Source organism: Medicago sativa, chromosome 6, assembly GCF_051527215.1.
Source record: "Medicago sativa cultivar Bolivia chromosome 6, Bolivia_mono, whole genome shotgun sequence".
NCBI classification, from domain to species: Eukaryota; Viridiplantae; Streptophyta; class Magnoliopsida; order Fabales; family Fabaceae; genus Medicago; species Medicago sativa.
Window position 1 is genome coordinate 60,986,439 of NC_140754.1, and position 72,089 is coordinate 61,058,527.

Sequence of the window (72,089 nt, forward strand, 5' to 3'; positions counted from 1 at the left end):
TTTTAAAAAAACATCAATACAATAATATTAGTTATTTTTATATAATGTTATCTTTATTTTTTCTGCATTTTGATTTCAATGCACATGTTTTTCATTTCCAGTCAACAGTAAAATTAGTTTTTGTTGATGAGAAAAGGGGGAGTATAATATTATTATAACTTTATTTAATATCTTTAAGATATCTTAATTTATATCGAAAGGCATAGTGATTTTTCAATCATATGTTGATATGCTTCTAATAACCAGTATCCTTATTGATGTTTACTATGATAATTTTCATTTCCTACCTCAAGGAGAGCTCACAAACTTTACTCTAAGTTAAAGTTCTATTATTTTTTCTCTATGAAACACAAGTGAGCAAGTTTTTTATTTTTGGAGACACTAAGTAAGGATGCCGTGTCATCATCCTCCCAGGCATTATATGCTCTTCTTCCCTTTAATTTTTTTGAAAGGGATTGGATTATCCCTTTGCTTTGACTAGCTTTGTACATTGTCCTTTTTTCACAACCATAGAAATTTGTACCTTTCTCCTCTTTTCTCGATTTCTTCACTTGGGTGAAGCCTTCATAAAGTTGATCAATTTTTTTTCACTATGTTTCAACCCATTTCGTTGAATATAGTGGTTGTATCGTCTCATTTGTAACCTTATTTCTTCTTCATTGTGTGAATCTTCATCTGATTAACTTTCCTCTAGAACCGAAGAGGTTTCCTTGTATGAAGAGGGTTTTAACGCAATGGACTTCTTTTCCATCTTCTTGACATTTTCCTCACTTTCTTTCAACCCTGTGATTTCATGCCCATGTTTCTCGAGCTTCCCAAACATGCTGTTGATGCTTAGATTGTTGAGGTTTTAGGATTCTTTAATGGCAGTCAATTTTGGTTGCCATTCCCTAGTCATGCATATTAAAACCTTATTATTGAAGGTGAGAAAAACACAAGGAAGGAGGATGAATTGTGATGACTTTTACAAAAACCCTTTCTTAAGTTTTATTAAAAATAGTTCAGTCTGAAACAGAGTATGTAGAGAAATCAAATTAAACACGAAGATTCGAGTCCTATCCTTGGCATATTAAGATTTTTTGAAAATTAAACACGAAGATAGCGAGAGACATGGAAAGAGACGACACAAGCAAATTATTTTGGTTCCCCTAACAATCTGATGTTAGTCCAATCTCCTCGCACTTCCAATAGATTTTTCACAATAATCACATAAGATTACAATTTGCTCAAACACATAATAAAAGACTTCCTATGCGTCACACAAGATGACTTCTACAATCAGAAGTTAACAAATAAATGAGATTATGTTTACACTTGAGATACAATCAGAGGTGTAAGAAAGTTAAAGTGCAAATGACATCTGAACACTTAAGAAATTGTAAGATTGAAAGTTTGTAAGAATTTTTCTAAGAGTTTGCACGCTATATAATTTGACAAAGCAAGGTCAATTGTAAAATAATAGAAGTCTTCATATTTCTTTACATGCTCTGGTCCCTATGTAGGAGAGAATGAGAGAGCCATTATTGAAGAAGTGACAACACATCAAATAAATCCTTGAGAAACTTTATCAGTTACGTTTAAACTTTTTCTGAAATGGATAATGTCGTTGAGCAGTCATTCGAAAATATTTTGCTTCTAATAGAATGATTTGTTGCATTCCCTTTGTCATTTAATTTTCTTCTTTGTTTCTCTACATGGTTACAAGATTAAGAAAAACTGTACAACTCAGAGTCTGAAAGCAACCTTCCTTCAGATGATGACAAAGGCTTAAGACTTTAGAGTCTTGATTCCATCAGAGGCTTCTTAGCAAAGTTCCTTTTTTATGATTAAAGTGTTGAATTTGTGTTCAACCTTTATTTAGATCTTGTTCCAAGTAACAATAGCTTCTCTGTTGCTTCAGATGCTTTCTTATGCGTCCAAAGTCTTGATATTTCAAAACAAAAACTTGACTTTAAGAGTCAAAATTTATTTATATGGTCCTGCACACTTGAATATACATTAGCAAATACAATTGTTCTTTAATACTTTGTTATCGTGAAAACGTCAGAGGCATTGTTTAAAACCCATTTTGGTTCAACAATCTCCCCATTTTTTGATGATGACAATCATATGTATTCTCAAGATTTTTTTTTTCCATTAATTAACATGGAAACAATAGAGAACGAGGTTTGTAATCTCCCTTTAAGTCTAAGTAGCCATACAGTGAAATTTGTAAGCTCCCCCTAAGTCTAAAAAGCCACATGGTGAGGTTTGTAAGCTCACCCTAAGTCTTGACCATGTTAATTAATTAATTCTAAATAAGAAAAATTAAATTATCTGAAGCAGTGAAATATATCTTCTGCAAAATTAAACAATTTATAGTATATTAAAATAAAATTCAAGTACTACACTTACTCCCCCATTCAAAAATATAACAAATTGTGAGAAAAATATTCATTGCAAGTTAAACTGTTGAGTAAAGTAACAAAAACTTGTGCAAAAGAAAAGGGATAAATAAAATAAAATCCTAAGGGTTCTTGTTCCCTCATAGGTTCCACATCTGAGATAACTTATCATCCATTTCATCCAGCTTAACAATCCAAGCATCGATCTTCAAATCCATTGCATCTTGGTTAGCTGTCATGGCTTTTTGCTATTCCTTTTGAGCAGCAAACTCTTATCTGATCCTTGCCTTAAAAGCCTCATACTCAAACGTAGCAACAAAAGTGCCTTCCATAGTAGCCTTGCTGGTGATGAACTTCCTAGCTGTTAGATGTAGACACTTAGGATCATCCTCTAAAGGAGGGAAGACATAGGCTTTTGGAATTATATCAACTTTGGTTGGTGGCCTGACAACTATTAACTGCCTCTGATCGTTGCTTCTTATTGTAGCTAAGTTCATATGATGAAACACCTTAGCCAATCAAATCATCAATGATTCTCAACTAACTTCAAGTGGTGCTATACCAGCCTCATTCAACTTGTGAAAAGCTTCATCAACTTCTACTTTAATAATATCAGGTTGGAACAAAATTGGATTTGTACAATGCCTATTAAGTTTTGATGATAACAAAGTATTGAAGAAGAGTTAGATATGTTAACATATGTTTAAGTGTGTAGGACCATTGATTAAAATATATCAAGGTCTAAACATATAAAGAGCATCTAAAGCACAAGAGAAGCTAACGGCCTGATAGAAGATCTGGAAAAAGTTCAATCAGAAATCAACATGTCATCAGAAGTGAAGAATCCATCCAGAAGCTATTGAAGGCCAGACTCTGAATCATTCAGCCTCTGAGTTATCCAGACTCTGAGAACTTAGAAGCCACGTCATCTTTGTGTTCTTCTGAGAAGGGTCGCTTTTAGGATCTAACCAAGTACAATTTTTCTTCTTATGAATTACGTGCTAAGTCTAAACTCTAAGAAAAAAAAAGTAATGAAATAGATAATTCTAATTGCAACAATGATTTTCAAATGTTTTTTCAAACCACATTAAGCATTTCAGACAATATTCCAACATCTTGAATTGAAAGCTTCTCAAGACTCTTAATGCGCTCACACTCTCCAACATCTTAAAATTCTTCTCTATATAAGGAGATGAAGACTTGAAGAAATTAACAAGACTCTAAAATTTATACAAATTCCCTTACTCAGTTAAACTCAAAAGCATAAAAAAGGTTAACAATTTCTTACTTATATCTTAGAAACTTTAAAGTCTTAAGAATCTGATTTGTTTTGTTATTATTTACAACTCTGATTGTATATCAAGTATAAAACCAAACAATCTTTTATTTGATTAAGTTAGATTTTAAGAAGTCTCTTTCATTTGTGATTGAGCATTAGAAGTCTCTTGCTTGTGTGCTTGAGCATGTGGAATTAAGTCTCTTGCTTATGTGTTTGGGCATTTGTAATCTTTAGTGATTATATTGAATATATGTTGGAAGTGCAACAAGACTAGACTACTACTGGTTTGTAGGAGGAACAAATATAATTCCTATGTGTCTCTCTTTCTCTTTGTGTTTAATTTAATCCGTTGCACTCAAAACCCGAGTAAGACTATGAACCCATTCATACTCTAACTAATGAAACACCTAGAAAAAGTTTGAAAAAACCAACACAATTCAACTCCCCACCTTGTGTTTTTATCACCTTCATATCCCTCTTAGCAGAGTGTTCCTCACATATGAATGTCGTTCTTCTAGCAGAGTCTGAATCTTGTTTTACAATAATGTAGAGTGATCCTCTGTTGAATGTATTTGTAGTAGAGTCTGAACCCTATCATCTTGATGATGATAAACTTCACGAATTGGCATATGATCTTTGTTGTTTGTATTTGTACCATGTTACTTAACATATTAAAGTCGTAGCAATTTCCATGAACATATCTTTGTCCCCTTGATGTGTTCTTTATTTTTCTTTTCATTGATTCTGCCTTTTCATCTTTACCAAAAAGAGGTTTCCCTTCCCTTTTTTTCCCCATGTTTCCCTTCCCTTTTTTCCCCTATAGCTTGAATCTTGTTTGTCTATCTCCCTCTCTCATTATTCTTGTTGTACCTCACAATTGGGTTGTTTTTGGCCCCCACATCTATCTCTTTACAAAATGGTTGGTTCTCTTCTTCACGACTTCAGACTTAAGTTGGTTGAAAAGCCAACTATTTTTTTTTCTCTTCATTATTGATATTGATTTTCTGTTGGTTTAAAATTAAATTGTAATGGATAAAATGGGGGAATAAAATTAAATTAGTAATCTTATTCCCCCTTTCCAAAAAATAACAAAATATGAGAAAAATATTCATCCAAGTTAAATTGTTGATTAAAGGTACACAAACTTGTGCAAAAGAAAAGGGATGATAAATAAAATAAAATCCTAAGGCTTTGTTTGGGAGTTTGGAGGGGAAGGGAGGGGAGGGCTTTGCGGGGTTGGAAATATATAGAAAAATGGACAAAAAATTCACATTTTTTGAAAGAACAGTTTTTTAGAGAATGATAAACTAATACTTATGATTAATATACTTTTAATTTTAAGAATATAATAACAACATAGATTGGATTTGAAAAATTCATATAAACCCTCCATAACCCCCCAAAACCCTCCCCCAATACAATTTTTGAGTTCTCCCAAATGAGGGGGATTTTTTATTATGAGTAAAAAATTAATCTCCAAAGCCCTCTCCTCCTAATATCTTTTATTTCTTCCACTTACTCATTCCTTTTTTCCAAAACCCTCCCCTCCTCTCCCCTCCAAACTCCCAAACAAAGCCTAAGGGTTCTTGTTCCCTCACAGGTTCCACATCTGTGATAACTTATCATCCATTTCATCCAGCTTAACAATCTGAGCATCGATCTTTGAATCCATTGCATCTTGCTTAGTTGTCATGGCTTCCTGCTTTTCTTTATGAGCAGCAAACTCAATTATGATCCCTTCCTTAAATGCAGTCAAACGTAGGAGCAAAAGTGCCTTCGATAATAGCCTTACTAGTGATGAACTACCTAGATATTAGATGTAGACACTTAGAATCATCCTCTAAAGGAGGGAAGTCACAAGCTTCTGGAATTACATCAACTACGATTGGTGTCCTGACAACTGGTAACTGCCTCTGATGGTTGTTTCTTATTGCATCTAAGTTCATATGATGCAGCACCTCAACCAATCAAATCTTCAATGCTTCTCACCTAACTTCAAGTGGTGCTCTTCCAGCCTCTTTCAACTTTTGAAAAGTTTCATCAACTTATAATTTAATAATAACCTGTTGGAACAAACTTGGATTTGTATAATGTCTCTAAAGTTTTGATGATAACAAAGTATTGAAGAACAATTAGATATGATAATTTATGTTTAGGTGTGCAGGACCATAAGTTAAAATTTATCAAGGTCTGAACATATATGAGAGCATCCAAAGCATGGGAGAAGATAACGACCTTATAGAAGATCTGGAAAAAGGTCAATTTGAAGTCAACATGTCATTATAAATGAAGAATCCACCTAGAAGCTATTGAAGGCTAAACTCTAGATCATCAAACTTTGAGTCACCCAGAATCCGAGTCATCCTGACTCTGCGTTATCCAGACTATGAGGACTTAAAAGCCACATTATCTTTGTCTTCTTCTGAGAAGGGACACTTTCAGGATCTAACCAAGTACACTTTTTCTTCTCCTGAATCACGCTCTAAGTCAAAACTCTAAGGACAAAAGGAATGAAACAAATAATTCTAATTGCAACAATGATTTTCAAATGTCTTTTCAAACAACATTAACATTTCAGGAAATATTCCAATGTCTTGATTTGAAAGCTTCTCAAGGACTCTTAATGCGCTCACAAACTCTAGCGTCTTACCAATTCTTCTCTATATAAGGAGATGAAGACTTGAAGAAATTAACAAAACTTTACAATTTATACAAATGCCCTTACTAAGTCAAATTTAAAAGCATAAAAACATTTAAGAATTTCTTCCCTAATTCATATCTTAGAAAATGTAAAGTCTTACGAATCTTATATGTTTTGTAATTATTTACAACTCTAATTTTATATCAAGTATAAAACCAAACAATCTTTTATTTGATTAACTTAGATTGTAAGAAGTCTCTTTCTGTTGTGATTGAGCATTATAAGTCTCTTGCTTTTGTTCTTGAGCATTTGTAATTTTTAGTAATTATAGTGAAAATATCTTGGAAGTGCAACAAGACTAGACTACTACTGATTTTTAGGAGGAACAAATATAATTTCTACGCGTCTCTCTTTCTCTCTGTGTTTAATTTAATCCGTTGCACTCAAAACCCGAATCAGACTCTGCACACATTCAGAATCTAACCAGTGAAACACTTACAAAAAGTTTGAAAAAACCAACACAATATGAATGTCGTTCTTCTAGCAGAGTCTGAATCATGTGTTACATTAATGCAGAGTGAACGTCTGTTGTATGTAATTGTAGCAGAGTCTGAACCCTTTGATCTTGATGATGATAAACTTCATGATTTGGCATAGGATCTTTGTTGTTTGTATTTGTACCATGTCGCTTAACATATTAAAGTCATAACAATTTCCATGAAAATATCTTTGTCGCCCTGATGTGTTCTTTATTTTTCTTTTTATTGATCCTGCCTTTTCACCTTTACCAAAGAGGTTTCCGTTCCCCTATAGCTTGAATCTTGCTTCTCTATCTCCCTCTCCCATTCTTCTTCTTGTACCTCACAATTGGGTTGTTTTTGTCCCCATATCTATAAAAGGGCAACCCGGTGCACTAAACCTCCCGCATACGTAGGGTTCGAGAAGGGGACCCACCATTTGGGGTTTGTACGCAACCTTACCCTATTGTTTTACACAAGAGGCTGTTTTTTGTCCCCACATCTATCGCTTCACAAAATGGTTGGACCTCTTCTTCACGACTTCAGGCTTCATCAGTTGGTTGAAATGCCAACCATGTTTATTTCTTTTCATTATTGATTTTGATTTTCAAGTTTTTTTTTTTTTTTTTTTTGTAGATCCTCCATTGCAATCCCATATCACTTTCGCATGTGAGGATTTTGAGTGAGGGGAATTAATTAGGGTGAGAGTTGCAAGGCTTAAATTATGATCCTCTAATAAAAATTAACGACTTAGATTTTATTTAAGTGTTAACTCCCAAGATGCTCCACCTATATGGTATACGCAGGCAAACGAGTCATCCCGGTTTCCTCGAGGGATATTGGAACTCGTAGTATCTGCGCCCTCCTGCTTCGTTTTCATGGATGGTGAATATTTTTAAAAGAAAAAGAAATGACTTATGCATGATTCCTTGGTGTTTTTAAAAGAAATTATTGTTTTCTTTTATTGCTATTGTTTTTTGTCGTGAGTTGTGTTTCAATGATATTTAAAAAGTGGGGTTTAATATTGTAGATTGAGGGGAATGGTATAGAGAAGAATAATTGTTACTCCTCTTATCTATATTGTTACATCCCTCTATTTCCCTTCTCAATTTTTCGTTTCTCTTTTCCCTTTCCTTTGATTTTCTACTCCTATTGTATTCAGACATAAGGTTAAGATACCAGGAAAATGATATTTTGTAGTGGTGGGGTTGTAGCAGAGTTGAAGAAATAAACAATGACAGTATTGAAGTAACAAATTATAATATATTCGTTGTAGAAGATAAGTAAATACAAAGTTGGATAAATTATATATTTGATCCCTTAATTACTTTAGTAGTTCCATTTTGTTCATATAACTAATACCTGTTATGATTAGATCCTTTAAATTTACTTCTATCCATCAAACTTGTCCCTCTTGTTAACAAGCATTAGCTCCTATCGGCGTCTTTTAGGATTAATGATTAATGGTTGAATTTCAGAAGCACACAAAAGTTTACAATATACTCGCAACAACATCGGATGATTTGGTTTTCTTCCTATCTTTCTTTTAAAGAAAAATAATTAAAAAAAAAAACCATCATCAAAACAAGCTAGTTCTGAAACCCAGAACCTAAAAAATTCCCATAACCTTAATACCAACTTCATCTTCTTCGCCTATTCATCTCCTAACTTTATACCAAGAATCAAAAAATTCCAGCATAAGAAAACGCAACCAAATTCACAAACTAAGATTCAAGGGTCGATAATAAATAGAACTCATAACTTTTCGTCTGCAAAATAATAAATCCCATGACTCTTTTTTTTCAAACTTCAGGAAAAATTACTCAACAAGTTTGTGCAAAAATTGTGTAAAAATCCACATCTCCATCTCGTAAATGATTACAATATTAACAAATTCATTTTTTTGGATGAGTAGGATCTGAATTTGCTATGTTAAAAGTTTACAAAATGCACACACTGCGCACCATCAATAATTAGAAGGGTGGGGTCTAGATGTAATACAAACCATCCATACTTTGTTAGATTGAAGTCATAGGAATTGAAAATGAAATCTTGATGAAATATATTGTAATGCTCACAAATTAAAAACACAATTAAAGAAAATATGTACTATTTATTTATCTCGACAAGAAATGTCAACTTGTACTTTGAAGAACACAAAAGCAATAATACTTTGAAGACTTCAAAACAATGAGTTCTTTCTTCAAAAATCTTTGATGACCAAATTTGATATGAAACTATCTATCAAAGAAACATTGAATGTCAACTTAAAAGAGAACTCTATGTCCTTGTGAGCTTAGCCCACTTGGTAAGGACAATGTATAATATATGCAAGGTTCGGAGTTCAAACCCCGGCCACCACCAAAAAAATAAAGAGAACCCTATGATTTCCATCCTAACCCGACCATTAGCTATAGGTCTAAAGCATTAGCTATAGGTCTGGTAGATATATTTTATGCCATCTAGATTCTAAAACTCATCCAACACTAAAATGTATAGACTTGTGATACCATAATCAAAAGCATTCAATAGTCTAAAATATAAATGGTACCGACCCCATTTGCAAGTGTAAGATGAATATTTGAAAGGCACAACTTCAAATTTACCTTCTGCTATGAGAATCCTTCGACATTCAATCATATGCTAATCGCTTTGTGGAAATAGAGACAATGCCAGGCTTCACCTTCTGTTCAGCATCTGCACATTTACCTTTGAAAGGCCCCATATAACAGAACCTAAAATGGCAAAGAGTTCAGAATAAACTAACCCACAAAACATAGAATCATATTTTCTTTCGTTGATATTGTTATTTCTTCCTTTCATATTAACAAATATTATATTCATAAAGAAATTATGGTTTCAATGTTACTTGAGCTACTGATGCATGCATGGATACTAACTTGCTACGACTCAAATAAAAAATGGCAATATCCAAGAATTAACAATCAGGTTTTGGGTGATTCTGACATTGGAAGGGAAATTCTGCACTCTAACTTTTGCAACTTTCATGTCAATACCAAACCTCTGGCGGTGGTTTGAAATTTTTCATTTCCTTTATGATGAAATTGACCATGTGCAACCATTAGAGTTCTAGGGTTCAATGAAATTAATAGAGTCTGAGAAAATGGCAATGTTTCGTTTGATTTTATTAAAATCAGAAAATTTATTCATATCGAAGCTAAACAGTATTTCAAGAGACAAGGAACTTGCTGAACCCAAACATCTAAAGCTAGTAGACCGCATCCTTGAGGACAACGTTGTTTGTGAGGGGTGTGTATTGTTAGATTAGTTTGAGAGTATCATGTATGAATACGTAAATACATGGAAATGTTCAGATTCAATTCAAGCCATATGAATTTAGATAAATGAGTTAGAGAAAATATTGCTAACACAGTCAATCAATAAATAACTAGTCACCATTTAATCAAACAGAAATATGAATGTGAAATATATATTAGCATACCATTGCATAGGCAATTTTCGGCTGTCAAAGGTGGGAGGTAACATTCTCCACTTTCTGCATTTGTCACATTGCACCCACTCACAATCTGGTTTGTAGACACAATTATCCTCCTTCTCCTAAGGAAGAAATAAAGTAAATTTCAACAAACTTCCCAGGTAAATAAAGAATAAGAGGCCTAAAGGAATAACAAGAATTTGACGATCTTTCATAAATGGTGTTAAAATTAAATGAAAAGTTTTACCAAACTAAGTGAATCAAAATTTTTGTCCCAATATTCATCTGTTTTTTTCCCAAGCCACTGCTCAAGACATGCATATGCCTCACAATCTTGGAACCCTTGCTTGTTGTTGTGCACCCACACACGACCATCCTGTTCATCCTATCCCAAAATGGAAGTACAGTTCTTGAGTTCAATTGTTGTGAAAATGAAAACAACAATTGATTATGGGATAAGTACTAATCAATTGATTATTCGGGAACATGTATTTCGCTGTATCTAGCATTTTCCATACATGTAAATCAATCCGAAAATAATATCGTAGTGGAGTTAATGCAAAGAGAGGGTACATACCATTAAATTGGTCACATCCATGACACCAATTACACCCCGACCCACATCTGCACTATGAATCATGCCACCAACTCTCTTGTAAGCCTATAAAGGTAAAGAAAAAATAGTACGAAAATTTAAAATTTTAAATAAGGAGGAAACTGAAAAATAATAAATACTTTAATTTACATTTTAAAACAAAAAGACAATGTCTTGAATGGATACATTTTTAGAACAAACAATAAAAAAAAGAGAGAAAATATTTGTTCTTTTGTGTTCTAAAAGTGGAACAAGATAGGGCATAGTTTGTTCTTTTTTTTTGAACAGCCAATATATATTAAAAGCCAACATAGTCATTTCAAGATGAGAAAGACTTGGGCAGAACAGATACAAACGCCAGGCCCTGTATCCTGAACAAAGCAGGGAAAGAACAATAAATCTCCCTAAAAACAGAACCATCACAGCCGCATAACAGCCGAAATACAGCAGAATTCAGCACCAAAACAGAAGTTCTACAGGGAGGAAATAAAATGGAAACCTCGGTACAGACAGCCCCGAACAGAATTAGTCAAAAAATCACCTGAAACCACCAAACGAAGTCAACCACCGAGGCAAAAGCGAGGGTTCCAACACCACTCGTAATGTCAATAATCTTTTTGTTAAAAATCCGATTATTCCGAGTTTTCCAAACGACCCAAACCACCGCTTGCCAAATCAACCACGCCCCTCGTCTAAGATTATTAGCACTCACCTCCCTAGTCCAACAAATAGCATGAATGAATAAATTTGGGGGAGATATAAAATTAAAGTTCAACCAATTCATCACCTCCCGCCAAAGTTTAGAAATCATATCACAATGAAGGAAAAGATGTAACGCCGATTCGTCTTGACTCCCGCAAAACACACACCGCTTAGACTCGTCCTCCTCCAAAAGCCTTCTTATTGCAAGATTAACCTTTGTCGGAATTCTATCAAGAAACAAAGTCCACGAAAAAGCCACAACCTTTGCCGGCGCCTTACATTTCCAAATTTCCCGGAAAACAACCTCTTCCTCAAAACTCAAACCTCCGTCCATAAGCCTCAAGTTTTGGATCAACGAGTAACACGTTTTGACAGAGAAAACTCCCTCCTTACCCAGATTCCAATACCACCTATCTTCACCCTCCGTAAGAACCACCCCATTCAAGCGACCTTTTAGTAACAAAAGTCTCTACTTCTCCCAAAATGCTAACTTAGGGATAAATAAAACCCACAAATCCAATATCTACATATTCTTAAGTATCCCAGCTACATTTGAATGGTTTTTAATCAATCACAAGATCTTGAGTTTAATGTCTTGATCAGGCTACATGACATACCAAAGTGTAACAATGGATTTCAAGCCCCTTAATATAAAAATATACACCACAGGGACTAGATATTTACCTCGATTAAGCGACCATGCCAATACAAAAATACTCCACCATTTGCTTGATCCCATTCTAATTGACTATATCCTAAAATTAATTCAACCGGTCTTCCCAAGATCTCATCAGTTATGATAACAGTACTGGTAAGGAAATTTGCCAGCGGTCGACTTTTAACCTAAAAAGATAAATCAAAAAGTTATAGAAAAATATTCACTCTGGTTCAACTGACTACTTGAAACTTTCGTAAATGGAATTACCAGTTTCCCTTGAACGTGTATCTTCATTCGTGGAACTAAGAAAATGACTTCCAAATATGCTCGTAATGAGTAATCCAAAGGAACCTGAAGCCAAAAGAAATATGAAAAAAGTGGATATAGTTTCAATCATCTCAAAAGAAAAAGAAATACCAAACCTTTTGATTAACTTGGCCTATACGAGCACGACTCCTTTTGCTGCGGATGAAAATGTCTCCTTGGTGAAAAGAACTCCCACCTTTCAACCCATCATGCCACTCTAGGCAATACTCTGAACCCCATTTATCTAAATTCCAGATATATATTTGAGTTCCCGTACGACCGCAAAACATCGCTGCCTTTTCACCAATAAGAAACTTATTAAATGGTGAGTTATCCTGAATTGCTTTCAAATTGTGTTTTGCCAAAGTCTCAGACTGAGATTTTGTATCCACCTCCATTTGTTGTCCTTGCCGGCAGTAACTAACTATGGGAATAACTATATTCTACAATAAAATATAAAACATTTAAATAAAAGATACAATAGAAATTTAAACAATAGTTCAACACAAAGTGTCATCACTTATGTCTTTTGTGTAATTAAAAGAAAATACAGGTTGTGTGACGTACACTATTTCCTTCATTCAGCGATTGTGAAAGAAAAGCTATAGATCTTGAACTAGCAGTCTGGGTTAGAACAAGAACATCTCTGCCAAGCCTCATTGCTCCTGTCTATTGTTGGGGGAACGTAATTGAACAAAAATTCAAAATTTCATAAGAAGCAAGTGTGACCAAAGATATATTATAGTTGAAGATTGCTTATATTTGAGAGAAAAAAAAAAGTGAATAATTCTGTTTATAATCGAGACTAGAGGAGAAATAAACTACATAACGAAGAGAATTTAATCAAATGCCAAACCAAATAACAGCCTCCAACTATTTGAATATGCATCAGTCCATGAAAATTATATTGACTAAACACGACATAGAAGATAAAAGCCATTTAGGCAAAAAAAAAAAAAAAAGAGCATGCGAAGAACACTACCTTGAATCCAACACCATATCTACCAATATGATCCTTGTCTTCGTAATCAGCTTGTTTATGACCAAGAGACACCATTCTCACAATTTCGTCATGGTTCATCCCTTGACCATCGTCAATTAGTGACAGCATAGGTACATCCTTCCCAGACTTTTTCATCTTTATCATTTCAACAAAAATATCCATCCTATTGCATCAACATCAAAGGAATAATAAGTATATAGTGTCCACTGTCCAATTACATCGATAAGAATGGAAACTCTAAATATGCTATTCACCATACTTACATTTCTTTTTTATCTAAAAATTTGTAATTTCAACTGCTTGCATTTCTTCTTACATTTTAATTCTTGTTTTTATCATCAAAAGAACCAAAATCTTTCAACAACGCAGTACTTAAATCACAGCCATTCACAAGTTTTATTGTAAAAACAGTCACCGACAATCACAAATAACTACTAGTGAAGAAACAAGTTAAAGGTGTGAAGATTGATAAATTTATTGATATTCCATAAAATTTTCAGCCTCAAACCAAAAGGCTTACCAAGAGAAATTCTAAATGTTAGAAAAATAAACATTATTGATGGCATTTTTCCTTACAAGGCATAAACAAGACAACAGTTGTAGAAAAATAACATAAACTTACTTTGTTGCTTTCGCATCCCTTGAATTATCCACTAGCTCGGCTATTCCACCAAAAAGCCAACTAGAGTGAGCTTGGCCAAGAGTTTTCAGGTAACTTGGGTCTATTATTATGGAATTTTTCTCAGGCAGTCTATCCTCCATCACACGTGATTGAATTCCGCCACCAGTTTCAGATGTAAAATGAAATGGACGATCTTCCCTAGGACGAAACTTAGGATGTGAGGAGCTGACATCTCCATTCGATGAACCTCTTGCAATTTTAGTAACCCGCTCACCATATTCCTCAGCTAAGTGTGAACCTGTTAATGAAGCATCTACTACAATTACTTTCATATGCTTTAATAAATATCTTCATATGCTTCTTTTTTATGCATAAAAAAAAAATCCGTATTCCAAGCCAAAGTTACAAATAAGATAATCAACTTCAAAGGCAAACGTTAAAAATACAACTTGATAATTCCATAAACCTAAAGAATATATGTGCATCATTATGTTTGTAATGTTTTCATACCATTTGCGTTGACTAGTTATAAAAGAAGAATTAAAACAGTGAACTGTAGATGGCAAACCTGATTCACAATCTTTTGTACTGTCTATTTGATATGCAACATTAGTTGTGCTTGATGAAGATGCTATCGGAGGAGGCAAAAGGTAAAACTTGTACTGCTCAAAACTTGTAATAGCAACCTGGAAAACAGTCTTATTGGTTCTAGTTCAATTACTCAAAAGAAGAAAGCGAAAACAATGTGGGAAAATATACTTGTTTTATTCTAATTGTTAATCATGGATATACCATAAATATTAGCAATGCAGACAATAACATGATTAAGAAATCTGGCACATAAATATCAGTGATCATGACAATCAAGAGACAAGGACACGATGAAGACAATAACATGATTAAGAAATCTGGCACATAAATTTTAAATTTCTACAATTTTATAGTTACAGCATATGTAAATGATAATATAGCTGGCACATCACTAAGCACCGGAAACAGATTCGCGGCAATGTCAAGTAAATTTGTAGCTGTATATCGTTCTACGAATACATATATAGTTTATTGACAAAGGGGTAATATTCTAACTTACAACAAGAATATGACTAGAACACATGGTGAGAAAGACACTAAACCATCAAATAAATAAACATTGCCACATGAACTTCCACAACATATCATATCAGTATATCATTAGCCACTATAAATGCCATAACTGGACTTCTGTCTCATTATTTGACGCATAATCGGTTTTGATATACATACGTATAATTTAGATTATTTTCTAAAGAAAATTGTTTAGGCTGGAAAAATATAATTTCATACCATATCATTTGGGTGAAGGAAATTCATAAACTTTCCCCACTCATCCTTGTCACGTGAACACTTTGGAGCTGGTGCTACCGAGAATTGGGGCAATGCAGAAATATCAGTTAGCTTTCCCTTTCTGACAAATGATTCTACGATCAATTCTCGTGGCCTGCGAAGAAAATTAGGTTAATATACTCCTTAGTAAATAGAGCACACTAAATTTTTTTAGTCTGATCACAAAATACAGGTAATAACATAACAAGTTCTTCAAAGATAATATATAGTCCATACAATTTAGTAGGAGGGTTATGACACTTTATGTCGCATATCTGTTTCCCGTCTTTTTTAAGACTAAGGGCCATGCTCATCTGCATAAATTCAGTACAATAAAAATTAGCTATACTAAAAAAATCTCAGAAAGCTAAGCTTGTAAATGCTCTTCTACCAAAAAACAAGAATAATGATGATGATGATAACGATGATGATGATAATAATAATTAAAAAAAAAAAACAGACGACATTTTTATTTTTCAACTCACAAACCATGAAGCACAGATAGAAACATTGATACCAGAATACATTGACATAATATTTATGAATTTCCGAAAAAATAACAACTCTATATCATTACTTGTTTCGTGTCTGACACAGCAGTCTTCAATGACACAAGTCATGTCGAAAACTAACACGGACACCGAGACATGTATCAATATATCTCAAAATAGGGGAAAACACACTAAAAAACTATGAACAGAACAAGAATGAATTTGTTTTCAAAGTTGAGTAGTTGATGAAGAGAATAGAACTAACATAGAGAAATTGCAATGCAGCGAACAATAATAGTAATATTTGATGAGAATTGAAAAAGAAGAGGAAAACCTAGAAATAGAGGAAAGAATGTGAAAGTGGGAAAGAAGAGAGAGAAAGTGATGCCGTTTGCGCAAAACCTTGAGAGAGTTTGTTATGTGCGTACTGTATGAGTGGCGAAACCTTTAAGATGAAAGCAATGAGAGAGTTTGTTACGTGAATGTTTGTTAAAAAAAAGGACATCCAATCTTTTACAATACAAAGAGGCTGATTGTTATAGTTTTTTTAATTTTTTTTAAAAAAATAAATGAAAAATTTAAAATAATTATTTTAAGAGTTTTGCATCTTCAAAAAATAGAGTTGTATTTGTTTTTTACATCCTTTAGCCAAAAAATAGAATCCAAAAATAACTTTTTTACAGTCTAAAAGCTACTTCAAAACAAAGCTAAAATTAAGGGCTTTAAGTTAGAAGTTAAAGTTGTTTGGTTACTTAGTAATTTTTAGTTTTACAGCTATTTTAAAGTTAAAGGTTGTTTGGAAAAATATTGTACAAAGCTTTGAATCTAATAGTTGGTTTTTGACTTAATAGGTCACTTGATCCCTTAATTAATTTTAAGTTTTCATTTTGGTTCCATAATTAATAAAAGGCTAAACTGCAATTTTCGCCCCCTAAGTTTTAAAATGTTGCGATTTTGATCCTCTATTAAAAAAAATGGCAAAACTGACCCCCCATATTTAGGGAAATATGCTCTTTTGACTCCTTATGTTTACAAAAAGTTGCGATTATGACCCCTTTTTTGGGACACATGGCGTCTTCTTAGCAATTTTGGAACGAAAGGGGCCTAAATTGCCATTTTTTTTTAAAAGGGGGCCAAAATCGCAACATTTCTAAACTTAAGGGGCGAAAAGTGCAGTTAAGCCTTAATAAAACTCATGTTTTGGTCCCTTAATTTTCCCTCCGTTTGCCAAAAAAATCTTTGACTATTATGTTTAACGCCAAAGCCCCGTTTGGATAAACAACTTATACAGATGCTTATAACATTAGAGCTTATAACATGAGAGCTTATATCATAAGTGCTTGTACTCAATAAGCTTTTTTCGTTTGGATGTTTACACTAATAAGTACTTACATAAATTGAAGTGTTTGGATAATATTATATAAGCAATTATAAAATGTTATTCTCTTTTTATTTTTTAAAAAATAATAATAAAGAATCAAAACTATTATTAAAGAGTCTAATGGTGAGGGTTGACGATCTAAAACAACTTTGCATACACAACCAATCAAAACATTTAAAATTGTCACATCAATAAATATTTCAATTCTTGTGGCAACTCTAAATGTTTTTATTGATTGAGTGTGCTAAGTAGTTTTAAATTGTCAACCTATCACTATTAAATTCTTATTAAAAGGCTGTCAAAAAATATATAACTTGGCATAAATGATAAAGATGGTTAACATAACTTAGCAAAACAATCAAGAATTACATAACATAGAAAAGATTCTCTAAAAAAACTTAGCAGAAAATATAAGATAAGTGTATAAAGCTAAAAGATAGGAACAAATTTGTTATAAAAAAAAAAAAAAAAGAAGTTCTTCTCGAAGTTAAATAAAAAAGAAGAATAAGAAGATAAGTTTGTTGGAACAAAATGTGTTTAACAATGAACCTTAAAGAGTTTTGATGATAACAAGGTATTAAAAATTGTAAATTGGACTAGCTAATATTTGTTCAAGTGTACATGACCATAATTAAAAAGTTACATCATTGGTTGGTTCTGAATGAGCAAATAAAGAGCAAAAGAAAATGAAGCTTAGATGATTCTGAAGGCAAAGCGCTCCTGAAGTCAAGCTGCTCCTGAAGAAATACCGCTCCTGAAGTAAGCTGCTCCTGAAGAATAGTGCTTCTGAAGACAAGAGGTCCAGAAGCCACATCATCAGAAGCTGCGTCATCAGAAGCTGCAGAAGTCATATCATCAGAAGCTGCATCATCAGAAGCTGCCTCATCAGAAGCTATTTCACCAGAAGCTGAATCTCAACTGGATTTGCAAAAGATTCAAGAATTGAAGAATTATCAATGCAAAAGCTGTCCATTGGATTCGAAAACACAAACAAAGGATTAGTGGAATTTTGCAACGGTCATTTCAAAGGTGTTTGAAGGCTTGTGCTTGCATTTTGGACGAAAGCGTTGACATTGTACTTTGTACGAATTGTACAACCACGTTCTCCACTACTCTGTTTTGTGTCCACGCTTCAAGACAAGAAAACAGCTCCAGAATACGGTCTCGCCTGCATATATGTTCCTTTGGATAAGGAATGGATTTCAAATTGGTTCTTTATAGGACAACAACCAAATCAGGCAAAAGATCATTGGTGAAAGATCAAGCTTCAACTAACGACTCTTTGGTGTGCTGGCAATTTCACAACGTCTCTTTCACACCTCTATATAAAGGAGTGAAGACCTAGAGTTTTGGTAATGCAAGAACGCTGAACGAAAGACTCACAAGATTTTCACAAGTACCAAACCTCTGCTGAAATTGTTCTGCATTCACTTAGAATTTCTGTGTCTCAAAGTCATATCTTAGAAATTCTTAAGTCCATTGAGTCTGTATCTGATTTGTATTGTGAGCACCTCTGATTGTATATCAAGTGTTCAACCTTAAACAATTTTCTGTGTAATTTTGTTTAGTTAGGAAGTCTCTTGCAGTTGTGCTTGAGCAGGAAGTCTCTTGATTGTGTTCTTGAGCAAAGGAAGTCTCTTGCTTGTGTGCTTGAGCATTGGAAGTCTCTTGCTTGTGTGCTTGAGCATTTGTAATCAGATATTACTCATAGTGAAATCTCCTTGGAAGTGCAAGGGGGACTGGACTACTTCCGGATTGTGGAAGGAACCAGTATAATTGCTTTGTGTCGATCTTCTTCTCTCTCTCTGTTTTATTCCGCTGCATTTAGATTCTGATTATCACTTCAGAAGCTGTCTCACCTAGCTTCTGATCTGTGTGTTCAGTTTTTAGGAGAAACGAAGAATTTTTCAAAACACAATTCAACCCCCCTTCTTGTGTTTTTCTCACCTTCAATTGGTATCTAGAGCCTTGGTCTGTTGTGTATCACTTAACCGTGCAACAGTCAAAGATCTGAGAAAAACATGTCTACTCCTCCTCCTACTGGTCCTAGTGATACTAGCTATAAACATGTCTCACATGATTATAGTGATAGTAAGAAAACCAGTGTTGGAAAAGTTCCAAAGTTCAATGGAGATGCTGAAGAGTTCTCTTGGTGGAAGACCAACTTTTACAGTTACATCATGAGCCTGGATGAAGAATTATGGGATATTCTGGAAGATGGTGTTGGTGATTTAGTCCTTGATGAAGAAGGAGCTGCTGTGGATAGAAAGAAACATACTCCAGAACTGAGGAAACTTTACAAGAAGCATCATATTATCAGAGGAGCCCTTGTCACTGCCATACCCAAAGCAGAGTATATGAAGATGAGTGACAAATCCACTGCTAAAGCTATGTTTGCTTCTCTCTGTTCAAATTATGAAGGGAGCAAGAAGGTCAAAGAAGCAAAGGCTCTCCTGCTTGTACATCAGTATGAGTTATTCAAGATGAAGGATGATGAAACTATTGAGGAGATGTACTCAAGGTTTCAATCCTTAGTTTCTGGGCTACAGATTCTAAAGAAGAGCTATGTTGCTTCTGATCATGTAAGCAAGATACTCAGAAGCTTACCTGCCAGATGGAGACCAAAAGTGACTGCCATTGAGGAAGCTAAAGATTTAAACACTTTAAGTGTCGAAGATCTTGTTAGTTCTCTCAAAGTTCATGAGTTAAGTCTTAATGAACATGAGTCTACTAAGAAGAGTAAATCAATAGCTCTTCCATCCAAAGGCAAGTCATCAAAAGCTCTCAAAGTGGTTGAATCTGAAGAGGAAGAACAGTCAAGTTCAGATTCTGAACCAGATGCTGCTGAAATGGCCATGCTCTCAAACAGACTTCAATATCTGGCCAAGAAGAACAGAAAGTTTCTCTCCAGAAGGGGTAACTCCAGAAGCTCAAAGAAAGAAGATCAGAAGGGATGCTTCAACTGTAAGAAGCCTGGACACTTCATTGCTGAATGCCCTGATCTTCAAAGAGAAAAGTCAAAGGACAAGTCAAAGAGGTCTACATTCAAACCAAGCAAACTCAAGAAGCAGATTAAGCAGAGTTTAATGGCAACCTGGGATGATTTGGGTAGTGAATCTGGATCTGATAAAGAGGAAGCTGATGAAGATGCAAAGGTAGCTGTTGGGTTGGTAGCAACAGCAACTTCAGAAGCTGGATCAGATTCAGACTCAGAAGATGAAAACGAGGTATATTCCAAAATTCCCAGAGATGAACTTGTTGAGTCACTTAAAGAACTTCTTACACATTTTGAAGTAAGAACCAATGAGTTGAAGGATTTAAAAGAAAAATATGCTGATTTGGTACAACAGCAAAAATCAACTCTATTGGATCTGAAAGCTTCTGAACAAGGACTTAGGGGCTTTGACTTCATGTGTAAAACATATGAAGATCAGCTCAGGTTCTTATGTCAGAAGCTACAAGAAAAGTGTAATGAAAAACCTTTAAGTAACCATGAAATTGCTCTTGAGGATTTTATTATATCTGGCATTGACAGAAGCAGAGTGGCTTCTATGATTTATAGCATTTACAAGAACAACGGCAGAGGAATTGGTTTTCCAGAAGTGAAACTTGAGAGAACCAATCTAAAATCTTGTTGTGAATGCATCAAGGAAGGTCTGAAAACATTCTTTGTACCAGAAGGGGCTGAGTTGGAAACTGTTGTTCAATCAGAACCTGAAGCTTCTAGTTCTAAGGCTAAAATTACTTCAAAGCCAAAGAACTCTAAGTCAAAGGCTATGATCAAATCTGATTCCAAGACTTCAAAGGTCAGGATCCTGAAAAGATCAGAACCTATTCCTCAGAGTCTGGTGAAACCAAAATCTGGGGTTCTGAAGTCTAAGTTTCAGAAGAAGATAGTTACTGCTTCTGAAGTACCAAAACCTAAGGTGATGGTTAATCAGAAGCAACCCAACTCACAGCACAAGGTACAAGAAGTGAAGAGTAAAGCCTTAAGTACCAACCTTCCAGGACCCATAGAACAATGGGTACCTAAATCTAAAAATGTCAATGATGCAGGTATGTCTAAGAGCAGTACCAAAGCAAAGATCATGGTACCTAGACAGCGGTTGCTCAAGACACATGACAGGAGACAAGTCCATGTTCCTCAGCCTAACAATGAAAGAGGGAGGAAATGTGAAATTTGGAGGCAACCAGTCAGGCAAGATCATAGGTACAGGAACTATTGGTAATTCCTCTACCTCAATTAATAATGTATGGTTGGTAGATGGTCTTGAACATAACCTTTTAAGCATTAGTCAATTTTGTGATAATGGTTATGATGTGCTTTTTGAAAAACCCAACTGTACAGTAATCAACAAGAAAGACAAATCCATTGTGTTCAAGGGAAAGAGAGTTGACAATGTCTATAAAATCAATTTTTCTGAACTGGCTGATCAGAAGGTGGTTTGCCTACTATCAGTGAATGATAAGAAATGGATGTGGCACAGAAGGTTGGGACATGCTAACTGGAGGTTAATCTCTAAGCTTAGTAAGTTACAACTTGTGAAAGGGCTACCAGACATTGACTATCATTCAGATGCACTCTGTGGTGCATGTCAGAGAGGGAAAATTGTGAAATCATCTTTTAAAACCAAAGACATTGTTTCAACCTCAAGACCTTTAGAATTACTCCATATTGATTTATTTGGACCAGTGAGTACTGCATCCCTATATGGAAGTAGATATGGATTAGTCATTGTTGATGATTACAGCAGATGGACTTGGGTGAAATTCATAAAGAGTAAAGATGTTGCGTGTGATGTATTCAGTAGCTTCTGCACTCAAATTCAATCTGAAAAAGAATCAAAAATTTTGAAAGTCAGAAGTGATCATGGTGGAGAATTTGAAAATGAGCCATTTGAAGCTTTTTGTGAAAAACATGGAATTTTCCATGAGTTCTCTTCTCCTAGAACACCACAACAAAATGGGGTTGTAGAGAGAAAGAATAGAACTTTACAAGAAATGGCCAGAACCATGATTCATGAAAACAATTTACCAAAACATTTTTGGGCAGAAGCAGTGAATACAACATGCTATGTTCAAAACAGGATCTATATTAGACCTATTTTGGAGAAAACAGCATATGAACTCTTTAAAGGAAGAAAACCCAATATCTCTTACTTTCATCAATTTGGATGTACATGTTACATTCTGAACAACAAGCTCTACCTAAAGAAATTTGATGCCAAGGCCCAAAGAGGAATCTTTTTAGGTTACTCTGAAAGGTCAAAGGCATACAGAGTGTATAATTCAGAAACACTTTGTGTTGAAGAATCTATGCACGTTAAATTTGATGACAAGGAGCTTGAAGATAAAACTTCAAAGCAAGGTGAAAGTTCTGCAGAGATACAGGTTCCTGAAGCTACTCCAGAACCTGATCAGATAGCTGAATCTGAAGATAGTCCAGAAGCTGAACCCACATCAGAAGCACAAGATGAAGCTGCTTCTGATGAAGCACAAGATGGCTCACATCAAGTAGATCCTCCCAGAAACACATTCAAACACAAGTCTTCACATCCTGAGGAGCTAATCATTGGAAACAAAGATAGTCCAAGAAGAACAAGATCACATTTCAGACAAGAAGAGTCAATGATTGGACTAATCTCAATGATTGAACCTACAACAGTTGATGAAGCACTTTCAGATGATGGATGGATCCTAGCTATGCAAGAAGAGTTGAATCAATTTCAAAGAAATGATGTGTGGGATCTGGTACCCAAACCTCAGCACAAGAACATTATTGGAACAAAATGGGTATTCAGAAACAAGCTGAATGAGCAAGGTGAAGTAACAAGAAACAAAGCCAGGCTTGTTGCACAAGGGTATAGTCAACAAGAAGGCATTGATTACACTGAAACGTTTGCTCCAGTTGCAAGATTGGAAGCAATCAGGTTACTTCTTTCCTATGCAGTTAATCATGGCATAATATTATATCAAATGGATGTCAAGAGTGCATTTCTAAATGGTGTCATAGAAGAAGAAGTGTATGTCAAGCAGCCTCCTGGATTTGAGGATATTAAATATCCTGACCGTGTTTTTAAACTGAAGAAATCACTATATGGCTTGAAACAAGCTCCCAGAGCTTGGTATGATAGACTAAGTAATTTCTTAATCAAAAATGATTTTAAAAGAGGACAGGTTGATACTACACTCTTCAGAAGGACCCTTGAGAAAGATATTCTTGTTGTGCAAATATATGTTGATGATATAATATTTGGTTCTACTAATGCATCTCTTTGCAAGGAATTTTCTGAGTTAATGCAGGATGAATTTGAAATGAGCATGATGGGAGAGCTGAAGTTCTTCCTGGGCATTCAAATCAATCAATGCAAAGATGGAGTCTATGTTCATCAATCAAAGTACACAAAGGAGCTTCTGAAGAAGTTCAAACTTGAAGATTGTAAAGTGATGAACTCTCCAATGCACCCTACGTGCACCTTAAGCAAAGAAGATGAAGGAGCTAAAGTAGATCAGAAGCTGTATAGAGGTATGATTGGTTCTTTGTTATACCTCACTGCATCTAGGCCTGATATTTTATTCAGTGTATGCTTGTGTGCAAGATTCCAATCAGATCCTAGAGAATCTCATATGACTGCTGTCAAGAGAATCTTCAGGTATTTGAAAGGAACAACTAATCTTGGACTCCTTTATAGGAAATCCTTAGATTATAAGCTAATTGGATTCTGTGATGCTGATTATGCTGGTGATAGGATTGAAAGAAAGTCAACCAGTGGCAATTGTCAATTTCTGGGTGATAATCTTATATCCTGGGCTAGCAAAAGACAAACAACTATTGCTATGTCTACAGCAGAAGCAGAATACATTTCAGCTGCAAGTTGTTGTACACAACTACTTTGGATGAAACATCAGTTGGAAGATTATCAGATAACTGCTAACAGTATTCCCATTTATTGTGATAATACTGCTGCTATTTGTTTGTCTAAAAATCCAATTTTGCATTCAAGAGCTAAGCACATTGAAATCAAACACCATTTTATCAGAGATTATGTTCAAAAAGGAATTTTAGATATACAATTCATTGATACTGAAAATCAATGGGCTGATATATTTACTAAGCCTTTAACTGTTGAAAGATTTGATTTCATAAAGAAAAATTTGAACATGCATTACGTGTCTGATTAGATGTTTGCTTGCTCCTGAATAGGATTTTAGGTTCTGAAGTTAGTTCAGAAGCAGTAGTCCATCAGAAGCTCTTTATTGAGGTTCTGAGGAAAACTCGCTTCTGATGACGTCAGCATCTGAAGTCCAGAAGCTGGATTTATTGCTTCTGAATAGTTGAATTAGTGGAAACGTTGGGAGTTACTTTTTAAAGTAACTTCTGGCCCACTAATTTGGTAGTTACTCTGTGAACTTCTTACGTGACCTGTATGTGTTGGTGTATAACTAAAAGGGCAATGATGATTTAATAGCTTTGAAAGTACTTTTCACGCGCCCCCAATTTTGTCATTAATGTTATGTTTGTTTGTCTCTTTTGAATTGCAATCGTTTTACTTTTAACACTTTGACAATTCACACACTACTCACTCACAACAAACACATTTGCTCTCAAACCTCTTGCGAAGTAAGCGCATTCTCTCAAACCTTAGAACCCTAAAATCTTCATCTTCTTCAAATCTTCGTCAATCATCAAATGGCATCATCAAGCTCAAAAGTTTCAGAATCTACTTCACGGATGGTCCCTGAATTTGACTACAAAGGAAGAAGCATGAAATTGGAAGAATGGGAACTACAGGTTCAAATAGAAAATCCAGTGGATTTTGAATCACTCGCCTTCCATGAGTGCTGGATCAGAAGCTACTATGAAGAGCAGGAACTTATGCATTACTTCAAGATGTTGAATGGACCAACATACGAAGCATTGGTAAGACACTTCTGGGTAAGGGCTAAGGTTTATGACAAAGCTGCGTCTATAACTGAAGAAAGTCAAATGGTGTTGATTTATCCCGAACTGGAAGGGAAGACCAGAGAAGTAATGGGACTTGAGCCATTTACAGGTATTGAAATCAGGTCAAGTATTTGTGGTATTCCAGTGAGAATTGCGGAATGGCAGATAGAAGCTGTACTCTGTAGAGAAGCCTCTGGAAAATACTCTGGAATTGATCTCTCAAATACAGCTGAAGAACGCCTCTGGAAGGAAAAAGTAAACTTGGCCCTGTACAACTCAACGCAAGTAGGAAAGTATGCTGATCTAAGCATGGATAAGAAGCTGCTTCTGAAGATTCAGAATGAGGACTTACTTCCATGTGGTGGTAGTGAGAAACCCAATTTGGCACAAAAAGTCTTTCTTCAACACTTCATTAAGAAGGAGAAAGTGAACGTGCCAAAATATATGTTCAAATACTTGATAGAGTGTCTGAAACAGAGTCAGCTGCAGAATAGAACCTGGGTACCTTATGGAAGACTCCTGTCAGAAATATTCTATCAAGGAGGAGTCTTGGACAAGCTAAGCAGTGCTGAAGCCTTCACAGATGAGTTGCTTGATACTAAAACTGGAAAGTTCATTAATGCACAAACCCTCAAGAATATGAAGTTGATCCCTGCTGTCACCAAGCTTCATACAGATTTGAGTGAATCACTTGTTAAGTCTGATCTTATGAAGGACTTTCCACCCATCTGCAAGAAGGATCCCATTGAAGTGCAGATGTACTATATAAAGGAACATTTTGAGGCAACCAATGAGAGAATCAGATTGGAAGATATTCCAGAGGAAATGTATGGTGGTGCTCTGCCACGAGCCAGAGGCAGAAAGTCAAAAAGGAAGATGACTGCAGAGCAATATCTAGAGGTTGAACAATCTGCTAAAAAGGCAAAAGTTGCTACTGACAAGCTCAAAATTGGTAGTTCATCAGAACCTTCTATTGAAGAAGCCATTGAAGACATGGATTCCAGGATGATCATGGATGTTGGCATTACTCTTGATCAACCTGCAATACCAAAGAAGAAAAGGAAGCAAGCAGTAAGGAGGACCAAGAACTTCCCTCATGTTTCTAAGAAGACTGAAGCTGCTACTATTGTGTCAGAAGCTATTGGAAAAGCTATGGAGATTGCTGCTGAGCTACAAGAGTCTGTAGTTTCATAAGCCAAGCAACTGTTGCTGATGACCAGTGAGTCTGTTAAAGAGGATTCTGTTCCTGAACCAGAGAAGGTAATTAATATATCATCAGATTCCGCATCCACACCATTATCAGATTCTGATGATTCTGATGATGATATACCCTTAGCCCAACTCTTTCAAAAACCAGTAAAAAGCAAGTCAACATCAACCAAAACCAACGAAAAGCCCTCTCAGTCAACTACTTATGAGCCAGTTGGTCACATAATTAATGAGAAGTTGGCTGAAATGGCTGTGCAGAGAGAAAAAGTCATTGAGACTATCTTTCGCCTTAACCCTCAACCCCTTAACATTCAACCTCTCAACATGATTCCTCCAGAAAATGTTGAATCTACTTCAGAAAAGGCCTCTGAAGCAACTCCAGAAGCAGCTGCTTCTGAAAATGTTGTTTCAGAAAACCCCCATCAACAAACACCCGAACCACATAAACCCACAACACCCCCACAATTACCAACAGCTACCATTGACCCCCAACTCAACACTCAAACATCAACATCACCACAACAACCATCAACAGAAACTGACTTTCAACCTTTACCTGAACACTCCCCAGAACCAACTCCCATGGATGTTGACAACTCTCTAGTCAATGTTCAAGCCTCAACGTCTACCACACACATTGCCTCTGACCAGCCTTCATCTTCAAACACACAAACACACTTTACCATCCCAGTTCCTAACCCTGTTCAAGATTTGGAAATCAGTGATTCTGATCTTGAAATCCTTGAACAACCACCCTCAAACATCCTGGAATCTGGATATATTAATTCTGAGCTTCTCACAATCCTGAGTCAGTTGCATAATCTTGTGGATCAACGAAGGACAATTGATCTCACAAGTACATATGAAGACTCCTGGGCATCTCTTCAGAACCGGGCAACTGAGCTAATTGAAAGCATAAGGGCTAAGTGCATCAGAAGCAAGGAAGCTTCTGTCAGGAAATTAATGGAGCATCTGAATCAGAGTCTCAGAGTAAGAAGTTCTACACTGCTCCTGGCAAACCAGCCTTTCTTCTCAGAAACGGACTACTTGACCAGAGAAGCCAGGTTGTGTAAGCTTCTGAAGAAACAGACGGCACAGCAGCAGCAAGAAGCTAAGGAAAGGGAACAGGCTCTTCTCCAGAGGCAACAACAGCTTGAAGAACTGTTGCAGAAGAAGATTGAAGAAATGGAGGAGATGAAGAAACAACATCAAACCAACACTTAGTTGCACACCCTTGTGTTTTTCTTTTTGTTTGTTGTTTGTTTTAAATTCCTAGTCCTTGCTTCTGAAACCATTCTGTTTTAATTCTCTTTGCTTCTGAATACTTACTGATTCTGACTGTTTAGCTGCTTCTGATATTTTAGATATTCATGTTCATATATTTTTGATCTGATTAATTTCTTGTATACTCTCTTTTGTTTGAGTTTTTCTCATATCTTTTTGTCTTTTATGCTTATTTTTTTATCTTTTTTGATAATGACAAAAGGGGGAGTATATGTGACAAGTATTTAAAGGCTCTGAGCCCCATTAATGGCATTTGAAATTTTTTGAAAAACTTCTATCATTTTTTTTTACCTTATTGGTATAAGCTGTGAACGAACGAAGGAGTATCAAAATTCAAGTAAAATTAATTGAACCATTCTTCTTATCTATAAGTTAATTCTTTCAATGATTCAATTTTGTTTTTAAGCTCTGATATTTTTTATTGTGCGAAAAATGAATTTAATTAACCTGGATAGAACTTAGGGGGAGCTTACAAACCTCACCTTAAAGACTATCAGACTCAGGGGGAGTTTGAGCTTACAAACCTCAGATTCTGAGCTTACAAACCTCAGAACCCCAAAGTCAACTTGTTAATTAGATTAACAACAATTGATCAATTTTAAACACTTTTGTTTGTCATCATCAAAAAGGGGGAGATTGTTGGAACAAAATGTGTTTAACAATGAACCTTAAAGAGTTTTGATGATAACAAGGTATTAAAAATTGTAAATTGGACTAGCTAATATTTGTTCAAGTGTACAGGACCATAATTAAAAAGTTACATCATTGGTTGGTTCTGAATGAGCAAATAAAGAGCAAAAGAAAATGAAGCTTAGATGATTCTGAAGGCAAAGCGCTCCTGAAGTCAAGCTGCTCTTGAAGAAATACCGCTCCTGAAGTAAGCTGCTCCTGAAGAATAGTGCTTCTGAAGACAAGAGGTCCAGAAGCCACATCATCAGAAGCTGCGTCATCAGAAGCTGCAGAAGTCATATCATCAGAAGCTGCATCATCAGAAGCTGCCTCATCAGAAGCTATTTCACCAGAAGCTGAATCTCAACTGGATTTGCAAAAGATTCAAGAATTGAAGAATTATCAATGCAAAAGCTGTCCATTGGATTCGAAAACACAAACAAAGGATTAGTGGAATTTTGCAACGGTCATTTCAAAGGTGTTTGAAGGCTTGTGCTTGCATTTTGGACGAAAGCGTTGACATTGTACTTTGTACGAATTGTACAACCACGTTCTCCACTACTCTGTTTTGTGTCCACGCTTCAAGACAAGAAAACAGCTCCAGAATACGGTCTCGCCTGCATATATGTTCCTTTGGATAAGGAATGGATTTCAAATTGGTTCTTTATAGGACAACAACCAAATCAGGCAAAAGATCATTGGTGAAAGATCAAGCTTCAACTAACGACTCTTTGGTGTGCTGGCAATTTCACAACGTCTCTTTCACACCTCTATATAAAGGAGTGAAGACCTAGAGTTTTGGTAATGCAAGAACGCTGAACGAAAGACTCACAAGATTTTCACAAGTACCAAACCTCTGCTGAAATTGTTCTGCATTCACTTAGAATTTCTGTGTCTCAAAGTCATATCTTAGAAATTCTTTAGTCCATTGAGTCTGTATCTGATTTGTATTGTGAGCACCTCTGATTGTATATCAAGTGTTCAACCTTAAACAATTTTCTGTGTAATTTTGTTTAGTTAGGAAGTCTCTTGCAGTTGTGCTTGAGCAGGAAGTCTCTTGATTGTGTTCTTGAGCAAAGGAAGTCTCTTGCTTGTGTGCTTGAGCATTGGAAGTCTCTTGCTTGTGTGCTTGAGCATTTGTAATCAGATATTACTCATAGTGAAATCTCCTTGGAAGTGCAAGGGGGACTGGACTACTTCCGGATTGTGGAAGGAACCAGTATAATTGCTTTGTGTCGTTCTTCTTCTCTCTCTCTGTTTTATTCCGCTGCATTTAGATTCTGATTATCACTTCAGAAGCTGTCTCACCTAGCTTCTGATCTGTGTGTTCAGTTTTTAGGAGAAACGAAGAATTTTTCAAAACACAATTCAACCCCCCTTCTTGTGTTTTTCTCACCTTCAAAGTTTGTTAAAAACTCTTTTTTGAACAAAGTGTGTTAAAACTTACAACGGAGTATAATTCTTTCCCAAAAGTATATATAATTCTTTCTAAAAAAAAAAGGAGTATAATTGTGTCAAATTGAAAAATAACACCCAGCGGGAATCGAATAGATTACTTTTGCTTAAGCTCCTTGTTTGGCCAATTGATTGCAATTAGAGCTTGTTAAAATATTGCTTAAACAACTTATGAAATTAGGATAAGCTCTTTTAATTAATGTATCCCAACACTTTTATGAAAGCTTATGTTAATAGATAAGCTCACATAAATTTAAGTAAGTCAATCCAAACAGGCTCCAAATGTCTATGGGGGACCAACATTGTAGGTGATCTACCATAGACCTTATTAATTTGTTTAGTTTAGACCGTTTGATTTATTTTTTTTGTAAATATAACCATTAGATCATGCCTGTCTACTAGCTATATCTAATTGTACACCACCACCACCAAATTTTTTTCCAACTTTCTTCACCTTCTTCCCTCATTCTCTTCAATCCTCGAAAACCACACCCACTTCCATTGTTTGCATCCAACAACAACAATAATGGGGTAAAAGAAGAGCTCAAAAAAAAAATTACTCTTATTTTTTTTGGGTTTGTGTTGATGAAGGTATGAAGATGATGAAGAGAATGATGGATGAAAATGAATAAAGTTGAAATAAAATTTGGTGGTGGTGGTGTACAATTAGATATAATAGACATGCATGATTTTTTGGTTATATTTTCAGAAGAAAAAAAAAAGATCAAACGGTTTAAACTAAACAAATTAATGAGGTCTATGGTGGACCACCTACAATGTTGGTCCACCATAGGCATCTGGGGTTACACTTAACAGCCAAGGATTTTTTTGGCAAACGGAGGGAAGATTAAGGGACCAAACACGAGTTTTATTAATTATGGGACTAAAACGAAAACATAAAATTAATTAAGGGGCCAAGCGATCTATTAAGCCTTGGTTTTTTTCATTTTCATTTATACCTACAAGTGTCACTTCAAGTAAGGCCATGATGAAAATAACAATTAATATATAAATTAAAACAACATCAGAAATACAAGTATCACCAACATTAACTTCACTAAAGAGAAAAACTATTAAAAATAAAACAAAATAATAAATAACTAAATCAATAATAAATAAATTTTGAGATTGAGAGAGAGGTTACCGTGATTCTGAGATTCACTGAAGATTTGAGCAAGGATTTTGGGAGTAGGAAGAAGATTCGATTTTGGGAGTGAGATTCAATGAAGATCTATGTTGTGAGAGCATGAGCACCTTGAGGAGAAATTCAGAAGAATCTACAAATTGAACACATAAATTAATAAAGATGAGAATGGGAAGAAATTTCAAATTGAAACCCTAACGAAGAATAAATTTGAAACTGACATGAAGATGGGATTCCGTGAAGATGAGAATGGGATTTTTGGACTGAGAGAGCTTACGATTCCTTGAAGATGAGTGCGATTACGTGAAGATGAGAGAGTTTGCTTGAAGGTGAGAGCTTAACCCATGAAGATGAGAGCGATTCCATGGATTTGAGAGGTGAGCTTGCGATTCATTTTTAGGAAAGAGCTCTGGGTTCAGTTTTGAGAGTGATTGAGGGTTTAGTTTTGCAATTGAGGGTTCAGTATTGAGAATGGAATTGGGAAAATTCTACCTGGAGAGTTTGTAGAATAAATTTTGCAACTGGAAATCATTTTGCATAATACAAATTCTCTTTAGAATACTCTAGAGGAAAATATTGTAGAAACATAAAATACTGTAACGGCTTTAGAAAATGAACTTTGTACTTGATATGAAATTTATAACAAATATTTTTGAAAAGTTAAAGATGCAACATGAAAATCCTAACCCTATATCAGGCATCTGATTAAGATTTGTTTGATGCATTGAAAGGCTGGTAAGTGCTTATATCCACGAGTTCTTCAATTTGTATTGTTACCTTAAAATAAAAAGTTTAATATCCAGCTTAATTCCTAACGGACTCTAGTATCATTAAAGCGTTATGGAATAATCATTTTAGAGAAAGGGAATTAAAGTAATTGTTACATGTGTATTTAAAGGAGCCGAAGCGTCATTTCATCTCATTTTTCTCCCTTTCCATTTTCACTTTGTAGAAGCAAACCCCTCACTCTCTCTCACTTTCCTCTTTCTCCCTTCTCCCTCAACCTTCATCAAACTACCATTTACCCTTAAGCAAAACCACATGCAATAGGAATTTCTGAACCCTAAAGATATAGAATGGCTTGGTATAAGCTTTGATGTTCCTCCCTCCTCTCCCTCCCTTTGTACCTAACCTCTTTCCTTTCCCTCTAACTTGGAGTTTCCACAATTCTGAGAGATAAGCGATTCATGCAAGGTATTTTAAATTAAAATTATATGGGTTTGAGAAACAAAGGCACAAGTAAGATGAGAGCTAAGGTGTTGGTGTACAATTAAAGTTTGGATACTTGTTTTGGAGCTCAATTTAGTTGGTTTAAAACCTTGGATGTTTGAGCACATTAGCGTGGTTTCTATTACGTAAAGGGCATGAATTTAGACCTATGGGGTTTGAAATCTAGCGGTTATGGAATTGGACAGATTTAGAATGGCATCAAGTCAACAAGATTACGAGTTTATCTTCATCAAGAGGTTAAAGTTGAAACGTGTTATTGATGTTATCCGTTGAGAATAAAGATAGAAGCAGAGCTTGGTATTTGGATTATGAGTTGACAAAGAATATTTAAATGAGAGGCAGAAGCTTCAAGCAGAGTCATATGCTATTTTGGAAAGCTTCCATAAGCACTTACATTGATCTTCATTTAGATAGAACCTTTCCGTTGGGTAATCATGTTTTATGTGTGAGAAAACAATGATTTGTAGACTAACATAATCAATTCTAGGTTCCCCATATGTTATTGCACGCAATAGGACTTGTTTGGTACTGAAAATTTGATTTTTGAGATCTGGTAATCAATTACCATACTCTGGTAATTGATTACTTCATGTTTTCTAGCCCAAAACATGAAATTTTGTAAGAGTATTCGATTAGCCTAATCTGCTAATCGATTACCTATGTTAAAAAGTCCTGAAAATGTGTTTTAAAGCTTGGGAATAGGTAGGATGGTCTGGTAATCGGTTACCATACTCTATTAATCGACTACCTATAGCCAGGAACTTAAAAATTGGCTTTTAAATGATGGTAAACGATTACAAACTTATAGTAATTGATTACCATGAAATATTTCATACTCAAGCAAACCTAATAAGCATTGCATTGATAAGATAGAATAGATCAATAACTAGATAAGATAATTAGGTTGGATTAGTATTTTGTTGTAAACCTGAATGAATATGTCACTATACTCATGAAGTTTGACTCTTCCAGACTATATATTCAGATATGTTGTGTCCTTCGAGGCTCTAGATTATGCTGGATAGGATTCTTGCTAGTTGGAAATCTACACACATGTAATTATGAGTATAAATTAGTAAGTCATGTCTTCTGTTGTACACGTCAGTGGCACACAGATGATTCACTCTAGTGAGATGGGATACTTTCCGTGAAGATGCTAGTGATTATGTGAATGTGTTGCAGTTGCTAGTGTATATGGAAATTTATTTTTTCCAGTATGTGTGAATGTTTAATGGAACGTTAGAACATTCTATGTAGTTTCTGCATGTTTTATGGGAATTTATTTTTCCCTTGTGTGACCGCTGCTGCAAGGCTCTGATTTTCTAGTATGATACTTCTTTCTCTTATCTACTATTTCATATGATGATTATGTGTAAAAATTGTGAAAGTAGATTCTGAGATCTGTGATATACTTCTTCTAAGTCTTGAAGATTATGTGTGATGACTGAAGAACTATATTTGTGGTATCTATTGGTAATATGAGTTTGTGCACCTTTCTTAATAGTTTATTGTTTGTGATGATTGAAGAAAAGGTTGCGTGTGTTCTCTCTTAGGTTTGTTTGGATTGGCCTCAATTTGTTTTAGCCAAAAATTTGCCAAACGGGGAGGTTGTTGGATATTTGTATGTTGGCTTCACTTTTGCCTAAAACAAATATTCATGTGAGATGTTGAACACGATGTGCCAACATTCTGGCATGGTTCAGTTGACCTGCACTTTGCCTTGTTTTACGCACGCACTATTTTATTTAAGGAATCCACGCCTTTATTCTTGTTGGTCAAGCTGCATGTTTTTAGCACAGGATCAGATCGTTTGTGATTTCATAAGATATCTACTTAGGAAAGTTTTGAAGGTGATCAGGATGTTCTAGTAATGTGCCTACATATTAGGAGTTTTCCTTTTCTAGTTTTGTTGTTCGTGATATGGATCACTGGATTGTTCTGAAGCCCAACAAGATTACCGACCCATATTGCTTCAATATTTAAACAAGACTGGAAGACCTAGAGAAGGATTCAAGCTATCATTTTGAAGAATAAATCATCTAGGGTTTTGAGTCTGTGTATGTAAGCCTTTCGTGTATCACCTTGATGCATGTTTATGATTGTGTTTGAGTTGTAAATTGTGCACTATTCTGAAGCTTTTAAGCAAAGAGTTAGGTAGTTTTGTGAACTGCACCAAAGTTGTGAAGCACGGTTGCAAGTTGTTTTGTCTGAAGGTAACTTCATTTTGATTGTATTTGTTATTTGAGTATCACATGGGCTGTGATCATTTGTAAGGGAGTGAGATGGGATCTCAGATCTATGAGTTCCTAGGTTGAAGTCAGTACGGGTAGGTCCTAGGTCATATAGTGCAAACGAGGAGTTTGCTGAGAGCTATTGAATATGGACTACACTAGTGGTTTTCCTTCCTGGCTTGGTAGCCCCTAGATGTAGGTGACGTTGCACCAAACTGAGTTAACAATCTCTTTGTGCCTCTTTTACTTTTCTGCTTATTGCTTTACTTGTCTTTTGTCATCTTAAAGTTCCAAACATATTGTTCAAGATCTATTTCTGTGTAATTGAGGTTGGAACATCACATAGAACATAACAAGTCTAACGTGCCAGAATCTCAACTTTGTACTTGAAATGAAATTTATATCAAATATTTATAAAAAGTAAAATATGCAACATGAAAATCGTAACCCTATATTGGGTATGTGATCAAGCTTCATTTGATGCATTCAAAGGCTGGTAAATGCTTATATCAACGAGTTCTTTAATTGTTATTGTTACCTTAAAATAAGAATTGTAATATCCAGCTTAATTCCTAAAGGGCTCTAGTATCAGTAAAGCATTATGGAATGATCATTTTAGAGAAAGGGAATTAAAGTAATTGTTACATGTGTATTTAAAGGAGTCGAATCGTCATTTCATCTCATTTTTCTCCCTTTCCATTCTCACTTTGTAGAAGCAAATCGCTCGCTCTCTTCACTTTCTCTCACTTCCCCTTTTCTCCCTTCTCCCTCAACCTTCATCAAACTACCATTTACGCTAAAGCAAAACCACATGCAATTGGATTTTCTGAACCCTAAAGCTATAGAATGGCTTTGGATAAGCATTGATGTTCCTCCCTCCTTTCCCTCCCTTTGTACCGAACCTCTTTCTTTTCCTTCTAACCTTGGAGTTTCAACAATTATGAGAGTTAAGCGATGCATGCAAGGTATTTTGAATTAAAATCATTTGGGTATGAGAAACAAAGGCACGAGTAAGATTAAGGCTATGGGTTTGGTGTACAATTGAAGTTTGGATACTTGTTTTGGAGCTCAATTTAGTAGGTTTAACACGTTGGATGTTTGAGCACATTAGTGCGGTTCCTTTTACATAAAGGGCATGAATTTAGACCTATGGGGTTTGAAATCTAGTGGTTATGGAATTGGAAATATTTAGAATGGCATCAAGTCAACAAGTTTACGAGTTTATCTTCATCAATAGGTTACAGTTGAAATGTAGTATTGATGTTATCCATTGTGAACAAGGATAGAAGCAGAGCTTGGTATTTGGATTATGAGTAGACTGAGAATATTTAAAGCAAGGTAGAAGCTTCAAGAAGAGACATAAGTTGTTTTGGAAAGCTTCCATAAGCACTTACAGTGAGTTCCTTTTAGATAGAACCTTTATGTTGGGTACTCACGTTTTATGTGTGAGAAAATAATGATTTGTACAATAACATAATCAATTATAGGTTCCCCATATGTTAATGCACGCATTAGCAATTGTTTGGTACTGAAAATTTGATTTTTGACTTATGGTAATCAATTATCATACTCTGGTAATTGAATACCTTACGCTGTCTGGCCCAAAGCGTGGAATTTTGTAAGGAAAATCGATTACCCTAATGTGGTAATATATTACCTATGTTCAAGAATCACGAAAATGTGTTTTTAAAGGTTGTGAATAGGTAGGACGGTCTGGTAATCAATTACCGTACTCTGTTAATCGACAACCTATAGTTAGGAACTTAAAAATTGTCTTTTAAATGATGGTAAACGTCTACAGACTTATAGTAGTTGATTACCATGAAATATTTCATACTCAAACAAACCTAATAAGCATTGCATTGATACAAGAGAATAGATCAAGAATTGGATAACATAATTAGGTTGGATTAGTATTTTGTTCTAAACCTGGATGAATATGTCACTATTCTCATGAACTTAGACTCTTTCAGATTATATATTAAGATATGTTGTGTCCTTCGAGGCTATAGATTATGCTGGATGGGATTCTCCATAGTTGGAAATCCACACACATGTAACGGTTAACTTGAGAGATCAACCAGTAAATCTCGGGGCACATTGTGTTTATGTTTGACAGAAACCGCGAACGTTCTTAATGTGAACCAAAAAGTGTAAGAATTGGGACCGAACACGTGTCAGATCCTTGAAGGGGATTGCTAAGAAAAAAGGATAAATTGCAAGGAATTTAAGGGACAAAGGTAAAATTGCATAAATGAATTAAAGGTGGTACACATATTCATACATTGGCAACTTGTATACTCGTTTCTCCTATAGTGCGGATAGTTTGAGTGTGTAAGTCTTGTGTGTATGCGAATTGTGACCCGTTTTGCTTAGGGAAAACTCTTATTTATACTAAGTAACTGCCTATACAAAAACCGTCGGATGTAACCACTAGAAACTACCTAGGTATCATTTAAATTCAAATAATATCTCTTCGACAGTAACTGCTTCTGGCTCAGCGAATCTAGTACCAACTTCTTTTCGATGTTCTGCTTGTCAAAGCCTCTCCATCGAACGATAAAATATCTTTAAGTTCACAAATCTAGTTCAGCTTCTAATTCGAACTCGATCAGACTTCTCCAAAACTTGAGTCAAACTTGATTGACCGTATTTATTGTAGCCTTTCGAAAATACAGGCTAACATAATTATAATTTAGTAAACCGTGTCTTCTCTTGTATACATCAGTGGGACACGAACGATTCACTCTAGTGAGACAGGATACTTTCCGTAAAGATGGCCTGATGACAAGCGGAGTCTGGTGTTAACCTAATACGTTTGGAATTTTCACCAGTTATGTTATGGCGATGTATCCGGGGTTACTCCACTCGGATCCATTGCGTAAAATGAGCTCAGATTAATTTTTTGCCGCATGCTATCCTTTAAGCATAAATATGAAAGCATTATATAAACATGATAGTATGATAAAAATTATTATAGTATACAGTTAGCGATCCTAGACTTCCCCGAATCGCTACAATATGCAGAACATAACAGTAAACCATAAATTAGGTTCATGTACAGATAGATGGAGATCATAGGTTCCCTCGATTTTGGATAGAGCCTGGGGTAGGTGGAACTCACTGAGACATCCTGTCTCTCCCCAATTTCTTTATTTTATTTCAAATGCACATGTTGCTTGCAAAAAGGATTGTTCGTGTTGGGGAATAGCAGGAGAAGCTAGACATTTGATGTTTACTTGTCTTGTACTAGTATGAGTTTTGTCAACTGTTTTGTATAATGCACATGACAGTTGTACATTTACACTTAATGTGACTTTTGTATGTACACGCCAGTGGTACTTTATTAGATGTATAAGACGAGTAATTTTATATTTAGTTCAGAGAAAGTTTTCTAATTTTAATACCGCGTAAATATTATATAAAATTTCGAATTGGTGTTACACTCGGTATCAGAGCAGGTCAATTCAAATCGTGCATTGGGTCATTAGAATTCAATAAACATAGTTGGACCATTTGAGTTCTGAATATTTATTCTAAATGTCACATCTAGTTGAGCATGGTCCACTTGATTTAGTATATGATTGTTAGAACAATGTTCGAGAACTAAATAGGACCTAGGAGGAATGTATAGTATACAAAGAAGAAGAATCAGGGTGTCGGAACTTAAGACAGAAATTGGTGATGAAGTACTCAGTGCCAAATGGTGGCCAATATCGGGGAGTAATGAACAAAATCAATTGTGAATTTTCTTTAATAAGATACTTGGAATACTTAAGATGGAGTACCATAACACACCGGGCGTGTAGTGGAACGACACTTCTTCTACGGAAGTAAGAATTTGTGAAGCGATTAAAGGAATCGTGAGGGACCTTAATGGGAGTTGTAGTTAAGGAAAGGAAATAAAATCCAGAGTAAAGTAATAGTTTTGCGTGCGAATTTAAGATTGCAGAACTAGAAAAACAAACTTGAACGCTCGAAACGGGAATGTTTTTGATGTCTGAGTTGTTGAGTGAATTAACTGAGGACTAAGTAAATCATTTAGGATCAGACGAAGTTAACCTCTCAATGTGGTCAATGAGCAGGCAATGCAAGCTAGTTAAACTCTGTCGGATTAGTCGCACCTCCCGAATCTTAAGTGCCAAATTTATGAATTGGAAGTGAAGATGTTATGCAACCTAGGAACCAGGAAGGATGAGTAAACAGTAGCGCTAAGATTTGTTATGTATTGAAGTGAGATTCTGATGTATCTTTATTGGAAAGAAGTTAAAGGGAAGTTAAGCGTAATAGGAGTTATACACGGCAAAGAGTGAATTACCAGTAAGTGAGGAGTTATAGAGGCTAGATTTAACTTTTTGACCAAGTCGGGACATAAAGATTGGATAATAAGTTGCTAGATTTTAGCAGACTGATGGATTAACAAAGTCGAACTCCTTTGATAGATTGTAGAAAGAAAGATTAAGTTAACGTAGAAGTATAGTAAATTGTAAATATAATTGCCACTACAGACAAGAATGGAATAGATGGGAGTAAGCCCTAAACTGCCAAGTATGTTTTAGTATAAGGATGACGTGAATGTGGGAAGCATTCAAGGGACACCTAGCGAGAACAAGTATGTAGTATATGTCTAAGGGAAAACGCAGTTTCTGGAAATGACTCGTCAATGATATAAGTTAGTGTTCGAAACAACATATAGTATGAAATTAGCCTCTCCGCTCCTAACATGTAAGCTCTAAAGGATGACTTGGAAATATTGAATAAACATGTCGTAATGAGATTGTGAAATTTTACAGTATTGTTGAATTAGTATGCCTAGCTGAAGAAAGTTGATAAATTTGAGTGGAGCAGTGGATAATTAATCTCGAATGGAGTAATGGAATATGCAGATGTCTAAGACTTCGGAATAAAGAAATTGGAATGATACCTTAAAAAAAGAAATAACATGGAATGATATAGAAATTGGCCGATGACTATAAAATTTCAACCTTCCATGTCCAATGATTGAATGTTCACGTTCATACATTTTTTTCATCAAATAGACATAATTGACTTCATCAAAAACTGGAGTTCTATTGTGCATTGAATTTGGATCCGTACTCGTCATACTAACTCTTTCCATGGTTAATCCGTGATCTAAGAGACTGAGTTCATGATAACACTTGGTGGTTTGTATGACAGTATAACTTTGAATCTTGGGAGGTAGGGGATAGATCCTTGCACCAAGTTGTGAATCAATTCAAAATTGACTAGAGACTCTCCGACTTTAGTAAATAAATTTAGAAAGTCAGTTATAACTTTTGAATTAATTCAAATTGATTAAAAATGACGAAACTCTCTGACTTGCATGCCTTGATTTTGAGAGTCAGTCACAACTTTTAATATATTTAAGTTTCAGAAAATTGTTTTTAAGGATTTCAAAATACACACAAGACTTTAGAATATGTCAAAAGAGTTTTGAGATTTGAAAAGGATTTTAACAAATAGTTTAATCTCTATATGAGGACTTTGGAATCATCAGTAAAAAATGGCTTCTGAATATATCACTCCCTCTGTTGTGTCCCATTTCATTTGAATACATCTCTCCCTCTTTTCTAAAAAGGGCTCCTATAATGATATCCTATTTTTCCTTGCTATATTTCTGTTTATCCTTCCCACCTCTTAGCACTACGGGACTGTTACAAAAAGAAAGGAGAACGGGATACAATTGTTTTTTTAAACACTGCTAAAAAACCAATTAGATTAAAATGACCCTGAATAATATAAATTCTCTTTAGACAATAAATAACTGAAGGTGAATGGATCAAATCCTTACTTGGTTCAAATGGTCACAAACGGAAGAAGCGTTCTTGTCTGAACATTTTATTATAATAAATATATTAAAAATTTAAATTACATACATTGTATGTTTATTTACCGAATGTAAATATTACTGAATGTAAATACCGAATGTAAATATTACTGCATCTTTTTTAAAAGTACATAACAATTTATTTGATATAAGGAAAGATAAATATTTTTTGATTCAGTCCTTCCTTGTTAAAAGCCGACACATACCGCCATAACACTTCAAATATTCAGGAGGCTCCCTCGCTGGACAATCAGCGTCAGTACGACAACGAAACTCAGCTACATCATCAAACAAAGAAAATGTCAGCAAAAGTTAATAAAAAATTGTTTAAATGATAAATTTTATAGATGATGTGAAAAATAGCCTACTAAATATTTTTATGCTTTCAACTAGAAACAAAGAAAGAGAGATGATCAAAAGATAGACAAACATGAGAATCTGAGCCATATTTTTCTGCTTTTGCATGTAATGTAACATTTTTCTTATTGCTTTATAAGTAAAAGTTGATGATTTCTCAACATTAATTAAATAGCTTGTAGCACTTAGGAGTTGTAAAAAGACAACTATAAAATTGTAATTATTGTTAAATTTTTATAATCAACATGTCACATGTATCCCTTAGCTCACTCTATTGTTCAAATTTCATTACTTATTTCATTAAAATTAATTAAATATACATTATATATATAATAGCCTTTCGTTGTATTTAGAATATAACTTTTATTTATATTTTATCTTGTCGTAGTAGATAGAGTATAACATCTCAAAAATCTACTTAGAGAATTCGTAGAATAACTTTTGCAACTGGAAATCATCATGCATAATACAAATTCTCTTTAAAATACTTTAGAGGAAAATCTTCTAAAAACATAAAACACATTAATGACTGTAGGGAATCAACAAATAGTTGGATATTTATGAAAGTATAACAAATATTTATAAAAACATGAAACTTATAACAACATGAAACTTATAATAAAAAAAATGAAACTTATAACAAATATTTATGAAAAGTGAAAGATGCAACATGAAAATCCTAACCCTATATTGAGCTTGTGATCAAGCTTCGTTTGATGCATTGAAAGGCTGGCAAGTGCTTATATCCACGACGAAATTCTAGCACACTAGTTTTAAGATGTTCTATGCGATGCTCCAACGTCGGTGCACAGAAAGCAGATGTTCCGTTTAATGTTTCAACATCATGCAAATAAACAAATAAAACGCAAGACAATAAATGACAAGAAAGTAAATGGCACATGAGAGTTGTTAACCCAGTTCGGTGACAAACACACATACTCTAGGGGCTACCAAGCCAGGAATGAAATCCACTAGTGTAGTCCTTATTCTAAAGTTCTCAGCAAACTCCTCGTTTACAACGTAAGACCTAGGACCTACCCATCTAGACTTCAACCTAGGAACTCCTAGATCTGAGATTCTATCTCACTATCCTACAACCAATCACAGCCCCTGTGGTTATCAGATTCAAACACAAATGGTGAAGTTACTTTCAAACACAATCTACAACCTTGCTTCAAAGCATTGTTATAGGACACGAGTTTACAACTCAATAAACAATCCTTAACATGTATCAAGGAGATACAAGAAAGGTTCACAATTAACAAACGGTGCTAGACTTGCATCAACATAATACAAGTGAAGAACACACACGACTCAAAACCCTAAAACTAGTCTTTTAGAAATGACGGGTTGAATACCTAATTAGGTCTTGAAGTCTTCCTTATATACTGAAGCAATATGGGCTAATTAACCTTGTTGGGCTTCAGAACAAAGTAGATCGTCCAGCTGATCTACAAAACATGAATCAGTAACAAATAAGGAAAGTCCTAAGAGATGCATGAAGCATGTTGGAACATAGTATCCAACATCACAAACACAGATATTTGTTTTAGCAATAATGCAGCCAATACAAATACCCAACACATGTGTTCTTCAATTTGGAATGATACCTTAAAATAGAAATAGCATCGAATGATATAGAAATTAGACATTGACTATAAAATTTCAAACTTCCATGTCCACTGCGTGAATGTGCACGTTCATGTAGCTGTATTATGCATTCCATTTAGATCCTTACTCGTCATACTAACTCTTTCCATGGTTAATCTATGATCTAAGAGACTGAGTTCATGAAATAACTTGTTGGTTTGTATGACAGTATAACTATGAAACTTGAGAGGGGGGGGGGGATAGATCATTGTATCATGTTTTGAATCGATTCAAAACTGGATACAAGTCCTCTAGGGTTACGATGATAACGAATTATTGATGAACAATTGGAATACTAACATATGTTCAAGTGTGCAGAATTTACCCATCATGAAGAAAAGACATATGAAGAGCATCAGAAAAGGATTGGGAAGCTAAGAAGACTATGGTGGAAGATCCAAAAGAAGGTCAACCAGAAGTCAACAACCTTAGAAAAATGATGCCTTACAGAAGCCGGAGAGTGAACTTAACAGATTCGGTGAAGGACATCAGACATAGAATCTGACTGGCATACTTGGATCTAAGGGACCCAGAATCCACATAAGCTTTTGTCTTGTGTTGTGAGCTATCTCTATCATCGTATCTGATAGAGCAATTCTTTTGTCTTGTTCTGTCTATGTGTGCAACCAGACAAAGCAAATAAAGAACAAAGGGAATACAACATATAATACTTGTTTCCGCAAAGGAAATTCAAAGGACTTTACAACGAAATTATCCATATCAGGAAAAGGGCCAACGTTCTTGTTCAAAGCTTCTTAATGATCCTATTTGTGATGAAACTCTTCTACAACGTCTCTCAAATCACTCCCTATAATTCTCTTGTGATGATTCTATTTGTGATGACACCCAAAGAAGAAACAATAAGACTTTCCTATTTTTATTGTGCCATTGCTATGTCAAATATAATAGCGCAAAACACTTAGGATATATTTTCAAGTTTATATCTTAAAACTCCTAAGGAATGAGTCTGTTCATTTGTTCAATTTACACAATCATTGTTAAATATAGTGTAAGAACAATTTAACTTGTTTGCAGTTGGGGCAAACATTTTTGAAAGTCTCTTGCCTACTTGCTTGAGCATATAATTCTCTTGGTTAAAACTAGAGCCTCTATCAATCTGAATCAGTTGTGATTGAGCAAGGGGAAGCCTTAAGCAGTTGTCCTTATGCAAAGGGAAGTCTCTTGGATGTCCTTGAGAAGAAGTCTTTAGGTAAAGTCCTAGAGCATATAAGTCTCTTGCAGTTGTGCTTGAGCATATAGAAGTCTATTGGAAGTGTCCTTAATCAATTTGTAATCCTGTGTGATTAAAGTGAAATCCCTAGGAAGTGCAAGGGGACTTGACTACTCCTGGATTGTAGGATGAACCAGTATAAAATTGTTGTGTGTTTGCTTTCTCTTTCTTTGTATCTTTATCTTTGAGTTGTGATATGTCCGGTAAGAATGGTTGAGTGGCAACAACGGCAGAGAATGCTCCGTTGTGACGGTAACAACTTCCAGCACGACGACGTTGAGTCTTCTTGGTGGAAGGAAAGTTCATGCAGGCACATTAGCACTCTGACACTCAAGTCAGTACTGAAACTGAGAGATAGTGTGTAAGAAGTGTCGTGTAAAGTGATGTGTACCTTGAGGGTGAAGCAAGTTCACCCTTATGTAGGCGCGCATTAGCTATAACCGTCTCCAGCTTATACAACATGTGATTTGGAGCGAAGCAGTACACATGTAAGGTGATACTTACGTGAAGGCACGCTCTTGTACGATATGGTGCACGTGAGCTGGAATGATCCCTTAAGTGCGAAGTCTTGAGGCGGTGCAAGTCCGGCCACGTGTCATCATGCGGTTGGTATTCTGACCGATCCAAAACAGTTGCCCCCAAGGCATTGATGCCTTTATGGAACAATGGCTTTAGCAGTAGGAGGAGGCGTTTGACAAGGTCGCCCATTGATGACTACAGTCGGGCGGCCTACGATGCGTTTTGTCAGGAAATTTGATTTCGTCCGTAAGGGGGCCGTGCCCGATCATGAGTTAGTGGGAGCAGTTGACATTTAATGCTTTAGTGAAAACGTTTGCTACCGATGGGTTATCCATTTTGATGTTCTTTCCACGCGTCTTGTTCGTGAATCTTACGCGCTCCTAGGGAAATGGTACATGCACTTGTAGCTTTTATTGTGTTCTATTTCTTCTGCGCTATTGACAATCGTTCAGAACATGGATCTTTGTTTTTGTCTGATATGGTCCGTCAATGTGGATGGTTTCGAGGCTATTTAAAGAGGAGTTTACCATTGTTTTATCTTGGTTTTCGGGTGTCAAACATTGATTACGTTTGGACCTTTTTAACCGATGATATCTTATTTTTTCTTGGGAAGGGAAAAAGTAAGCAAAACCCTTGAGAATCGAGGTCCGTGAGTTGTTTTCGCTACGGGAAGGTGTTAGGCACCCATAACGACTATAGTATCCTATAGGATCCGTCTTTACTTTCTACGCGCGCGCTTTATTTTTAAATGCTATTTGAAAAGATGATATTAAGCCTAAAAGTATTCTAAGTGAAGAATTGGAGGGAGAAGAATGTGTTTGAATTTTTATTTTATTTGAATTGAAGGAATTTTGATTCCTTGCCTACGTACCCGTTTAAGGGATCAAATCCACCGTAGTCGGAGTTTCAATCTGCTCTGATCTAAAAGCCATACACATATTCTTAAAGCTCTCTTTCTTCTCTTTATGACTTCGAAACTCTTTTCTTGAAAAGAGGCTTAGATCAGAGCAGATCTGCACTTGAACTACTCGGTTTTAGGGTTTCGAATTTTTTTCCTAATCTTCTTGAAACTAAACCCTAATCTACTCAATCTTCTTCACTGATGACGAATTTAAGCTTTGATTCGAAAAATAAACGGTGAATCTTCATGAATTACATTTTTAGGGTTCGGTTTTGGAATTTTTCGAATGTTTTCGAAGCTTTCACTTTGATTCACCGTTTATTTCTCACTACGAACCTTCGATGATGATCATACGTGAAAACGAGGGGGTTCTTATGTGTTTACCTGAACTTGATTGGAGATTCGAACTGGATTCTTCGGAAAACTTGGATCCTGGATGTGTTCTTGATGCTTCTGGTAAGATTTTGCACAGAAACTGAAAATAAATCAGTTCTTCATCCTCGTCCTCTTCACTGGTTCAAATTCTCTTTGATCTTTCTTCTTCTCTTCCCAAAAATCCTTCGTGATCGCACTTGTGATGGAATTGCGAAGGTACGAGTTCAATGATGAAGATTCTTGATGAATCTCTGAGAATTCGTGTCAATTCGAATTGATTTCGCACAATCTGTTGGATTTTTTTGCTTCGTGTGTTGAATTTGATATTGATTTTGTGCTGAATTGATATGAAATGGTGCTGAATTGAGAGCTTGTTATGGTGGTTTATGATTCTGTTGTGGTGTTTTTTTTTAATTCTGTTACGGTGGTGGTATTCTGTTACGGTGGTGGTATTCTGTTACGGTGGCTAGGGTTTTGGGGATGAATGAGAACGTGTTTATTGAGTTGGCAGTCTCTGAATGGTGATCCCTCTGCATTGAATGATGTGGCCTCTATTTATAGGCCAAGTGTGATACTCTGGACCAATAATCTTGTGACACCTGTGTTGAACTTGTGTGAATTCGGCCTTGCTGGAAATTGATGAAAGGGTCTTTCTGCAAAATTAAAAAATACAAGGACCTATCTGCAAGAATGATGAAAAGGACTGAAAAATAAACTTGGACAAAAATAGGATTATTTTGCAATTTTACAAAAAAAAAAGGACTGAAATGCAATTGACCAAAAAGAAACTAGAAAGTAAAAGTTTGACTTGAAGGACAAAAATGCAAATAAAAAAAGAAAAAAGGACTAAGGTGCAAAAAATTAATAAAATTTGAATTTAAAAAAGTAATTTGGAATAGACGTAAAGTGAAACCAATAAAAAACACAAAATGGACTAAAACGAACCAACTACTTAAATGAGGTACTTTAAAGTAACCTCTCTCTGCCGAAATTTCGTGTGAAAAGACCAAAATGCCCCTAGGGACTAAAACGACTAAAAACGACTCAGATTCAATTTTAAAATGGATTTTTAACAGGGAATTGAAGCAAGAGCTTATACAGGCAAAATTAAAAGACTCAGAGACAATTTTTAGGATTTAAACAGGGTTTTAACACACGAAAAGACTAAAATGCCCCTAGGGGCTAAACTGACTCAAAATGACTTCAAATGCAATTTTTGAAATGGATTTTGACATAGAATTGAAATGAGGACTTATTCAAACTATTTGAAAGGACTCAAACAATTTTAAAAGACTGAAAGAAATTTTAACATAGGAAATGACTGAAATGCCCTTTTATGTGAATTTTGCAAATAACAATGAAATAAAACACAGAGAGAGATGTAATTGATCAGAGACAAATCAAATGTCTTGAAATGTAAGAAAAGAAGGAAGTTAGTATTTTTAGGTCCAAAATTAGGGTATAACAGCTGCCCCTATTTAAGTTTCTTTGTCCGGAGAGTCAGGAGACGAAGTCTTTGAGTTGACAGGACGAAGATACTTAAATATTAACATTTGCACTGTTTTTGGACATAAAAATACACTTTCAGATTTTCAAAGATATGAATGCCATGCAATATTTTGATTATGAATGCAAGACAAACAACTGGAGTCTATGGAGCATGTCATGTCACTGGGGATCCAGGTGGACATTGACAGGGTAGACAAACCAGGGGATAGAAAATAGGGTACAAGCTGTTCTTTGGATCGAACTAGCCACTTGACCAAGGAATACAAAACAAGAGATAGGTGCAAGTTGTTCTTGGGATCGAACTTGGCACTTGACCGGAAACATAGACATATAGGCAGACACAAGCTGTTCTTTGGATCGAACTTGACACTTGATTGAAGATACAAACAGATAGACAAGTACAAACTGTTCTTTGAATCGAACTGGCCGTTTGGCTGGAGATATAGACAAAAGGGTAGATACAAACTGTTCTTTGGATCGAACTTGCCGTTGGATCATCACCACATCATGTAGGTAGGTGCAAACTGTTCTTTGGATCGAACTTGTCGTTTGACTGATAACAAAGCATAAGCTGGGTACAAACTGTTCTTTGGATCGAACTTGTTGTTTGTCCGGAAGTATAGGTATATAAGTAGGTACAAGTTTTTCTTTGGATCGAACTAGCCACTTGACCAATAACGAGATACGAATTGGAAATTTGATTTGGAAAGATGCAAATTGAGAGTAAGTTGATATTGATTTGATTTGGAGACTGACATGACCATTTTGTTGGCCCAGAAGCAAACTGAGAGTGGATTAACATTGACATAGACATTGAATTGAAAGTTTGAGATTGGAAGAGAGATTGAAAGTTGAGATTGATCAGAGACACAGACATAGACATTGAATTGAGAGTTTGAAATTGAATTGAATTGGAAATTGAAATTGAGTTGAATTGGAAGTTGGAATTGAATTGAGTTAGAGATTGAAGTTGAATTGGAAATTGTAATTGAGTTAAATTGACATTGAGATTGAATTTAAAGTTGAGATCGGATTGAATTTGACAGTTGAAATTGAAATTGTGATTGGATTGAAATTGGAGATTGAAATTGAGATTCGCAGTTGAAATTTGGATTGAATTGAAATTGAGATTGAAGATTGAAATTGGAAGTGAGTTGAATTTTGAAAGTGAAGATTGAGTTGGTTTGGAAATTGAATGTTGAATTAAATTGAAAGTGGATTGAACTGAATTGAAAGTGGAAGCTGAGTTGGATTGAAAGTTGAAATTTGAAATGCAACATGTATGTATAGTATAACAAGATTATTGAATGTATGAGCACATAAAATGCATGATTATGCATGTATGAATGCTTGAAATGCATGATTGGTTTGTAATTTGACAAGAAAGCTTCACAGAGATAGAGGAAACATTGGAAGATCATACACTTGGAGAGATCGTCGTTGAGAGACGTATCAAACCATGGCTGAGGGCAATATGAACTTGTAGAGGGGGGAACCTTGGAAGATTCTTTGATACAAGTCGCTGTTGTTAGGCGTGTCAGTGCTGAGTAAACATTGGATGTTCGCATCTGTGGTCAATGCTTTTATTTCATTTTCATTCTTTCATTTTTCAATCCCATTTTTGCCTGAACCGCCCTTTCGGGTTTTCGATTCTCCGGGGAGTAAGATTCTTTTGATTGCCCCATTTTTGCCTGAATTGCCTTCATAGGTTGTCAATCAGCGGGGTGCTCATTTTTGCTTAAGCCGCCCTTTCGGGTTTTCAACTTAGCGAGCTTTTTATTTGCATTTTTTTCAATTTTTCATTTTCATTCTGTTTTTTCATTCTTTCCATTGACCACAGATCATCCTGAGGAGTAACCTGCTTGTAACACGTATTAAAATAGACATTGACATTCATTTATTCATGCATGTTTCGTTGAAATGTTCCCTATTGCTCAGGTTTGCTTTCAAAATAGACAGGAAAAGATGTTTCAATTTTCAAAAATGTTTGTTTCAGACATTGACATTATCAAATAGAAAGAAAATGTTTTGTATATAGCATTGAAAGTAGAAATAAGAATAGAGTTTCAAACAATAGCACAGGCTCAAATTGATGTAGAAGAGTGAAAATTAGCCAAAGACATAATTCCACGGATTTACAAAGCTTGGAAAATGGTAATTTTATTGGTTGGTGATACATTGAACACGATGACCGCTACATTTCATAGAAATTTTGAATTCACAAGTACAGAAGCTTCTGATGAAGATGATCATTGACAGTTGCAGGAGCCCCAAGGAGTGATGGTGGTTTGCCAGATATAGTTACTTGTCTTTTATCAACCTCATTTTTGCATGAACCGCCCTTTCGGGTTTTCGGCTCATCGAGGCGCTCATTCTTGCCTGAGTTGCGTACAATCTCAGCGAGCTTTTCATATCATTTTTTTTGTCCCTAACTTTTGCCTGGATTGCCCTTTCAGGTTTTCGATCCACCGGGAAGCGCATTTTTGCCTAGGCCGCCCTTTCGGGTTTTCGACCTACCACGCTGTTCTTTTCTTTTTAGACAAAGTATTTCTTGACTATATCGGCATTAACAGGATTTGGGAGTTCAACACCATCCATGTGTGTGAGAATCAAAGCACCGCCAGAGAAAGCCTTCTTGACGACATAAGGACCTTCATAGTTAGGTGTCCACTTGCCCCTTGGGTCGGGTTGTTGACTTATCCTTCTTTTCAATACAAGTTCGCCTTCCTTGAATTCTCGAGGTCGGACTTTCTTGTCAAAAGCATTCTTCATTCGTACTTGATACAACTGTCCATGAGCCATAACATCCATACGTTTCTCTTCAATCAGATTCAATTGATCATACCGACTTTGGCACCATTCAGCCTCAGTTAATTTTGCTTCCATGATCACTCGAAGGGATGGAATCTCCACTTCCAGAGGGAGAACAACTTCCATACCATATACCAAAGAGAAAGGGGTTGCCCCGGTTGAACTGCGCACCGTAGTACGGTAACCATGCAAGGCAAACGGTAGCATCTCATGCTAGTCTTTGTAAGTAGTGACCATCTTCTGAACAATCTTCTTGATGTTCTTGTTAGCGGCCTCAACTGCACCGTTCATCTGAGGTCTATAAGGGGAAGAGTTGTGATGCTCAATTTTGAATTCTTCACATAAAGCTTGCATCATGTTATTGTTCAGATTGGAACCATTGTTAGTGATGATCTTGTTGGGAACACCATATCGACAGATGATGTTATTCTTGATAAACTTCACTACCACTTGCTTGGTCACATTTGCATAGGAAGCGGCTTCAACCCACTTGGTGAAATAATCAATTTCCACTAGAATGAAACGATGTCCATTGGAAGCCTTTGGTTTAATTCTTCCGATCATGTCAATGCCCCACATAGAGAAAGGCCATGGGGAAGATATAACATTGAGAGCGTGTGGAGGCACATGGATTTTGTCAGCATAAATTTGACATTTGTGACATCTCTTAGCATGTTTGTGGCAATCACGCTCCATAGTTATCCAATAATAGCCGGCTCTTAGCAGTTTCCTTGACATAGTGTGGCCCGAAGCATGGGTCCCAAAAGTACCATCATGTACATCATGCATCAATTTCTCAGCTTCTTGTTTATCAACACACCTCAATAGGACCATGTCATAGTTCCTCTTGTATAGGATTTCTCCGTCCAGAAGGAATCTGCTAGCCCATCTTCTCAAGGTCTTTTTATCCCTGTTGGAAGCACCAGGTGGATATTCATGATTCTGCAAGAATTGTTTGATGTTGTAATACCAAGGTTTTCCATTATTCACATCTTTATCAGCTTGACCTGGCATATTTTCAATAGTAAACACATGAGCGGGTCTATCAAGACGCTGCACTTTGATTACGGGCACATCATTCCAGCGGTTCACACGAAACATAAAAGACAAAGTAGCAAGAGCGTCAGCCATCTGGTTTTCATCCCGAGGGATGTGGTGTAGTTCAACCTTTGTAAAGTATGTCAATAGTCGTCTTGCATAGTCACGGTAAGGGATCAGCTTCTCATGATGAGTCTCCCATTCACCCTTTATTTGATTAATAACAAGTGCAGAATCTCCATAGATGTCAAGGTGCTTGATTCTCAGGTCAATGGCTTCTTCAATGCCCAAGATGCATGCTTCAAATTCAGCTATGTTGTTCGTGCATTCAAAAGTTATTCGAGTGGTGAAAGGAATGTGGTGCCCCTGTGGAGTTACAATGATGGCCCCAATTCCTTTACCATAAGCATTAACAGCACCATCAAACACCAATCCCCACTTGCTGTTGGGATCCGGCCCTTCATTGATCAGTGGCTCTTCACAGTCTTTTGCTTTCAGATACATAATCTCTTCATCAGGGAAATCAAACTTAATCGGCTGGTAATCATCAAGAGGTTGACAAGCAAGATGCTCAGCAAGGATACTTCCTTTGATTGCTTTCTGAGCTTTGTACACAATATCATATTCAGACAACAACATTTGCCAACGTGCGATCTTTCCAGTAACAGCAGGCTTCTCAAAGATGTACTTGATTGGATCCATTCGGGATATCAACCAAGTTGTATGATTCACCATATAATGACGCAGGTGTTTGGCAGCCCAAGCTAAAGCACAACAAGTCTTTTCAGGCATTGTATACCGAGTCTCACAATCAGTGAATTTCTTGCTCAGATAGTAGATAGCATGCTCTTTCTTTCCGGTCTCGTCTTGTTGGCCGAGAACACAACCCACGGAATCATCTAACACTGACAGATACATAATCAAAGGCCTTCCTTCCACTTGCGGGACAAGGATAGGTGGTTCCAACAGGTATTCTTTAATGCTATCAAAAGCTTCCTGACATTCATCATTCCATACAACAGGCTGATTCTTTCTGAGCAACTTGAAAATTGGTCCGCAGGTAGTAGTCATGTGAGATATGAATCTTGAAATATAGTTCAGACGTCCGAGGAAACCTCTGACTTGCTTCTCAGTTTGAGGGGCCGGCATCTCTCTGATGGCCCGGACTTTGTCAGGATCAACTTCAATGCCTCTTTGGCTGACAATGAAGCCTAGCAACTTTCCAGATCTTACACCGAATGTACACTTGTTAGGATTCAAACGCAGCTTGTACTTTCTCAGTCTTTCAAACATCTTTTTCAAATACACAACATGCTGCTCTTCATCACTTGTCTTCACAATCATATCATCAACATATACTTCAATCTCTTTGTGAATCATATCATGAAACAAAGTTGTCATACCCCTTTGATAGGTAGCACCAGCGTTTATCAAGCCAAACGACATCATTTTATAACAGAACGTTCCCCACGGAGTGATGAAGGACGTCTTTTCTCTATCTTCAGGTGACATCCGTATCTGGTTATAGCCAGAGAAACCATCCATGAAGGAGAACACTTTGGATTGAGCAGTACTGTCAACAAGCACATCAATATGAGGCAATGGGAAGTTATCTTTTGGACTGGCTTTATTCAAATCTCTGTAATCAACACACATTCGAACTTTCCCATCTTTCTTTGGTACTGGTACGATATTGGCAATCCACTCAGGGTATTCAGCTGTCATGAGGAAGCCCGCATCAATTTGCTTTTGCACCTCAGCCTTGATCTTAAGAGCCATGTCTGGACGAGACCTTCTCAATTTCTGTTTGACAGGAGGACATTCAGGTCTTGTCGGTATCCGATGTTCCACAATCCAGGGATCTAGACCCGGCATATCTTCATAGGACCATGCAAAGACATCTGGATAATCATGGAGAAGCTGAGTAATCTTCTTTTTCAATTCTGGCTCAAGTGCAGCACCAATTTTGATCTCTCGCTTGTTCTCTTCAGTACCCAGGTTGATTGGTGAGGCTGAATGGCTCTTCTTTCTTGTTCGAGCAATCAAGTGATCTCATACGGTATCTCTTCATCATCCTCCTCATCTTCAGCTTCATATACAGGGAATTCAAAATTTGGAGGAACCATAGGGTCACTGTGTTCAACGGGTTTATTATGGTTCAATCTGCATAATATGATTGGGATGATTTTAGAAAAACGTCTTTCATGCAGATTTTTGAAATTAATAAGAAAAAATATAGATGTTTTGGTTTTTTCTGGCATTACCATTATTTCCAAGAAAAAAAGGCACTAAAGAAGTAAAAAACAAAGAGTCGTGAGAAAAACGACAATTTTTTTATTGATAACGGCAATGCCGAAACAAACATGCCCTTACAATGATATCACTTTCGCCTTGGGTAGAGCGAAAGGATTGTTATTTTGAAAACAAAGAAAAAACATGAGCAACAAGACACATTACATGGGAGCATGCATGACTAAAGGAACATCAATGGCCTCCCAATTTCTCACAGTGCCTCCTGGTACAACAAATGTAGGCACGTAACTACTTTCAGCAGCATCTTCAGCAATAGCATTGATAAACCCGGCACTGTAGAAAGCTCCTGTTGAAATGCCAGAGGTCGGGGAGAATCCAAGGCCCTCTTTGCGCTTGTTTTCCAGAATCTGAATCACTTTGCCCCAGCCAGCAGCTTGCCCTTCTTGAACAGCCTTCTGGGCGTCTTTCAATGAAGCCATAGCAGTACTAGCTCTTCGGGGTTCTGCACCTTCAACAGTCAAGCCTTGAAATGACGTCCCTTCGGCGGACCCTGCTTCAACACAAGAGAAAGATGATACTTGGCTAACTAGATATGCTTCTTCACCATGCACAGTGACAATCTTACCGTTCTTCACAAACTTGAGCTTTTGATGTAAAGTAGAAGTTACTGCCCCAGCGTCGTGAATCCACGGTCTTCCGAGGAGACAACTGTAAGAAGCATTGATGTCCATAACCTGGAAAGTGATCTGAAATGTCTCGGGACCAATGGTAATTGGCAAGTCTACTTCCCCAAGAACATCTTTGCGAGATCCGTCGAAAGCCTTAACCAAATAGCTGCTTCCCCTCAGAGAAATTCCATGATGACTCAACTGCCTTAGTGTGGATTCCGGCATTACATTTAAGGATGATCCCGTGTCCACCAACACATTGGATATCATGTCAGACTTGCAGTGCACGGAGATGTGCAGGGCCAAGTTGTGGTGTTTTCCTGCTTCGGGGAGGTCATCATCACCAAATCCCAAGTTGTTGCAAGCAGTAATGTTACCCACTATTCCATCAAACTGATCCACAAAGACTTCATGATCAACATAGGCCTGTTCCAGTACCTTCATCAACACTTTCCTGTGAGCTTCTGAGCTCAAGAGCAGGGACAAAATGGATATCTTTGATGGAGTTTGCAGCAGCTGGTCAACAATCTTATAGTCACTCTTTTTAACAAGCCTCAGAATTTCATCTAGATTAGACTCCTCAATAGATTGGCCTGTTGGGCCGGGGTTCTTGTCAACAGGAGGAGCAACTGGTGGAGTCACTGTGGCAATGGGTGTAACCACCTTCTTTTGGAACAAGGGTGGACAGACTTTTCCGCTTCTCAGAGCTGTAATTTCTCCCGCAACATTATCAACCGTAGCTGGGGATACCCGAGGCACCTCCGCTCCGTTCTCAATCATGTTGCATTGTATTTGTAAGGAATTGCTTTGGTAGAGGCATAAGATACAGGACCAGGTAACCTGATCACCAAAGGTTCAACATTTCTTGTCTGAGATACCGTTTCAACAGGAGAATCATGAAACACTGGCACAATCACACATACATCACTGACAATCAAGTGTTTGTCATCCATCAGACTCTGTATATCATCTTGCACCACACAACAACCCATGGGATTTTGCAGACATTCTGAACAAGAAACATGATTGTGATTGAACAAGGAAGCCTGGCAGAGTTTGACATGTAGTGGCACCAAAGGGGTAACAACATTGCGGACATCCAATATGGGATCCTCTTGAGGAACGGGGACTCTTTCGAAAGCTTCAATCACGTTAACAGCAGCATGGTTTGGAAGTGGGTTGTCAAGAACATGAGGAACACTATTTTCAAAAGTCAACCGTCCTTTTTCTATTAGATCTTTCACAATATACTTTAGAGCATAGCAACCTTCAACATTGTGGCCTTGAGCACCCTGATGGAATTCACATGTAAGATCCTGTCGGAACCTGGGACGCAAATGATTAGGCGGAGGCTTGCCTGGTCTAGTGACACAGTGGCCCTTAGCAAGTAGAGTTGGGAGCAGCTCGGCATACCGCATTGGTATTGGTGGAAAATAAGTCTTGGGCCGAGGACCCTGTTGTTGCTGCTGCTGTTGTTGTTGAGTAGGAGGTTGGTGTTGTACTTGTTGAGCAATGGCATTAACGGGCGCTGGCGGTTGACCCGGTGGCAGAGGATATTGCTGATAGAACGGCGGGAAGAAGGGATGTTTTGAGTACTGCATGTATTGATAGGGCAAAGGCAATTGAGTAGCATTAACAGGTGTAGACTGATTACCAGATACCATCCCTACTTCGGATTCTTTCCTCTTATGGTGGCCATTACCATACTTCTTTGGTGCACTGGCTGAAGATTCACCCTTCTCAAGAACAATGATACCTTCTCTGACGGCTTCTTCTAGACGAGTTCCCATGGTAACCATGTCGGAGAAGTTGTTTGGAGCAGAGACTATCATTCTTTCCTTATATTCCTTCTTCAGAGTCTTCAGGAATGTCTGTGTTAATTCTTCCTCATCGAGTCGAGGAGAAACACGGGCAGCTGCCCCTCTCCACCTCTGAGCATATTCACGGAAAGTTTCATCTGACTTCTGAGATAAGGACTTAAGAGAGTCCCTATTTGGCTTCAAGAGGGTATTGAACTCGTAATGACTTTCAAAAGCAGCAGCAAGATCCTCGAAAGTATGGATATTATCTTTGCTCAAACCAGTGTACCAATCTGCCGCATCCTCTGCTAGGCTGTCTTGGAAGCAGTGTATCATCAGTGCATCATTATCTGCATAATTGGCCATCTTTCGGACGTACCGAATGACATGACTATGTGGACAGGAAGATCCATTGTATTTGTCAAAATCTGGCAACTTAAACTTCTTAGGAATCTCAAATCAGGATACCAAGCATAGATCACGAGCCTTAGCAGAGACATTGTTTCCTCGGCTAGCTTTGACCTCACGGAGTTCTCCAGCCAACTCTCTTAACTGTCGTTTCATAGCTTCCATTACGGGGTCTTGTCCACGCGGAGTATCGACATCAATCACCTGTTGCATAGTGTGGACAATAGGATCGGTAACAACGGTGGTCACTGGAGGCATAGCAGTGGATATGGGAATCTTTCCTTGACCAGCAAAACCAGAGATACCAGCAGCAGTATTAGGAGAATAGTAAGCCGAGAGTCCATAAGGACGCCCATTGGGCATAACAAAACGAGCATCGGTAGCCACAGTAGACAGTGGGATAGATGGAATTGCTTCAATAGAAGCTGGAACAGATGTGGCTGGTTGTTCTTGTGCAGCCATCAGAGCAGACATAGTGTCATGAGCCTTAGCCAAGTCTTCTTTCATAGCAGCCAATTCGGCACAGAGCTGAGCATTTTCTTCTTCAAAGTTAGCCATGATTCTTCTCTTGTGAAATCTTGTTTGATGAACTCTATCTGGTTGGTAAACCTTGCGAACACGAGCCACTTTTCAGACTGCGGCGGACAAAACCAGGAGGCAATGAGCACGAGAGAAGCTTTTTGTGACCAATGAATGCATATGATGCATGAAATGTGTAAATGCATATGCAAAAAGATTCTTTTTGTGTTATCGAAGGGTTTTAGACAAATTAGAAGTTTGTAAGCATTACTAAACAACCATTAACGGGAAACAAACAACCAACATATAGTTTTACAAGACGATTCCCTTTGAAATGCTAAGCCAAGGGATAGACTTTGAAATGTAAAACAACATAAACAAATGGAAATAACAACAGGAAAAAGGAAATCCTCAAGCATAGGAAGTGGAAGCATCATCCTCAGACTCAGACTCATAGCTGCAGTATCGTGCATAGAAGTCACGGGCCCCCCTAGCCCTCTTAGAGTCTCTCATAAGCAACCTATCTTTCTCTTCAATCTCTCTCCTAGCCTTAGCTAACTCTTTCTTCAGTGTCAAGACCTCATGCGTCTTCTGCTCATCCTTTCCATCCAAAGTCATAATCAAGTTCTCAGCCTCATAGTATCTAGCCCTCCATTGATGCTTCTCCCGACTTTCCATAGCTAGATGCTCCTGATACATCTCCTGGGTAGGTGGGAGTAGAGGCAAAGGCATGGTAGGAATAGATACAGACACATATCTCATAGAGGGGTAAGGCATACCAATCTCCTCAGCTTGGTTTATCACCCACTGTGTATAGGCCTCATGAGCAACACTGGACCTTATACCCATATGCTTCACCTCTTTCTTTCGGAGTTTAGACCAAGCTTCCATGAAATCCTCTCTTATTCCTGTGGGTGCATTGGAGTAGTGAAAGAAGTAAGGAGCTGTAGCAAGATTGATGGGCTTTTCTTTCATCGGGAAACCAAATTGTCGCAAGGCGAGCTTCGGGTTATAGTTGATTCCACCCCGGGTACCAAGAAGAGGTACATTAAGAAACTTTCCACCACCAAAGATAGTTTCCTTAACTCTAGAAGCTGGAGTGAGCCAAACCACTTCATTAGGAGTGAGAGCCATAATCCTCTGTGAAATAGACCAATTCTCCGGATTGTCGTGGAAAGACTTCGGAAGGTGCGAAATAAACCACCTATAGAGGAGAGGCACACAACAAAGAATGTATCCACGACCCTTGCCGGAACGATCGTGAATAGCATGGTATGTGTCAGCTAGCAAGGTAGGAACCAGATTCTTGGAATGGAAGATCATAATAGCATTCATGTCCATGAAGTCATCAAGATTTGGAAAGAGAATAAGCCCATAGATGAGAAGTGCAAGAATAGCCTCGAGAGTTTCCTGACAAGTGGTATTAAGGTTGGCTTTCTCAAGTAGATACTTTGAAGTGAACCCTCGGATGCGAGCCTTAGTGACAAGATTCTTGGAGACATCGGTGGTCTTGAGATAGAGATCTTTAGCAATAACCAATGGAGTAGGAGGATTTTCAGGTCCTGAGAAAGGTACCCCCTTAGCAATAGATAGACCCATCAAGGAGGAATAAGCCTCTAGAGTAGGCACCAACTGAAAGTCCGGAAAAGTAAAGCACCGATAGTCTCGATCATAGAATCGCACTAGAGTGTGCACAAGTTTCTCATCCACATTAGTCTGGAGAATAGTAAGTAAAGTCCCGTAACGATGTCGGAAACCAGTCGGATCCTCAATCTTGAGTGTCAAATCTCTCAAACTAGCCAAATCCACTTCCTTGAACTTGTAGGACTTAGTCTTCCCCATTCCTACAATGTTTACAAATTCAACTTGTCTAAGCCCTTTGATAACAATGCATGGAAAAAGTTTATGCATGTATGCATGAATGCATGATTATGTTCAAGTTCGGAGAAAACATGGTGGGTTGAAGTTCAAAGTCGAGGAGTCATGGGTGGACACGGTGTCCGGTGAATCTAAGGCTTTAGGATAATAGTAACCGGGTTCTAAAAAGGTTCCCAAGTTGCAACCTCTCCGACGTATATCACGGTGTCACGAGACAACACTCGCTCCATGATTATCCGTAGGAAGGTCTAACTTGAGTGTAGTATAGCGTGACGACTAAAACTCGAGATAACACTCGGTTTAGCCTCCGCACTACGTCCTAGAAAATGGCCATGGATGGGTTTGGTTATCTACGGTTCATAGCGTCATAGAACAATTAGAAGTAAAGTGCCTAAACGCGACAACACGCGCCGACAACATCACCCCCAAAATGCCTTAGCTATGTGGGATTGATCGCATAATCCAAAACACGAGGCAACCCCCGGAATGAATTGTCGATTATATCCCTCCTAAATCCTAAGTTCACTCAACCCGGGTGCAGGACTTTTGATATTCTCACCCCACACGTTTGCAAGAATTTAAACATTTATTCACATAGGAAAACAAGTAAAAGAAACAAGTAAAAACAAAGCGCAAGCGTGGAAATAAAGACTAGGCGTAACTCTCAAATCTCCCCAGTGAAGTCGCCAGCTGTTTTATCTTGGTTTTCGGGTGTCAAACATTGATTACGTTTGGACCTTTTTAACCGATGATATCTTATTTTTTCTTGGGAAGGGAAAAAGTAAGCAAAACCCTTGAGAATCGAGGTCCGGGAGTTGTTTTCGCTACGGGAAGGTGTTAGGCACCCATAACGACTATAGTATCCTATAGGAACCGTCTTTACTTTCTACGCGCGCGCTTTATTTTTAAATGCTATTTGAAAAGATGATATTAAGCCTAAAAGTATTCTAAGTGAAGAATTGGAGGGAGAAGAATGTGTTTGAATTTTTATTTTATTTGAATTGAAGGAATTTTGATTCCTTGCCTACGTACCCGTTTAAGGGATCAAATCCACCGTAGTTCTCTTCCAAAAATGTTTTTGTTTTTGTTGGTCGATTTTAAGTTTGAAAATTGGAATTTCTAAGAATGGAGATTGAGAGGCCTTAAAGGCATGAGATTGTAAAAAAAGGTGAGGTGGAATTAATTATTTTGCAAAAAGGTCTAAGTATGATTAAAATTCATTAAAATTTTGATTAAGAAAATGAAAGGAAAATCAATGGGATTTTGATCCCAAGGTTTATTATGAAAAAAAAGATTTGAGTGATGTTTTTCACATTTTTTGGAAAATGTTTTTTCTAAGTGTAAAGCCTATGCATTCATCTAAACATACAATCCTAAACATACATCTAAACATGCATATCCTAGCCATATACCTAAAGTGATGTGTGTGCATGTGTCGGTGCTTGTGTCGGTGTACATCATTAGAGTCCATTGTCCTTATTACATCATGCCCTAGATACATGCTATGGTCTTGCAAGAATTTAGACATAAAGGAAATTGCAAAATTTCTAAGTCTTAGCATAGGAATTAAAGTGCAAGAGATGGAGTTAAGGTTGAATGATGGCATGTGCTTATGGAATGTATGAGACATGAAACACAAGAAGATGGTTAGTAGCACATGATAATATAAAGGGAAATAAGGCAAGGAATACTATAGCAAAAGTATGGAAAATAAAGTCAAAACAAATGCAAGATATGACTAAAATTCACCCACACAATGTAAGAATCCTATTGCCTAAAACCCTCACATTCTCATACATTTTTCAAAGGCTTAGGATCAAGTCCTAAAGTGAGGATTAGGGCAATATGATGTACTTGACATTTTTAAGGTGAATTTAGACATATATGCATTATTTATGCCCAAATGTAACTTGTAAAACAAGCAACTAACCAAGATTCACACACAAGCCCCACAATTATGTACAAACAGTAGCTAGACATTCATAGAATCATATAACATGCACACCAAATAGTCATCAAGAGCATAGAATGGAATTTGAGCAATTTTTGAGGGTTTTTCATATAAAATCAAGAAATAATGCAAGAAAATGTATTAATGTTTTTTGACATGATTTTTAGTGAACAAAATGCATAGAAATATCACAAAAATAACAAGAAACATGCATGAATTTCTCTAGAATTTTAAAAAGGTTTTTTATAGCTCAAGAACATGTAAAACTTCACAAATTCCCACTAAAATAGTAACAATTAATAAGAAAACCCCACACATATTTTTTATCAAGATTTAACACATTACAACATCACAAAAGTATCAAGAAAAAGATCAAAAACACATAGGAATTTTTTAGGAATTTTTATGAAGAGTTTTGGATAGGTAAGGGTGCAAATAGCAAAAAACAGCATACAAAATAGCAACAAATCAAAGAAAACGAGAACAAAGACCCAGGCCCAAGGAGAAAACGGATCCTGGACTATCCAAACGTATCAGGGACGTTGGATTGATCCAGGATCCTAAACCCTAGATCAAACGGTGGCTAGCTAGCGGTCCAGGAGTGAACCAGACTGGTTCAGTTGAACCGGTCTGATTCACGTCCTTTTAAAAGCACCAGGACCGGTCCAGACCTCATTCTCCTCACTCATTTCTCTCTCTAGGTTAAACCTTAGAGAGAGAAGCTCTCATCTCTCACTTGATGATCTTCATCTTCTTCCTTTCCCCGACGTGGTGGCCAGTGGTGGCGCCGCCGCGTCGGAGTTTCAATCTGCTCCGATCTAAAAGCCATACACATATTCTTAAAGCTCTCTTTCTTCTCTTTATGACTTCGAAACTCTTTTCTTGAAAAGAGGCTTAGATCAGAGCAGATCTGCACTTGAACTACTCGGTTTTAGGGTTTCGAAATTTTTTCCTAATCTTCTTGAAACTAAACCCTAATCTACTCAATCTTCTTCACTGATGACGAATTTAAGCTTTGATTCGAAAAATAAACGGTGAATTTTCATGAATTACATTTTTAGGGTTCGGATTTGGAATTTTTCGAATGTTTTCGAAGCTTTCACTTTGATTCACCGTTTATTTCTCACTACGAACCTTCGATGATGATCATACGTGAAAACGAGGGGGTTCTTATGTGTTTACCTGAACTTGATTGGAGATTCGAACTGGATTCTTCGGAAAACTTGGATCCTGGATGTGTTCTTGATGCTTCTGGTAAGATTTTGCACAGAAACTGAAAATAAATCAGTTCTTCATCCTCGTCCTCTTCACTGGTTCAAATTCTCTTTGATCTTTCTTCTTCTCTTCCCAAAAATCCTTCGTGATCGCACTTGTGCTAGAATTGCGAAGGTACGAGTTCAATGATGAAGATTCTTGATGAATCTCTGAGAATTCGTGTCAATTCGAATTGATTTCGCACAATCTGTTGGATTTTTTTGCTTCGTGTGATGAATTTGATATTGATTTTGTGCTGAATTGATATGAAATGGTGCTGATTTGAGAGCTTGTTATGGTGGTTTATGATTCTGTTGTGGTGTTTTTTTTTAATTCTGTTACGGTGGTGGTATTCTGTTACGGTGGTGGTATTCTGTTATGGTGGCTAGGGTTTTGGGGATGAATGAGAACGTGTTTATTGAGTTGGCAGTCTCTGAATGGTGATCCCTCTGCATTGAATGATGTGGCCTCTATTTATAGGCCAAGTGTGATACTCTGGACCAATAATCTTGTGACACCTGTGTTGGACTTGTGTGAATTCGGCCTTGCTGGAAATTGATGAAAGGGTCTTTCTGCAAAATTAAAAAATACAAGGACCTATCTGCAAGAGTGATGAAAAGGACTGAAAAATAAACTTGGACAAAAATAGGATTATTTTGCAATTTTACAAAAAAAAAAGGACTGAAATGCAATTGACCAAAAAGAAACTAGAAAGTAAAAGTTTGACTTGAAGGACCAAAATGCAAATAAAAAAAGAAAAAAGGACTAAGGTGCAAAAAATTAATAAAATTTGAATTAAAAAAAGTAATTTGGAATAAACGTAAAGTGAAACCAATAAAAAACACAAAATGGACTAAAACGAACCAACTACTTAAATGAGGTACTTTAAAGTAACCTCTCTCTGCCGAAATTTCGTGTGAAAAGACCAAAATGCCCCTAGGGACTAAAACGACTAAAAACGACTCAGATGCAATTTTAAAATGGATTTTTAACAGGGAATTGAAGCAAGAGCTTATACAGGCAAAATTAAAAGACTCAGAGACAATTTTTAGGATTTAAACAGGGTTTTAACACACGAAAAGACTAAAATGCCCCTAGGGGCTAAACTGACTCAAAATGACTTCAAATGCAATTTTTGAAATGGATTTTGACATAGAATTGAAATGAGGACTTATTCAAACTATTTGAAAGGACTCAAACAATTTTAAAAGACTGAAAGAAATTTTAACATAGGAAATGACTGAAATGCCCTTTTATGTGAATTTTGCAAATAACAATGAAATAAAACACAGAGAGAGATGTAATTGATCAGAGACAAATCAAATGTCTTGAAATGTAAGAAAAGAATGAAGTTAGTATTTTTAGGTCCAAAATTAGGGTATAACAACCATGTCTTTCCATGTAGTTCTTTGTTTCCTCTAGCATGGTTGCAAGAAAAAGTTCCTTGTTCTCTCTCCATAGTACTTTTTGTTCCTCCGTTTTATGTTTTGATTTTGAGTAGGGAATAATATTTTTCTTTTTGGGTCATGGAGGTAGGTTTTATGTGTTTGTCATGGTTGTTTGTGGTGGAGTGAGGGTTTGCTGGAGTTAGGTCAGGATGGGTATTTTCTGCTAAGGCTGCTGGTTCGGTGCAACGTGTAACACCCTAAACCCTTAAGGCGATAATCACGCGGAATAATAATAATAACATCTCTTCATCAAATAAAAGTAATCACCACAATAGTCAGCCATAATATAGTAAGTCACCAAGTAGCCATGTCATCATACAACTCATATCACTACATAGTCTCAAAAATCTCCAATAGACATATAATAAATAAACATCTAAGACCAACCCTTAATTAGAGCCCTAGGAACTACGACATCAAAGCGGTAAATGAGGTAGCTCCGCCAAAGCTATCCTCCAAGCATACTCACCAAGAGAAAGCGACTAATCACGCACACTGTCTACCCATCTTGTAGAAGTTATGAAATAGTCAACCGGCATTTTCAACCCGCATATTTACATACTTCGAATCGACACTTATGACAATGAATGTATGGACTTCGAGTAAGGACTCAACAATGCACTATTCAACTTCACATACTTTAACATAATAATCAACCCTTATTTATGTTCTTCACCAAAAATTGCACTATCAAATACTTACATCCATACAATCAACAAGTCATCATCAAGTCATGATCACCGAAAGAATCAACATCATAATCACCAACAACATTCAACACCTCAAAGAAACAATAAGGCTCTAAATTCACATTTCGCATAAAGACGGACATTTAGCCGCATCTTGACATTCATCAATCTAAACACCCAATCCTCAACAATTCATTCACATTAAATCATACTAACATGAATTCAAAGTTTCCTACTATCCGACCATAAAATAGTAGTTTGAAGTTCGTCTAAGTTTATGAAAATTAGCATTTTCCGATGAATTCCCCAAAACCAAAGTAAACAAATTCAAATGCCTCAACCGAGCATACACGCAAATCACATATGACTGAAGTAGCATATGTACGTTTCATAAGCTAATTCCGACAAATTCCAAATTTTACCTAAGTTTGTATCGTTTTATCATTTTCCAAGTTATTCAACAAAATAAGTCAAACAAGTTTGAATGCCTCAACCAATTATCCACACAAGTCACATATGAGTGTAGTAGAGTATATTTATACGTTTCATAAGCCAATTCACCTCAATTCCAAATTCTCACAAAGTTCGTATCGTTTTGCCGTTTATCAAAGAATCTAAGTTTTCCAAGCAAAACCAAGTTAAAGTTCATGATTCCCAACCTAATTTTTTTTTATAAATCATAACAATGGTAGACAACCCTAGTCCTACCCTTTTCCCTTGAGAAAACGAGTTTTGGGAAATTTCATGTTCTTGAACCATTTTCAAAAATTTATGACACGATTTACAAAACCATGTTCAATCTAACTCAATTGATGTTTCCAAAGGTTTAGAAAGTTCAAATCCATTTAATTACATCAAAAGAATTAGTCTGGAACCGCCCGGATCGACCCCAGATGCCTGGAATGAACCAAAAACGTGGATGCTGGACTGGGAAACTCGCCCTGGGCTCGCCAGGCGAGCTGCACCAGAACAGGCAGCCCTGTTCTTGGGTTTCCTCTCGGGAACCTGTAATTCTAGCGCACTTGTTTTAAAAGTTCTGTCAGATGTTTAAACGTTCGCGATGTTCAGATTAATGTTTCAACATCATGCGATAAACAGAAAATAAAACAAGAAAATAAAGTGCAGAAAAATAAAGAACATAGGAAGTTTGTTGACCCAGTTCAGCACAACACGCTTACATCTGGGGGCTACCAAGCCAGGAAGGAAATCCACTAGTGTAGTGCTTATTCAATAGCTCTCAGCAAACTCCTCGTTTACACTATATGACCTAGGACCTACCCGTCTAGACTTCAACCTAGGAACTCCTAGATCTGAGATCCCATCTCACTATCCTAATGGTCAGTCACTGCCCCAGTGACCTATCAGACCTCAAACACAAAAAGATAGAAGTTACCTTCCAACACAAACAACCAAACCTTGTTTCACAACTTCGGTTTGATGCACAAGAGTATCAATACTCACAAAACTAGTCCTAAACAAGTATCTAAACACGACACTAGCAAGAACACAGTAAAGATCCTAAACCTGCATCACAATCGATACAAGAGTAGAATACATGAAGACTCAAACCCTAAAAATCTAAACTTTTTAGCGTGACAGCTTGAATGACTAATTAGGTGTTCAAGTCTTCCTTTTATACTTAAGCAGCTTGGGCTAAATAATCATTGGGCTTTAGTAAACTTGCAGATCGGTTCAGCAAACCTGCAAAACAGAATCAGATACAAATCTGGAAAGTCCTAATATGTCGGAACCTATATTAAAACATTCCAAATCGTAACAAATATTTCCTAAAATAAAATGTCTATTTTAGTAAAATTCCACAGCTGATTCTAATAAGATATGTGCGTTACTTGGTCAGTAAGTAAAGGAAATATGGTTTCCTTAATGGATAAACTACGCGCGTACAGATAAGGCAGAACCCAGGCACACTGAACCATGCCAGGATGTTGGAACATTGTATCCAACATCTCACAGAGCTGCCTAACCACATGCTGGAACATTGGTTCCAACTTACAGAACAAGGATATTTTTTTTAGCAATAATGCAGCTAATACAAATACCCAACAATCTCCCCCTTTGGCAAATTTTTGGCTAAAACAAATTAAGCCCAATTCTTATGAAACTGAGGGATACATAAAAATATCATTCCTCCAAAAGCATGAGCACACACCTATGAAGAAACAGCTAGCACACAGAATCCAAAGAGACACCATAGATACACTTCCTCAAGTCATCACAAACACATATTCAAAAAGTAGAAGTAGCAGATAGTATCACTCTAGAGAAAGCAAAAGTGTGCATACATAGAATACCTCACAGATCTTCAATCACAGCTTAAGCTGGCAGAGGTATTACACTGGATCAGAGACATGCAGCAGCGGATCAGATCAGTAGCACAGTCTTAAGAGCTAAGGAAAAACAAATTCCTGAGCTACATCTAGGGAACCTAAGTTCTTGTACAGATGATGAAAAGAGAACCAATTTCTCTCAAGAGCAGAGGAAAAATAAATTCCAAAGCTACAGTCAAGGAAGATAACTTCCAACACAGAATTGGAGAGAAGCACTTTCTCTCAAGAGCAGAGGAAACATAAGTTCCAATGCTACAGACATAGGATGTTCCAACATCCTTCAGCACATCAGACAGGAGAACCTGCCTCACATAGAGGCAAGGGAAAAAATAAATTTCCCAGACCTACAGAGTACTGTCACCCACCAACCATAGAAGCACAGAAACCTAGATTCCTATACTTATATGTGACAGACTTGGATGCCTTCAGAGAACTATCACCAATAGCATAAAGAAGTCAGGAAACACAAGTTCCCAAACTTACAAGTGATAGATGCAGATGCTTAAACCTTTGACTCAACATCCTTCAACCAGCTTGGGCTTGGCACAAGCACACATAGAAGTAGCACTCCCCCTGAATATAAGATCTCATGAGTGACTACTTACAGGAATATTCCAATACTCCCCCTGAATACATGCATATAGAAAATATGGACGTATAAAAGCTCCTAATGCATAGACAAATAAAGTTCAGGATCTGGGCATAGACATTCTAGGAATATTCACAAGCTAGCAAGCTTATCAGCAGATACATGCTAGCAGACCTATCAAAGGTCACACACATCAACTTTGACTTTAAGAAGTCATTCAGACAGATTCCATAATATAAGACAGTAGTAGCGAACCTGTACACTAAGAATCCTAAGAAAAATAAACTCTCAGGATTACACCAAGATGTTGCAGCTTGAGTGCCAACATCTCCACAGAGTCTCAAAGACATGTTCCAACCTAGGATAGATCATTTGCAGGGAACATGTACTGCATCTGAGAAAGCCAGAGTTCGCAGAAGCATAGAGATGTTTTAGCACAAGTGCTAACATCTACATCAGTCTTCATAGACATGTTCCAACATATCAGAGAATTCCAGCAAGGAACATGTACAAACAAAAATGACTGAGAACAGATTCTCAGAATAACATGAAGACCTATCAAACCATCAAGATGTTGCAACATGAAAGCCAACATCTACACACAAGCCTGAAATAGTTGCAACAAAAATGCAACAACATATAATATGAATAATAAGCAATCAGGCATACAAAAATAGGCATATTATAAATACATGCAGAGCACATATACAGAAGGGGAGTATAAGCAGAGAAACATCAATTTTTCTCCCCCTTTTTAGCCACAAAATATGCCAAACAAAACATGATAAAGCCGGAGACCAGAAGAAGATTAGGATATTACACATCAAAATAGGCACACATACAGGTGCACAAAATTTCAGGGCATAGCCGACAAAATAAAAACATCATTCAGCAGTTCCAGAACTGCTATCAGAACCCCCTTGATGTCCTCATTATCATTTTCTGCTTTATATACTCCTTCTCCTTCCAAGGAGTGAATCATCAGTTCAAACTGAGCTTTTCTTTTATCCATCACGACACAAGTGTCTTTAAGTGCCGCTATAATCTCTTGCTTTGTCATAGTAGGTGTACTTCCAGATGTTCCAACAAGGTCTGAAACATGATCAGTACCGACACATTCGAGGTGCAAGGTAAGAGGTTGTTCCCTCTTTTCTGGAACATCAGCTGCAGTTATAAGTCCTGGATGTTGTTTTAACATAACGCCACCCGGCAAAGTAGGAAAAGAAATGGGACACCTTACAGCATCAGTTTTAGCATGCTTGACAGTTTGTTCAAAGATGTACTGTCCAAAGTTCATTTTAGTCTTAGTGCCTACATAGAAGATAAATTTTCCCAAACTTATAGCAATATCAGAGGTATGCTTTGTTGGAACCCAGTTGGATGCAGCTATTTGATTGAGAATAGCATATTTAACTGACAGCTTTCCAGAGGAAATTTCTCCCTTTTTAGGCCAAATTCTTATACGATCAGCAGTGATTTCTCTACACATTTGATTATTAGTTACTTTCAGCTCAGCATCATTAACCTTTTCTATCCCCAGAAATCTATTGATGATATCAGGAGAGAAGTTGACACATTCACCCCTAACATACACCTTCTGATACTCCTAACTCAGAAAATTATCACAGTCTCTAGGCATATTTACCAAGAATTCTCTTACTAGTTTTTCATAGCAATTACCAATATTGCAAACAGTTTTCAGGAGCCCTGCTTCTTTGATCATGCTAATTACTTGTTCCAATTCCATAGCTTCCTTGCCTAGTTCTTTCTCCACAGCCAACCTTCTGTGAAGTATGTACTTCCATATTAGTGCATTTTCAGGAAAGTGAAATGATACCTTATCAATAGGTACATTTGAAACAGTCTTCACAACTTTCCTCTCAGCAACCATATTTGAAGTAGATACGTTAATGTTTGACACATCTTCTTCAACATAGTAGTCAAACTCATCTGAAGAACCCACCTTCTTCCTCCTTGTTCTTCTGTTAATAGATTTTACTTTTACCTTCCTTTTGTTACTCCTAAGTCTTTTGCCTATACATTCAACTTCTCTCTCTGGAGTTGAAATGTCACCAGATACTTTGTCATGAATGCTCACCAGGTCCCTTTTGACCTTATTTGCACATATATCTTTCTCTGGACCAACTTCAATCCTGATATGTTCCTTTTTCTCAGGAGAAGTTTTGTTAGCAGGAAGTTCAGAAGGAATTCTCTTGTCTGAGTTAGTCTCCTGATTTGACTCATTATTATCAAGGCCTCCATTTGTCTTACACCCAGATTCCACATTTCCTTTGGAGTGGACAATAACAATCACCCTATCATAATTCTCTTTCTCTGCTGAAGTGGTCTCAGAACCAGAATTCTTATTTTCAACAGTGATAGCAATAGACTCATGGTTATCAAATTTACTCAAGGATGTTTCATCATTGCCCTCCACATTCATGTCTCCATGTTCTTCATCATTCTCAGAAGAGGAAGTAGTTTTGAGGAATCCTTTAGCATCAATACTGTTAGCATCCTTCACACAAGTCTCAATATTAGGTTTGACTGCAGTAGTAACACATGGAGTTGCTTGGTCAACCATACATAAGGTTGTCACATGTGTTCCCACATCAGATTTATCACGTTTCTTCTTCTTTGGACTGGAGTTAGTGGGTGATTTCCTTTTAACCTTTCTGGGCAGAACAGTAGTGATTGGTTCGACCATCAAGGGAACTGAAGTGTTGGTTTCTTGGTGTTCAGTGGCCATGGCTTGTTTGAGAACAGGGTCTGAGTTTTTGCTGGTTTGAACCTGTTGGTTCTGATTGGTGAGAATGTAAGGATGAGCTGTTAGAAAAGGGTAAGGTACAAAAGGTTGTATGTATTTGAACTTGGGAGGATTGAGAGAAAGGGTAGAAATAGGGAAGGAGTTTCTGTGTGTTGTTGGCATGTTTATGTGGGTTTGAGGCTGAAGAACCGGATTAGTGTGTCTTAATGAATGTGGAACCATGTGCACAAAGTTGTTCAACTCCTTAAGTGGACAGATTTCAGGTTTATCATTCAAATCAACAGGTAGCCTGTCTTTCAGGTTTTTAGTTACAATACTACTTGATTGTTCCTTATGAATGCAGAAGAACTGATTAACATTCTTATCATACATTTCATCAGGATGTGACCTATTTTATTTATTGAAGGTGATTAGATGTTCCAACATCATGTTTGACATACCAGTTAGGTTACCTGTCAGACCAATTTCTTGTGGTGCCCTGAAACAGTTATTTCCCTCAGAGTTTACACCCCTTGGTGCTACACCTTTTCCAATATGAGGCAACACACATTCACCAACAGTTGGAGCTGTTTTACCAGTTTCCCTTTTTACCTGATTCATAGCTTGACTGAGATGTGAGTTCAACAGAGTTACCTTGTGATTTAATTATGAGATTTTGGCTTGATGACTGATCCTATCATTCTCCAATTTACTGGTGATATTTTTCTGCTCTTCAAGTTGTCTGCATGCGTTGTAGTTTCTTTCAGCAAGACATTTGTAAGATGCAATGAGTTCAGCAACACCCAAGTCTTCTACACATGAGTCAACATCAGGAACAATCTTGCTAGTCAAGGCTGCTATGTGCTTAGCAGATTCTTTTTCTCCATCTTCTTCAAATTCATCATCATCAGACCAGGAGGCAGTCAAGCTCTTCTTCTGCTTCTTTAGAAATGTGGCACATTCTGTCTTGATATGTCCATACCCTCCACATTCATAACATTGAACTCCTTTGTAGTGAGAGTCTACTCCTCCATCAGGTCTTGCCACCTTCTTTTTGCTAGACTGATCGTCAATGTTGGGGCGGATATTCTGATCATTTGGCCTGGACCTTCTATCAATTCTTCTTAAAATCTTCTTGAACTGTTTCCCAAGAAGTGCCAGTGAATCTGCCATGTCTTCATCATCTTCTTGCTTTGCTTGTGACTCATCATATTCTACACAAGAAGCAAAAGCGATCCCCTTACCTTTCTTATCAGTTTTGCTGTTGACAGTCATTTCAAAATTCTGCAAGGACCCTATCAATTCATCAACCTTCAAGCTTGAAATGTCCTGAGCTTCTTCAATAGCTGTAACTTTCATGTCAAACCTCTTAGGTAGAGATCTGAGTTTTCTGACTAGTTTTTCATCAGAAATTTTCTCTCCAAGAGACTCAAAAGAGTTAGCAATATCAAGGATATTCAGATGATAATCCTGAATACTTTCATCCTCCAACATTCTTAAATTCTCAAACTTTGTAGTAAGGAGTTGGAATTTTGCACTTTTTACCTTAGTAGTCCCTTCATGAGCAGTTTTGAGAATCTCCCAAGCATCCTTAGCCACAGTACATTGCTTGATCAATCTAAACATATTCTTGTCAACACCATTGAACAGAGCATTCAATGCCTTTGAGTTTCCAAGAGCCAATTCATCTTCAGCATCAGTCCATTCTTCTTCAGGTTTCAACACATCAGTCCTATTGCCATCAGCATCAAGTTGCACAGGATGTTCTCAACCTCTCAGAACTGCCTTCCATGTTTTGCTGTCAATAGATTTGAGAAAGGCACTCATGCGTGATTTCCAGTAATCATAGTTAGATCCATCCAACAGAGGGGGCCTGTTTACAAATCCACCTTCCTTGTCCATAGTGCTAGAATAAAACTCCCTGGAGCTCACCCTAAAACAGGCAGGGTGCCTGTTCTGATGCCAATTGTAATTCTAGCGCACTTGTTTTAAAAGTTCTGTCAGATGTTTAAACGTTCACGATGTTCCGATTAATGTTTCAACATCATGCGATAAACAGAAAATAAAACAAGAAAATAAAGTGCAGAAAAATAAAGAACACAGGAAGTTTGTTGACCCAGTTCAGCACAACACGCTTACATCTGGGGGCTACCAAGGCAGGAAGGAAATCCACTAGTGTAGTCCTTATTCAATAGCTCTCAGCAAACTCCTCGTTTACACTATATGACCTAGGACCTACCCGTCTAGACTTCAACCTAGGAACTCCTAGATCTCAGATCCCATCTCGCTATCCTAATGGTCAGTCACTATCCTAGATCTGCCCCAGTGACCTATCAGACCTCAAACACAAAAAGATAGAAGTTACCTTCCAACACAAACAACCAAAGCTTGTTTCACAACTTTGGTTTGATGCACGAGAGTATCAATACTCACAAAACTAGTCCTAAACAAGTATCTAAACACGACACTAGCAAGAACACAGTAAAGATCCTAAACCTGCATCACAATCGATACAAGAGTAGAATACATGAAAACGCAAACCCTAAAAATCTAAACTTTTTAGCGTGACGGCTTGAATGACTAATTAGGTCTTCAAGTCTTCCTTTTATACTGAAGCAGCTTGGGCTAAATAATCATTGGGCTTCAGTAAACTTGCAGATCGGTTCAGCAAACCTGTAAAACAGAATCAGATACAAATCTGGAAAGTCCTAATATGTCGGAACCTATATTAAAA

General features: G+C 36.8%; 2 protein-coding genes across 2 annotated transcripts; both read right to left on the reverse strand.

The window, feature by feature from the left end:
* Positions 1-8,915: 8,915 nt before the first annotated feature.
* Positions 8,916-15,842, reverse strand: LOC146916066 (uncharacterized). Its single transcript, XM_085718250.1, has 13 exons — positions 15,765-15,842; positions 15,489-15,642; positions 14,734-14,851; positions 14,166-14,463; positions 13,523-13,706; positions 13,108-13,209; positions 12,657-12,983; positions 12,502-12,585; positions 12,261-12,419; positions 10,857-10,940; positions 10,527-10,664; positions 10,286-10,401; positions 8,916-9,557 (listed from the first exon to the last, which is right to left on the reverse strand). Exons 1-13 carry the CDS (start codon positions 15,839-15,841, stop codon positions 9,455-9,457), a joined length of 1,944 nt encoding a protein of 647 aa, XP_085574376.1. The 5' UTR covers position 15,842; the 3' UTR covers positions 8,916-9,454.
* A 54,179-nt stretch (positions 15,843-70,021) lies between these two features.
* Positions 70,022-71,257, reverse strand: LOC146916067 (uncharacterized). The gene is made up of 2 exons (XM_085721532.1): positions 71,128-71,257; positions 70,022-71,064 (listed from the first exon to the last, which is right to left on the reverse strand). Exons 1-2 carry the CDS (start codon positions 71,255-71,257, stop codon positions 70,022-70,024), a joined length of 1,173 nt encoding a protein of 390 aa, XP_085577658.1.
* Between the last annotated feature and the right edge of the window lie 832 nt (positions 71,258-72,089).

What these genes read in the sequence shown, in the direction of transcription:
- LOC146916067 (XM_085721532.1), bottom strand. Translation starts at nt 71,257, where the DNA reads ATGGACAAGGAAGGTGGATTTGTAAACAGGCCCCCTCTGTTGGATGGA. An exon ending in ATGGAAGGCAGTTCTGAGAG is followed by an intron (nt 71,065 to 71,127) that starts GTTGAGAACATC and finishes TGAAACCTGAAG; the next exon opens with AAGAATGGACTGATGCTGAA.
- LOC146916066 (XM_085718250.1), bottom strand. Translation starts at nt 15,841, where the DNA reads ATGAGCATGGCCCTTAGTCTTAAAAAAGACGGGAAACAGATATGCGAC. An exon ending in TACACGTTCAAGGGAAACTG is followed by an intron (nt 12,420 to 12,501) that starts GTAATTCCATTT and finishes TTATCTTTTTAG; the next exon opens with GTTAAAAGTCGACCGCTGGC. An exon ending in ATTTTGATTCACTTAGTTTG is followed by an intron (nt 10,402 to 10,526) that starts GTAAAACTTTTC and finishes TTTCTTCCTTAG; the next exon opens with GAGAAGGAGGATAATTGTGT.